The sequence below is a fragment of the Propithecus coquereli genome, unplaced genomic scaffold, assembly GCF_000956105.1.
Source record: "Propithecus coquereli isolate 6110/MARCELLA unplaced genomic scaffold, Pcoq_1.0 Scaffold173, whole genome shotgun sequence".
In the NCBI taxonomy this organism is placed as follows: Eukaryota; Metazoa; Chordata; class Mammalia; order Primates; family Indriidae; genus Propithecus; species Propithecus coquereli.
In genome coordinates this window covers 958273-1024598 of record NW_012141969.1, presented here as the reverse complement: position 1 = coordinate 1024598, position 66326 = coordinate 958273, and the positions used below count along the sequence as shown (strand labels likewise).

The 66326-nt window shown below is 52.1% G+C and overlaps 1 protein-coding gene across 4 annotated transcripts; it reads right to left on the bottom strand.

The window, feature by feature from the left end:
• Positions 1-5829: 5829 nt before the first annotated feature.
• BCOR (BCL6 corepressor) lies at positions 5830-50847 on the bottom strand. Of its 4 annotated transcripts, XM_012642107.1 has the most exons (15): positions 34368-34413; positions 31009-31134; positions 29601-29679; positions 25795-28638; positions 25075-25128; positions 24414-24600; positions 17767-18033; positions 17020-17364; positions 16118-16443; positions 15516-15770; positions 10525-10691; positions 9470-9615; positions 8566-8643; positions 8197-8353; positions 5835-6996 (listed from the first exon to the last, which is right to left on the bottom strand). In XM_012642107.1, exons 2-15 carry the CDS (start codon positions 31092-31094, stop codon positions 6705-6707), a joined length of 5283 nt encoding a protein of 1760 aa, XP_012497561.1. In that variant the 5' UTR covers positions 31095-31134; positions 34368-34413; the 3' UTR covers positions 5835-6704. The 4 variants fall into 4 exon arrangements, with proteins under 4 accessions (XP_012497560.1, XP_012497561.1, XP_012497558.1 ...); XM_012642106.1 differs by lacking the exon at positions 25075-25128 and having other exon boundaries at positions 5830-6996; positions 17020-17262; XM_012642104.1 differs by lacking the exons at positions 25075-25128; positions 34368-34413 and adding an exon at positions 50797-50847.
• Between the last annotated feature and the right edge of the window lie 15479 nt (positions 50848-66326).

The following is a 66326-nucleotide window of genomic DNA, read 5'->3' as shown; positions in this document are numbered from 1 at the left end:
TGATAATACTTTGGATATATTGAGTTAAACAAAATATACTATGAATTTTAAAATTACATATGTGGCTAACATTTCTATTGGACAGTGCTGCTATAGAGGCTTGATCAGTGTCAGGGTCAATTTTTTGTCAAGCCTACTTCATAGGAGATGGAGAGTTTATCCATCAGGAGGCTCATAATGCCTCAATGCTTCTTTCATTTGGGTCAACAGTCGTGGCTGACCATTGCCTAGATCCTCCATTTCATTAGGATTTGTAAAATGGTATCATTCTATCATTTCTTCTTCATATATTTGGCTGCAATACTTTTTGTTGTTCGTGTTGAGATAGAGTTTTGCTGTTGCCCAGTAGAGTGCCGTGGCGTCAGCTTAGTTCACAGTAACCTCAAACTCCTGGGCTCAAATGATCCTCCTGCCTCAGCCTCCCAAGTAGCTGGGATTACAGGCATGCGCCACTACGCCTGGCTAAATCTTTATATTTTTAGTTGCCCGGCCAAATTTCTTTCTATTTTTAGTAGAGACGGGGGTGGGGGTGTCTCGCTCTTGCTCAGGCAGGTCTTGAACTCCTGAGCTCAAGCGATCCTCCTGCCTCTGCCTCCCAGAGTGCTAGGATTACAGGCGTGAGCCACCACACCCAGCCTTGGCTGCAATATTTTTATAAAGAGAAACGTTTCCCGTCATATAGGAAAGGTGGGAAAAAGTGCTTGATTCTTTCCCTCCATTTGCCAAGTTTCGAATGATGAGGTTTCCCCCTGCACCCTCCAAAAGGGCTAAATGAGTTTCTTATTTTGCATATCATTATGACCTCATGGGTTTAAACATATTTAATGTTTATATTCAGTGCAGTTATCCCCATTAATGCACAAAGTGTCCCTTATTGATCCAGTGGGGCCTTCTCCAGGTTGGCTGCTGCATTTTTTTGACACAATCCCACTGGTTTATTGTGTATATCTATACCCCTCCCCTCAATTCTCCCCTGCCCCAAACTGGAATCAACTATTGCTCAAAGGAACCTCAGTTGCTTTTAGTGAGAAAAGGTATTTAGAAACCACAGACTGGGAGCTAGTGGTGCTCATTTTTATCAGTCATTGTTTCTAGGTCTTTTCAGTGGACAGAGCTAGGGAACAAATCTTTCTAAGATATAATACATCATCAGGAGTTCATAGTGATACTTCTAATTCAAGTTCAGGGCTACAAAATTTTTATTTAACCTCACCAATTCTATATGTTCATCTTTCTCCCATGTTAAAATTTTTTTTTTTTTTTTTTGGAGGCAGAGTCTCACTCTCTTCCCTGGGCTAGAGTGCCGTGGCGTCAGCCTAGCTCACAGCAACCTCAAACTCCTGGACTCAAGCGATCCTCTTGCCTCAGCCTCCCAAGTAGCTGGGACTACAGGCATGCGCCACCATGCCCGGCTAATTTTTTCTATTTTTAGTTGTATGGCCAATTTCTTTCTATTTTTAGTAGAGACGGGGGTCTCACTCTTGCTCAGGCTCAAGCAATCCTCCCTCCTCGGCCTCCCAGAATGCTAGTATTACAGGCGTGAGCCACCGTGCCCAGCCAACAATACGAACATTTTTTTATTTCACAACACAAACAGGACTGACTCAGAGTAACAATACCAACATTACCACCAAAGATAGGATTACCGAAAATAACTGTAAAAATGTTTTCACAGTTCTTTCTGTCCTTGGGGTAAATCCGTGATAGAATAAATAATAATTTATGGGGTGGCTCATGCCTATAATCTCAGCACTTTGAGAGAGATTGCTTGAGGCCAGGAGTTCAAGACCAGTCTGGGTAACGTAGAGAGACCCCATCTCTATAAAAAATAAAAAAATTAGGCAGGCATGATGGCGCATGCCTGTAGTTCCAGCTACTCGGGAGGCTTAGGCAGGAGGATTGCTTGAGCCCAGGAGTTCAAGGTTTCAGTGAGCTATGATTGTACCACTGCACTCTAGCCAGGGCAACAACAAAAAAATAATAATAAAGTCACTTGAGACAGTTCCTCTCTGTCTGGTTGTGCTACCAACTGAATACATAAGATTTATTCATTTTGTTTTGCCTTTATTTTTTGAGACAATGTCTCACTCCGTTGCCTGGGCTAGAGTATAATGGTGTCATCATGGCTCACTACAACCTCAAATTCCTGGGCTCAAGCGATCCTTCTGCCTCAGCCTCCTCCTAAGCAGCTGGGACTACAGGTGTATGCCCCCACGCCCAGCTAACTTTTTAAATTTTCTCCAGAGAAAGGGTCTCACTATGTTGGCCAGGCTGGTCTCAAACACCTGGCCTCAAACCATCCTCCTGCCTTGGCCTCTCAAAGTGCTAGGATTACAGGCATGAGCCACCAAGCCTGGTCAGTTTTACTTTTCAATTTATAGGTATTGCTTTTTGGTTTGTAATTTTGTAAACTGTAAAGTCAAATCTCTGCTCTGGGAACATTCAGAGAAACTAAGCTTTCATCCCTTTCCCTTGTAACTTGTTCCCTCTATCCCCAAAGGTAACCATTTTTTGAACTAGCTTTTATTTCATTTTTAAAATAAAGCAGATACGTGTATATGCTTTAACTCAAACTGTTTTTTTTTCAGTTAATGATAATACTCTGGAGATCACGTTAAAGCAATTTAGAAGTATTCCTCAATTCTTTTTACAGTTGCATAGTATTCCACCGTATGGAAATACCATTGTTAATTCAACTAGTGCCCAACTGATGGAGATTTGGGTGTTATCAGTTTTTTGCTATTACAACCATTAGGTCAATTTTGACAAAACAGGAAAAGGCTGAGAGGGTAAGTAATCTGCCCAAGTTCACAGATGGGAATGCATATTAAGATTAGACTTGCCTAGAGTAGTTGGAAAACCCAAAAGAACAATGTCTTCAACATAATAGTTTATTTTTCTCAAACATAAATGCAGGCAGGACAGGGCTGATATGGTAGCTTGGTTCTACTAGGTCCTCAGCGACCCAGGCTCCCTCAAACTTGTTGTTCTGCAGTGTTTGACCTCCATACTTCATGGTCCTAGGTGGCTGCTCTAGCTGGAGCTGTCACAGCCACATTCTAGCCAGGAAGAGGGAGGACAGGGCAAAGAAGGGCATGCCCTTGACCCTCAGGGACACCTTCAGGAGTGGAATGAACCAGTTCAGCTCTCTCCCCATGAACTCCTTTGCACCCATGTTGAACCCCCGATGAATTCTTCTATACCGATGGTGAATTCCTTTACACCCAAAGTGAGGGCCTCTTTGCAGATCTGCTCTATGAGTGCCTATTCTACAATCTTGCTCAGTTCTTCTGAACCCATCATGAGTTTCTCATCCAGGCCTATGGTCTCCTCTACACGCATGGTGAGCTCCCTTACCCCCAGGGTGAGCCGTCTACCCCCAGCAGATCTCCCTTACACCTGTGATAACATCTTCACCTGTGGAGAGCTCTTCAACACCCAGGGTCATCTCACTTATACCACGATAGCTCCACATCTGTGGAGAGCTCTTTTCCACTCATGCTGAGTTCCCCTGAACACACAGCTCCCCTGTGCTCTGGCGGTGAGCACCTCTCCCCCTCAGTGTGACCTGGTCCGTATCATGATCCTCTCTACTTGTATGGTGAGCTCCCCTATACCCGTGGGGAGTTCGTAGGCAGGGTGGTGAGTTCTTCTGCACCCAAACCTTTCTCAGCCATGGTGGTCTCATCTATACCTCCATATGCCCCCGGCTAGTTCTTCTATATCCATGTTTTCAATCACTCTAATGGGTCTTGCAGTAAATCTTCTTTCGAACTGTCTACCAGCTCCTCAACTGCATGAACCACAACCTTAAATGTCTCCTAAACCAAGCTCATTACCTCTCCCACACCCCGCTAAATCTGTGGCTCTCTTGTTTTCTTAGCTTAATTAACAGAATGACCTTCATGCAAGATAGAAACCTCAGTTGGTCTCGGGCCCTCCCTTTGTCTGCAGCACAAATACAAAGAGCCGAATGCCCTTGAGTTTTTATTTTTTTTAAATTTGGGTTTTGGGGGTTTTTATTTAAGAAAAAAAAAGGGGGTTTTTTTAACTTTTTTTTTTTTTTTTTTTTTTTTTGAGACAGAGTCTCACTCTTTTTGCCCAGGCTAGAGTGCCGTGGCGTCAGCCTAGCTCACAGCAACCTCAAACTCCTGGGCTCAAGCGATCCTCCTGCCTCAGCCTCCCAAGTAGCTGGGACTACAGGCATGCGCCACCGTGCCCGGCTAATTTTTTCTATATATATTTTTAGTTGTCCGATTAATTTCTTTCTATTTTTAGTAGAGACGGGGGTCTCGCTCTTGCTCAGGCTGGTCTCGAACTCCTGAACTCAGAACGATCCGCCCGCCTCGGCCTCCCAGAGTGCTAGGATTACAGGCGTGAGCTACCGCACCCGGTTTGCAGGTCTGCTTTTCTGGTCTTGCTATCTGCTTTTTTCATTTTACCACTCCCACCTGCTGTTTAAGGTGACTTCCTAAAAAACAAAAATTCATTAAACTATTAACAGTGGTTACCTTTGGAGTAGGGGAGGGGGTGTTGGCATGGGATGATGGGAACCTTCTCTATTTCTGACATGCTTGGGTTGTTTCTTTCCTTTCTTTCTTTCTACAATGAAAGTTTTTTCTTATAATAAAAAATTAATACATTAAAAAAAAACTTGTCAGCTGCCTTTGGTCTTCAGGATACATTCCAAAATACATTTGGTACCCAGTCTTCCTCAACAAAGGGCTCTCAGGCTTCACGCTTCTCACACGGAGCTGTCTGACCAGGCTGAATTTCCTCATTGCCAACCATGCCTTGTTTTTCCTGTTAGGCCACAGTGTTTGCTGGCCCCTTCCTCATCTGCCTTCCCTCTCTGTCTGCATACTCAAATATGGCATCCCCATGGCCTCTTCCCTCTGTCTTGGCACTCCCAGTGTTCAACGCAGGATTGGGAAGCACTCAGGGCATTCATTCTGAGCACAAATGGATTTGACACAATGACTCACAAGGTCTCTGGAGGGGCTGGAAGAATGGGACAACTCTGGAGCCATGGGATTCAAGAACAATCTGCTGAGGTTGTCATTCAAGGAGTAGAAAGCTGCCAGGGCCACAACCACTACTGCATCTCATCACCCACAAAGCTGAAGACCAGATACTGGAATGTTGACCAGATACTGGAATGTCACTCTAACTGGCTAGCATGTCTCCCCAAACTTTTTTATCAGCAGCCACTGTAGTAGGAAGGTGCCTCTACCTCCTGCTGACTTCCAAAACAAATATGCACACAGAAAGCTAGCTGCAAGGGAGTCAAGTAGTTTTTAGCTTTCTACCATCTGTAGTGAAGGACAGGCATAAAAGGATGCAAGATGAAAATCAAGTGCCAACTGACAGTGCCCAATGCAGGTACTGCTGGAAATAGTTAAGAGCAGTGGAGAGGTCGAAGCTACAGGCCCCACCTATCAGGCAAAGCAAGCTTAGACTTGATCCTAAAGGTAACCAGAAAAATAGGAGGTGTGGAGAAGTGACACAACATACTCCTAAAGATAAAGCGTTGATCATTCTGTAGGACTGTAGTAGGTCAATGCTAAGGGCAATGCAAAAGCCTGCCAGGGCATCAAAGGAGACAGGCAAGAAGATATGACACAGGAAAATATATGTCCAAGAATTGGGCTTTCAGAATAGGACTCCAAATCATATTGAGTATAATTCCTCCAAAATCCTCCAGTCTGGTTTGGTTTACAGAGACTATAATTTGCTCTGAAGTCATCTATAGGGAATAGATTATCAACACCACTTGAAAAGAATCAGTGACAACAATAATGCTTTAGGAATACATAGGATGCAAGGTACTTCACTTTTCTCCTTTCCTCAACAGGTTTATTGCCTTTTAAGAAAATTTTTGTAAAATATAAATACAAAGGCAGAGAATTTACTTACAAAGTTAAAACACAGATTTCAAACATAAACACACAATTCAGAAAATTTTAGTTTTATGTACATTTCCAAGCAACCTCAACATATTATGTTAGTTTTCAATATTTTACAGGGTACAGAAAAAAATAGCTCAAAGTCTTCTTTAAATAAGAGCATAAAATGTTTAAACATATAAACAATCCGGTTTGATGCGTGAAAACTAATTTCACAGCTTTTAAATTAGGATATAAAAGTTTCATACAATTAGTTGTTGTGTGTGGATATGGTTTGAATTTATATTACACACTACTGGATTACATCCAATAGCATTTACCTGGCCCGAGCAGGTACTCTGTAAACAAAACATAAAGTTACAACATCACCAAGTGCCTTCACCAAATTCTCACTCCCCCAAACCAACCACATGGTTCTGGCCACACTTTACACAGTTAATGGCCTCTGTCATCAGAGCTTTGTATGAAATTAAGTCAAAGTGTAGAGCTCCTTTTCCTCATTTTTTTCTCCTTAAAAAAGAAAAGAAATAAATGTTCCAAGTAAAAACAAACATATCCCAAAGCATGTGTGCATCGAAATGTAAAGAAACATTATAACAACTTCATAAAAACTGACTTAAAAGTTTAAAAAGAAAAAAACATGTTTCTAAGTCCTTCTGACTGGAGTAATTTCTCTTATATAAAGAAGAGATATTTTCATATGTAATAGTGTCCTTTCTTTACAGAAATAGTCGTATTATGACACATATGCACAAGGATTAACACTATAACACACTGTACACGGCGGGTCTGGCGTGCTCACCAGTAGTCGTCCGAGACTGCGTCGTTGGGGTGGAGCCACTCTACAGAGGAGCCCAGCAGAGTCTGAAGCTCACTCGTGAATTCCACCAGATCTAACAGCTCCTTGCTTTCAGGGTTGAAGGCTTCCAGGTCTTTGGAGCAAGAGAACAAAAGACTTGCTGAAACCTGCCGATAAAACTCCGCCTCTGCAATGGTGACAATTTCCACATTTGGAAAATTGCAGCGGAATATACGGGAGGACATTTTTAATTTCTTAAGCACATCTGAAAGTAGTAGCCAGTTTCGTGGCCTAAAATATAGAAAGGAAAATGGTTTGAGTTTCTAGCAAAATGAGAAGTGCTCCCATCGACTACCACATCCTGACTAGACCAGTCCCTAGGTCAGGTAACAAGGGCCAATTACTTTCGCTTTGTCCCTCCTTCCCTATTTCTCACCATACACACCTACTCTCTGACCACCCTTTCCTTCTAAGGTGAGGGAGAGTATCTACCTCTAGCTGTAGAAACTCTGGACTCATCTGGCTTTATTAAGAGAACATCCAGGGAGGACCATCTGAATGAGCCTCACTGCTTCCCTTGCTGATGGTAAAGTCCTGCTCATTCTGCTCTGGCCACAACTTGGGTTGCACCTCTCCAAGTGCCCTGCTACAGTCACTGGGGCAAACAAGTCTGTATCTCAACCTCTCGGATCTCTCCCCTCTTCAGACACTAACAGAGCATTATAAACACAGAAGGCTGTCTCTCCTTTCCTTTCAGGCATCTCCACCCCCATCCCTCCATTCTTTCAGGAGTAACAACTGTGAAAGAAGGCAGGTTTTATATACCTTGCATATGCCCTACTACACTTTATGATTTCCACTACTGTTTGTAATGGCATACATGTTTATAGCTTCAGAGCTTGAGGAGCACGTTACTCATTCAGCACCTTTGTTAACACATGGCAGAGTGCAGTCTCTTGACAAGTACACCCAAAGTGACTGGTCACTGGGGTACAGTAGCCTGACCATATGGGCAAGACTTGATCTAAGCAAATCTGATGACACACCAAGATCCCAAGTGTCATGTGTAATGACTGTCCTAATCTTAAATGAGAAGGAGATATATCAGTATAGTCTAGTACACCTCAAACACCTGGAAGGCCCCTACATTGGCCTGTTGGGGAGACTCCTAGGGAGGACCCCTACCCAAAGTATTTAGGTACTGAAGATGGTGACCTTTCTGTGAAATTCTGGTCACAGACTTCAATTCCCTTTGGGCTCTGGAGAGTGATGTAAGCCTTGGTGTTCTGATGCCCCACCCCTCCACTCTGCTGGGTATAATTAAGCTGATGCATACCCTTTCTGGAAAAGATCTCCTGCATTATGTGAGGCTCGCGGACACTTAAGGAATTCACTCACTCACCCACCCTCATCTACTTAAGGGGGATCTCTAACTCGTGCCACTCCAAGAGCAGCTCAGCTAGTTTCTGACCACATGGTAGCCATGCTCACCCCTGAGCGACAGATACTTGGATGTTGTAGCACGGTAAAAGGGGGCTTTCTGAAAATTCAAATTCAAACACATCACTATAGGAATCGTCATCATCATCCTGGTCTTCCGGTCCTGGGGGGTTTGCTAAAACATCAAAGCCACTTTCATCATCGGGTTCTAATGGAGGGCAAATAAGAGAAAAAGGGATCGGTAAGCTATAGAAAGATTTCAGCTGCTGTCAAGAAAAAGGGGGACTCTAAATATCAAGATTCTTCCCAACTGAGTGCTGCTTCCAGAGTCCACCACCTGCCTCCCCTCACCCACACCAGAGAGAAATGTACTCAAATCTATTCATTTCCCACTGAGCTAAAGAGAACAACACTGCTCACCACACACAGAGCTGCCATAGAACTCCCAAGAGCCACCGGAGTCATCATCACTGCGACCTTGTAGGTCATTTAAATAATCTGGAGAAAGGAAAAAAAAAAGATAAAACCTACTGGTGAGAACAAAATGATGGCAGAGTTAGGGGGCATTTTTCCTATAAAATTCATGACAGGCTGGCATGTCACTTCCCATCTTCTCCTTTCTGCACATCATCAATACAATTCGCCAAAACCCTGTTCTCTGCCTTACCTAACTGACTGAAACCTACATACCTGCTCACTTGCCTTCCTGAAAGACAGAATACCCTCTCACCAAAATGAAAGCTAGACTGGCAAGCTAAGAAGGCAAGTCTTCATACGCAAAAATAAAGTAGCATTGTGCTTACGTATCTCTTTCCCAGTAAGTGCAACTTAAAGTAAACGAGGATGGGTCACGAGTGAGTTAGTGGCATTCTTTGGCAGTGTCTGATAAGGAGTATAACTGCAGGTACCTGACCCTCAGGAAAACCTTGTGCTTCTGCTTTAGGGATCTTGTAATGCCTGGGGCTTAAATGATGGGTTATCCGATGATGGAATACCACAGACCTACCCAAATAGTTTCATGTATGGGAGGTCTGACTCATTTCACCCAGACTTGAGATGTAAACCTATGAGACATACTTAAGTTAAAAATGCATTTGTAGAAAATGCAAATAACTTTAGTAAATCTTTTAAAACATTAGGGTGAATAAATGACTTAGCTTCACTAGCATAAAGTTACACCACACAAAAGGCCAAAGACCCGGCTACTCTCCTTCAAAGCTTCAAAATTCCAGCCTTTTTGATTTCTGCCTAGTCCAATCCAAATCGAAAGCACCTAGTTACCATCTAATTTTTGAATAAGACCATTTTTTGAACTTTATCGTACCTGTTAAAAACTTTTCCATAAGTTCACTGTGGGTCATCTTCATGATGGTTCTACCTGAGTACGTAGCCAAAGTGGGGTCAGCACCATAGGAAAGGAGCAAGCGGACAATTTCCAAGTGATCGTTCTCAACAGCATCATGCAGTGGCCTAGGGAGAGACGCGCAGTGGGGTTAAGCTCACGCACACGATGCTTGCTTTCCGAGTCGTCTCCTGTAATGCCAACAGGCCAATCTGGGTACATGTGTACCTCGTGTACTGAGCCTCTTAGGTGCAATATTTCATCCAGGAGGTATGCACTATCACCACCACCACACAGATAGGGAAACTTAGATATAGTGACTAGCTCAAGGTCAAACGACAACTTATTGTGCTACTTTGATACCTAACCCTTTAAAGCTGAGGGAACAGCAGTGAGAATAAAGAGGGTCCAATGGGGTGTGTTCTCAGGAGGGCACAGAGGCCCCCCACCTGTGTCCACAGGGGGCAGGGAATGCTATTTAGAAAGTGTGAAAGACCAAATACATTTCTGTTTGGCTAGTTTTATCACTGTCAGGAAAACCCCGTACCCTGCCTCCTGGCAGCATCCCACTCACACAACCAGGAAGATGCTCGGGCTGCCTCAGACCTGGGTCTCTGACCAATAAACCAGGGTCAAGGACAGGGTGAGGGCCATGGCTGGGGATGTGGGTGGTGACAGCAGGTCTTCTGCCTGTACTCCTGGGATTTTCAACTCACATATATTTTAAACATAGTGATTTCACAGATGGTGATTAAGAGTCCAGGATCTTAATTATTCATTATAATTATTCCCACTTACTCAAGCAAGCAGATATTTTCAGAGGCTTTGGTCCATAGGAGCATTACAGGACTGGCCAAGATTGGGAGCTTTATATCTACATTTGCCAGAAAGGTCTGCTGGATTCAATTATAGAGGACTCAGCCACCAATGTGCTTACATGTCACTCTCGGTCTTTCCTCCTGGGGTTTCCCACATACCCTGAGAACCACTGCCGGTGCCCCAGCAGGGCCAGGCTGAGAGCAAGACACACCACTGACCTGGTTCCATCCTGGGCACTGCAGTTGACATCAGCGCCATATTCAAGGAGGTGTCGCACGATGTTGAGCCATCCTCTAGCACAAGCTTCATGTAGGGCACAGTAACCTGCGTTGTCTCGATGGTTCACGTCACAAATCTTGTTCTCCAGGCAGTACAAGACCACTTCCTGCGGGGAGGGGGAGGAATGCCATCAGATCACTGCATAATGACCTTATAAGGGGGAGCTCTCTCTAGTTCTCAAAGACATACGTTCCTAGGCCTAAGAACCCCGCTCAGGCAGGCTGTGGATATCTTGATGAGGGGCAAATGCATTTACAAAGGGCTTGATGACAGAGACAGTGTCCCTTAAGGTTCTTGTTGCTCCAGCTGTCTGGCTCTAGGTGAGTTATGCTTTAACTTCTCCAAAGCCTCCATCTCCTCTGCTGGGGGAGAATAACAGCACCTACATAGGCTGTTGAGAAGATGCAATTAGAGACTCACAAAAGCCCTTAGCCCAGTGCCTTGCATCATGAGCACAGAGGGATCCAACTGCTAGTATTTCAAACGATGCATTAATAAGTACGAAGAGCATTCTACTCAATCGGTCCATTCAATAGGTAATAGTGGATGACAACACAAGTTTAGATAAAAGCAAGAACAACCGATGCATAACAAGAAATTAAATGAGCTGGAGAACATTTCTCAACTTAAGTGAGGGAAGGATGTCCAGTTTAGGCTGGTCCTCACGCCCTTTGTGAAGACCAGGGGTCAGAGCTGGGGTGGCCATGCTTCTGTTGTAGAAGTAGAGCTCAAGAGAAAGCTCTTTCAATGTACCATGTATATCATCAAGAAATCACATAAATATTTCAAATAACCCCACCCTCGTTTTGCTTCACTCTCCACCCCACTTGGGGCTGAATCAATATAATATTTTCATATTTACTTAAGTTAATGACAGGAATCTGATACACCACATACTACAACCTACACATTTCCAGAACGAAGTAAGATAAGCCTACCCTTCCCCCTTTGCAGAACGTGTTTTGTGTCAACAGTTTGCATGAGAATCAGTGTTATTTATCTTACTTCTTTGGCGTGTTAAAATATTGCTATGAACCACTCCCAGTAAGTAGAGCAGTAATTTATTCAATGTTTTATTACCTTGATTAAGAAAGTTTTCAAACACATAGAACTGTATCTGCCACCAGAAAACAGGTTACCCTGTTTTCCTATAAGCCGTGCCCAGCAAAGGGCTGTCAGGGTCTAAGAACTGGAGGGAGGCAGAGCGTGTGGGTGGCCCAGCACATGGGCCACTTAGTAAGGGGGAGCTGGACGGGTCACATTGGGCCTCCCTTCCTGACAACTCTTAAATAACTCATCTATTAAACCTGAAATAAACAGCATTGTAGCCACCCATAAACGTGAGGTGAGTTCTGAAAAACCTTTTATGCCCTTTATAGGACACCTCAGTCAAAGGTGATCACTCAATTGGGTGCTAACTAGAATGTTCCATATGTTCCCCCTGCAAATCTAAGGGTACACACGGGTAAACCTGGCCATCCGTGCCCTGTTGCTTCAGGTCATTGCAGTAGCTCCCTTCCAAAATAAGGGGAGGAAGAGAGAAGGCATGCCCACAGAGCGTTTCTTCCTTCAGGTCCTAACCTGCCAGAAAGCCCACAATCCTCAGAGCTCCCAGGCCACCTGCCCTAAGCACTGGTATCCAGGATACCGCATGAAGCTGCTGCTCTTTTTGCAGGCCCTCACTAGCCAGACTCGAGTGGATGGCTGTAAGCTAATGAGTTGTGTGCCCCAGCCAGGGAGAGGCCCCATCACGTGACTCTGGGATCAGCTCTAAGCACCACCGACTGCTGTGCACAGATCAATTTACCCGGATCCCGGCGGCCTGCCTGGTGTCCTATCAACCCAGGGTTTGTTTGCTCTGACAATTACGGCCTTCACCTGGAAACCTTCGTAGCTAGTAGGGCTGATTTGAGGGAACCTAGAAATGAAAGATGTCGAAGCTGAAGGGTAAGTCAACTCTCTTTGCCTCAAGGACGGCAGGCAAGGCAGTAGTGATCTGACAAGCAGATCAGGCTTTCTGCCATGGCTACCATGGTACTTCTCACTTCGCCAAATGTGTAGGTCTTATGTTATCCCACAGTGACCTATGAGATATTAGGAAAAGAAAGTAGTACCATTCTTATTCAACACTTGGGGAAGTTGATGCCCAGAGAGGTTAAATCCCAAGCTCAATGAACATGAAGTACGAGGCCTATAACTCAGGTCTTTTGGTACCTGGTCTGCTGGGAAGATTCCAAAGAGCCAATGAAGGGCCCAGGCTAAGGAGCTGCAGTCCAGCCGTGACCAGCATCCCTCGGGTCCTGTCTGTTGGGATAAAGCAGGCTAATGACACTCTCCTAGCGAGGAGGGTGATGGCCTCTTAAGTGGGTGGCAACTGCTGTCACCAACAGAGAGAAGAGGCCAGAAAAGTCTGTCTACCCAATACATTTCTTGGTTTATTTTCTATGCTAGAAATGGGAGTGTTTGAAGGGCAGCCCGCCTATTCCCAAACAAAATCAAACTGTTTTTGTTGGACAATTCTCTGTTAAGCGGCTATAAGCTGAATGCCATTAACTGCAAAATGTAACCATAAAGGCCATAAACCCGACATTGTTAATTAATTAAATGCCTCATTAACTTTTTTAAAAACATGATTTATTCAATTCATAGAAAATTTAACCATCACCACTAAACGTGCAAGCATGTGGTTCCACACTGGCATTTGAACCTAAGAAACAGAAGCCTCTTTACCGAGAGGGAAAGGTTTGCATGTATCTAAGCCTTTCATTTCAGGTGGTCTAATATAGATCTTAAGAGAGAGCGTGTTTCTAAACCTCAAGAACCAGATTACCACAAAACAAAGCTCAGACAGCCTTTTTCATTGCATATGTTATCTTTAGCTAAGCAGAAAACAACAATGGTAAAGACTAACTTCAGGAAAACCCTCCCAAAATTGTGCATTCAAACTGCATTTTACCTGGGTTAAGCAAATTATCCGTCCACTTTAAAAGGTTTAAACCGCCATATCTTAATGGCCTACCAACATTTTAAATTTTCTTAAAGAAATCCCAGAAAGTTGGATTCAAAGTTGAAAGCTTTCATCTAGTAATTAAAACATTCAGCATCAAAACTGATGGCCTATGAAATTTACATCATTTGAAGGGGAGAAAAAGTTGTTCTTACAAAAACATTCCCAAGGCTTCTTGGAGGACCTGCAAGAGTCTCCAAGAATCTCCTGAAGTTTCTGGTCCCAAAGGGGTGAGACTGGTGGAAGTATGCCAAAATGAAAGACCAGGCCAGGAACCTTGCCCTCTACAGCCAGCGGAGCACGCTGCCCTCCTGCCTCTGTCATCTCTGGCATTTGTTGGAAGCACAAGTCTATTTTCTCATCCGTGATCAGGAATGAGTAGCCCTGCTTGGCATGCTGCATCTATCCTGTCCTGCTAGGTGCTGCTGCTCTCAGTTTGTGGGAAACCAACTGGCTGCTCCTTGGATTTAATCCGCAAGTAACTGAGCTAATTATCAAATCCTTCCAGAGAGTTCTCCCCGCCATAAACCAGAGACGTCAAAAAGAGATATGTTGGTACGAAAAAACAAAAACAATGACACATACAACCTAAAATGCCCCGCTAGTGCTACAAAGGACCATCCCACAGGTGTGAGCAAACTTCCAAGTTCCTTTCCACAGTCATGCCTCAGGGGTGGGGTCTGGGTCAATGAGAGACCAAAGCTGGGTGGTCCCACCAGGAAGGGCTCAAGGCTTAAAGGACAGCAGCAGGGTCAAATTGTGCGAGCCAGGGTTCTGGCCAAATCCTGGGAGCTCACAGCCGAGCGAGAGCCAGCATGGATCCTGCCACCTCGGTGCTCCACCACGCCTCCACGCTCAGCTTGCCCAGCCACATTTTATTTTCACCATTCAACTCCCAGAGGGCTGATGCCAGCATAAAAAAATGCCTTTGCCCTGTGGGCTATTACATCACAATTTCAACTGACAACAGTGTGGTGGGGGAGATGCACAGGGGCAGAGGGAGAAATCTATCTCAAGGAGGTTTGGAGCTATATAAAAAGGGCAATTGCAACGTGAGCCAATCCTGGAGAGAAGGGGGTTCGGGGGGTTGGGGGGATAACTGGGCTTTGGAGCCAGGCTGCTGGATTGTTATCTTTCCAAGTCATTGAACCCCCCTGGGACTCAGTTTCCTCATCTGAAAGCAGGAATAATACCAGTTACTACCACACAAAGACAATGAAAGGGTAAAATGAGTTACTCCAGATCATGAGCTTAGAATGAGTACACGGCAGAGTGCTCAGCCAATAAACTGTCACTGTCATTCACCATGCTGGGAGGGGGAACCAGCAAGGGGGCAGCCAGCAAGTTTGGGGAAAAGCCTGAGTCTGTGTCCCTCCTCCGACCTTCAGCCTCAGGGCCACCCTGCCCTTTATCGGAAAGAGACCACTCAGGTCTGCCCCACCCCCCACCTCAGTGCACACCTGCACCCGCCCCGCACAGGGCCACCCCTCCACCCGCAACAGAACCGGCAACGTCAGATAGAGCTCATAACTTCTCTCCCCCTTGCTAATCAGAATCCAAAAGGGTTCATTAAAATTCCCCCAGTCGCCAAGCCCTGGGTTATATCAGATTTTATATCAGACATAAGTGAACGAGACTGGAGGATGCCGAAGCAGCCTACCTGCCTGAACACGAAGTGAACATCAGAGAGGCCTTTCTTTTCACACCACGATTGAACAAGCCACCAAAGAGACAGCAGCGAAGAGTGTGGCTAACACAAACACCCTGCTGGAACACCGGCCCAGCCCCCTGATGTGGAGGGGGCTGGGCCCTGCTCTCCAAGTCCCTCCCCTAACCCCCCCACTTTGTGCCTCGCCCCCCAACCTGGCATAGCCACAGGGACACTCACATGGACACTCCAGGAGCACCCACAGGGACACTCACCTCATAGCCAAGCCTGGCTGCCCGCTGCAGGAGGGTCTCGCCAGCGTTTTTATTGACAATAAGTCTCCGTGCTTCCGGCGGCATCGGGCGAGACTGGGTGGTCTCTTGAGGGGAACTTGAGCGTGGCAGCTGCGTGGACTGGGAAGCTGGTAGCAGTTGTTGCAAGCGGTCGAAGGGCTTTGGCTCCTGCTTGGCTGGTGACAGATCATAGTCCGAACTGGGCTCAGGCCGCTTTCTGAATCTCCGGACAGTCACCTATCACAAAACCAGGTAGTGCGCATAGTTCAGGCTGTGTCTTTCCAATACCACTGCTTCCCCTCCTCCCTGCGTGACCAGCCTGCATGCAGGAAGGCACTTTTCCCCTTGTCTTTCTTTGTGGGGCTGGGGGAAGGGCTGTCAAGGAGAGTTGGGGAAAGAGGTTTCATTCTTACTAGTTTGAAACTTTGCTGCCACCCAGAAGACATGCCCTTCTAGCACAGGGGGGTGATATGTGGTGTGGCGGAAGAGTCCAAAAAAAGGAAAGCTTTGTCCCCAAGAAGCAGAGAAGTGGGGAGGGGGCATGTGCTTGCACAGGCCTGCGGGGAGCAGGGGTCAGGAGGTACCTTGCCGTCAGCATTTTCCACGTAGTAGTCCCCCGTCAGTGACAGCCCCCGCCTGGGCTCCTGAGGTATCAAATGCTTGGTTTTGCACAGTCTCTTCCCGGATGGCTTCTCGCTGTTGTCGGTGTATTTCTGTGGCAGGGAGGCCGCCTGGCAATCCTCTTCTTCATCTGTGCACAGCACATCTGTCTTCTGGCTTTCTTTAATTTTTTGCTGTTTGGCAGGCGGCCTCGAGGCTGGTGTGCAGCTTGGCTGAGTTTGCTTTTTGCCGCCTGCATTGGTGGATGAAAGACTCTTCATGGGCGGAGAGCCGGAGAACACAGGCAAGCCTAAATACGGAGGGGGTGGCGGGCGGGCAAGAGGGAGGGGGAGAAGAAGCAGGCGTTACACAGTTGTAGCCGGTGCAGAAAGAAAAGCCCATTGTTAACACTGATCACTGGAGCGGCTTCAGTTTTTAAAGATATACCAATTATGTTTTCAAAGCATTAATATTTTAATTATCCCACATTCAAATGGCAAATAGGTTAACCCACAAATCGCCAAGTGGCAAGTTTCTTCAAAAGGCCCAGACAAGAGGACAGAAGCCTGCTCTTCCTGCTCTCCCACCCCCACCCACTGGGCCTCAGCATAAGGGCCTTCCCAAGGATGGCCAGCCTGGGTGCTCAAGACTCAGTGATTGGAGATAGCCCAAGGCTCGAATGAGGGTGCTGGCAGGGGCCCAGGGCCACCCAGGCTTTCCTTCCTGCTCAGCCGCAGGCAAGGACATCATGAGAGAACCCCCTGCCTGCCACATCCTAGTCAGAGGCAGCGTGGCCTAAGGTCCCCTCAAAGGCCCTTTCCTACAGCGAGTAGATGACCCACCCTCCAGGAGGGGGGCAGGCAGTCAAGGGGTGGCCTCCATGTACCTTGTTCATTATCACTGGATTTGAGCGACTCTTCTGACCAGCTTCTGTTGCCTTTGGCCTCTGCCCTTTTCCTGCCAGGTTTCTCTTCGGTGATGTTATTCCCCTGGGTAGTAACCTCAGGCTGAACCGCCTGGGTCACTTCCTTTCTGCTTTGCCGGCCAGGTTTGCTCTCTGCTGCCGACACCTGCTGCTCCCACCGTTCTCTAAGGTGCAGCAAGTGGCGTTGTTTTTTAGGATGGAGCCCTGTTAATTCAATGCACACCTTCAGGTTGGTCAGCTCACTATAATGTGGGTCTTCTAAGTGGTTAGAGGAATTGTTTGTCATTTCCCTCTCAGGCCAGTCATCTAATGGAGAAATAACTACAAATTAATCAAAAAGCCCCCTGGGGGGAACAAACTGTCTTACGCATCACTAATGGGGTGGGGTGAGGGGGAGGGATACGGTCACTGTCTCTGCTTGAGCACGTCTTGGGAGGGGGCCTATTTGTCTTTGGCCATCCCTGGGCTTGAGCGCCTGCATCTGGCTTTGTGGGGAGGGGAGGTGTGAGCGCCTTCCCCAGGGCTCCAGGGTGGGGATCTCATGGAGGCGGTGTGGGAATGGAAACGCCCCACTGCTGCGCCCCACAGCTTCCCCTCACCGACTCTGTCTACGGGGCAGCGCGCCGCACATCCACACCTCCTGTCCATCCACCGAGGCCACATGCACAAGCCCCCCGCGAGCAGGCAGCTGAAGCCAACCGAGCTCACCTTTGGAGACTCGTCTTCGCTTGGCTTTCAGCAGAGGGTCCTCTGGCTGCTCCTCCGCAGTGGTCTCAGTGTGGCTGCTGTCACCTGAGACTTTGCGTTTCCTTTCCAGCCGGAGGGTGGGGCTGTGTGGCATGTCCGCAGCCACCTGGTCTGTGGGTGGCTCGCTCACAGCCTGCCTCTCCACAAAGTACTTCTCCACTGGAAGATCTTTGTCCTCTGGGGCTTCAAAGGGATCATGGTGTTTGTTTCCGGCACTATAGTCATCGCCTAGGAGGAAGGGAGACAAGAATACTTAAGTGAGGGTCCAAAGGCCACCACGAGAAGGCAGGATTCAGGGAGCAGGTGGGACCACCATGCCCAAGGTAATCTGCTATTGATAGACCCTTCTTTGGAGACTGGGGTCCTCACACATTGTTAGCACAAAACCCTCAAACTAGAACTTTCCAAAATAAGGGCACACTGAAGACAACGGGCAAGTAAAGCAAAAAGTAAAGCATAGACCATACTCGTAACTTTCTCCTACCTTTTTACAGTTAGGGGTATGAGGGAACCAAGAAAGGAAATGAGGTATCAACATTATCCTTTTTTAAAGCACTGTAGTCCTCTCTTTCAGCAGCAAGATCCAACCAAGGCTGGGCTGACCTAAATTTGCTGAGGTCATTATTTTGAAATAAACGGAAGAGACCAAACATCCCCAAAAATCTCATCTACAGAAGGGATAACACCAATATTCACCTAGGCCAACAGGAGACATGATGAAGAAAGAGGGACGGGAGACAGAACTCTCAAAAGCAAGCCTAGATCCTTGACGGGAAGAAGTGACTATCTCTCCTGGAGGGCCTCTGGGCCTACACTCCAGGCCACGTCTACTGCCTGCAAGATGGGCAGAGGGAAGCAGGGAATCCAGGCAGACCCAGGGTGCTGGGAAGAGAGGCCTGGTATGGCCAAAGGCAAGGTTTCCAAAGTTCAGAGTCAACTTCAAAGAACTCAATCTGATGGCTGCACACATGTGGAGGGAAAACCTTATCACTTAAATCAAAGGTCTGCTTCCATTTCCTGTCCAAGATAGGGGGAACCCCACGGGGACACTGGTCACCTCGGCTGGCATTCTTCCTCTTCACGCCTGCCTTCACATGCAAGCATCTACAGACAAGACGCCATCCCCTTCATTGGCAGGTGTCTTTTCTACACCAGGCCCACGCTTGCAAAACTGCTCATTCCAGCACCCCAGGCTCAGCCTAGCATCACGGTGGGGCTTTTCCTTGAATCATCTCAGCCCAACATCACTTCCTACTTTTGCTCTAATCCCATGAAATAGCTCATTTACTGCTTTGCTGGTCACAACTTCTCTAATACACAATAAAATATACACAGTAACTACTAAATGACCACTGTAAGGTTAAGGTGTTTGCCCTTGGCCCACTAAAATGACCCTGCACATCATCAGGGGTATGAGTCCAGGATCTTGGTAACACTGAGCTGAGTGGCACAAGTCAGCTTCTAGATGAAGTGGTATACATCTCATGTGACCCCAGCCCTCCTCTCCCCAGCCCACTTCAAATGTCACTCCCACTCATGACCAGCCCCACTCATACCCTCATCAGCTTCTCTTGGTGGCATTCCCAGTGGTTAGTGGCAGTCAGCTGTGGGGGTGAGCTTCACTCTGGCTTTGGCGAGCCTGCGCTTTCAATGGTGGAAGGACCTATTCACCCCCTCTTCAAGGATGCCCCAAGGAGGGACAGACAGGCTGCATCTATTCTCACAAAGGAATGGCAGAGTCTCCCCAGCCATTCCTCCCTGTCCTCACTCACCATATGGACTGGAATGGCTGGGTCTTGGCACCCAAGCCCCTTCCAGGGAATACCACCCCAGGTCTCTGTAGGTACACCTGGCACTGAGTGGACACCCAAAAGCACGGCCAGGGTGAGTCTTCTGTTGCAGCAGCAGCAGGAGAAAACACACAGGCTGCCAAAACCTCCGGTCTATGCTAGACCATGCCAACAATATGGCCACCACACTTGGCTTGGCCTGGAGATGCTAAGAGGGCGGGCTGCAGGTTGTCACTTGAGCTGCTCTGTGACCCTCTTAACCGCTCTGGCAGTAACAGCGCCACTTTACAGCTTGGCCCCCCTCAGTTGTAAAGTGGGAATATTACTACAAGCTGCCTCCCGGGGTGGGCTTCATAAACACAGGCTTAGCACGGCAAAGGGAAAGGCTGGAGAAATTACTTACAAAAGGATGCTAAGGCCCCTAGACCAGCTTGAATTTTAGCCCCGATATTTATGAAATTTTAAGATGTGAACTTCCCTAGGTATACCATTTGATTCCCTGGTCCAGTCACCCCTCCCCCTTCCCAAAAACCCTGTGGGAGAGGGGGATCCAGTGTAAAAACGTAAAAATGGTTTAAGAAGCACTGTGTGTAATCTTAAAAGTGTACTTTTAAACTTTTAAAGTGTACTCCCTCTTCCCTTTAGGTATAGTAGGTGCTTTGAAAGTAGAGGTTGACTGGGTGATGTCACAATGCCTTCCTGGGTCACAACCAGGCAACAGCTTAGCCAGCGTGGGGCCCCACCCATAATGAACTGCCTTGCCACCTTTCTCACATCAGATGGGCCCCCCCATCCCCAGATTAAGCATCTCTCAACCCGTGTTTCAGATTCAACTTCCACATTTTACACTTGAACTCCCAGTCTCATAGCCACCTGTATTTGTAACAGTCTCAACCCTGTCTAAGGCATCTTTCTCAAGGAGAAGGTTTTCCACTGAAGTGCTCACCCTTACTGTAAACTTCCTAACAGTGAAATCAGTTTACATCTCACCCACCCAACCTTTTGCCCAAACTGCTGGCATCTTTTCTCCACAGAAAACCTCCTGGAAGACGTGATCATTTATTTTGCCGGCTGGTTTCAGCGGGCAGTGACTGACCTCAACTCCCTGTTCCTTGTTGAACAAGAGCACCCCTACGAGACACTGTGGGGGGGGCTCACCATCTGTCTCCCCTGGGGCTTCCCACAGGGGAAAAGCTGCCCAGCTGAGGGGGGACCTTCCCTTCACACACCACACCTCCTGCTCCCCCATTCCCAGGGAGGCTGGCGGGGGAGAACAAGGAGTGTATGGCACACAAGCTTGCTCTCTGCCATTACCCATTCAACCAGCGCTGACACTCCTGTGCCTGAGAGGCTGTGGCTCACCTTATGGATAGCCCCCATCCACTGAATAGTCCTGAACTAGTATCAGGAACTCTCCATTGCTACGTTCAGGCTCGGCGAAGTCACAGCTGCCCACACGTGGTGTAGCCGATTTCTTCTCCACACTCAAGAGCATCTTTTCCCAAACTAGGCCCATCCTCCTTCCTCCAACCCCAGAGCTTCTCAAGGCAAAGATTACAATTCCCCTCACTGAAGGTCCCCCAAACCTCATGCTAGGTTGACCTTCTGTGGCCAGTAACAATCCCAAAGAACACCCACCTTGACCGCCCAAGAAACATATAGCCGACAGCTATGGAGGAGAGGCTCCATGCCACCTTCCTGTATACTGTGACTTGGACCTCCTTGACTGGGGCTATTCTAACTGCTACCGACAAAAGTTACCCTTGAGGGTGAAGGAGATGGGTGGATAGACAGAGATAGGTAAGGGTGCTAACCATTAGGCTCCACCATTGCTGTTACTTTCGGCCCTTCTAAAATGGGGAAGCCATGTACCCTTGGTCACGCGATCTAGGCAGATGTGAACGTGGCTGAGTTGTTTGAGGTTTAACACTTGCTCCCTGCAGCAGGGTCATATGACACAAAACACATACATCCCATAATTTATCATGGTTGTGTCATAGCAGCACCTCATAGAAGCATCACCATAGCAACATTTACAAGTCACCATGGCAACAAAGCAACTTCACCACTGTGGCCGCCATGCCCAGTGAGCTCTAGACAAGATAGGAGAGGACTGTAACTTTTGAGGGTGGCCCATGACGCCCATTCCCTCTGTAGGTAACTGCATCGCCTCCAGCAAAGGCATCAGTAGCTATCTCTCTGCTCCAAACTCAAAGTCGTTTACAAAAGTGGCTGGCAAGGGAGACAGAGACCCATGTTCAAGAAGAAAGGGTTAATATGTACATCCAATACCTATCAACAAAAATCAATCAATCAATCAATCAATCAATAAAAGTAATGCCTCCTTGATCTATCCTGTCTTCAAAATACCACTGATGGTTTCTATTAATAAACTTTCGAGTTTGAGGAGCCTCCCAATTCATCTGCTCAACTTCTCAAGTGAAAATTTAACTCAGCCACCCATACTATCATAAAGAGTGAATGAAAATCTTGACCATGGTCAAGATTAATTCAAGTTAATTCATTTTTCTTAAATGAACCCCTCTCAATGAGACACACACACACTTGGGGGGGCTGAGGCTATGCAAGAGGCACCTGCCATCTCAGAAGTTATTGGCGCTGCAGGAGCGGAGGGCTGCCTCAGAAGGGGGAAGGCTTCCAGGAGGTGTCCTCTACCCTCTTTGTGACCCCTGCCTGCCCCAAATCCCCACCCTAGCTCCCATATGCTCACAGCTTGGCTCCTGGCCACAGTGACACCCATGCAGAGCAGGGCCTAAGCCCACATGACAGACTGATGGCCAAGAGGGCCCAGTTAATTTGCAGCTGAATGGATTTAGCACCTGCTGTCCCCTGGACGAGATGGCAGGGGGGCAGTAGCAAGGACAAGTATTCCTCTGGGCTATTCCTCTTCATCAACCAGAAACCATTGGTGACCCATCTCTTTCTTTGCCCCAGTCTTTAAAAATGAGCCCTCACCTTCCCCAACCCTTCTTCTGTTCTCTCTGCCGTGACTCATCACACATAAGCATGTGGCTTGCTGGGCCCCGTCCTGGGTGCTCCAGGAACAGAGCCTGTTAGTCTGAAGCTTGGAGGGGCTTAGGGGAGGGGGAAGGGAGGCCTTTCTGAATCATCTGGGGCTCAGGGCCTGCTCTCATCCTGTCTCTAGGTTCAGCAGGAAAGACGGGGAAGGACATGAACTTGTCTGGGAAGCAGGAAGGGATGAGGCTACTTAGACATGAAGTGGAGGGCAGTAGCCATTCTGGGTCTGTCCATGTTACTCAAAAACCAGAGCAAAGACAAGACGACTTGAAGTTGGCTAAGCTCCTGTTCCTTCCTCCAGCCCTGCTCACCATCCACTCAGAACAAAGAGGGACTCTCATATGCAGCAACTCCCCTCTTCTAGAAGCACTTTCCCCTCAACTCACCCTTGCCTGCTTCTCCTAGGTACCTCTGAGAAACCTTCCCAAGAGCTAGTGTTACGAGGCAACTCAGAAGGGAGGAGTGGGGGCTCCATGACTGTAGCAATCAGTGTGACTGCAGCAATCAGTGAGGAAGAAGGCTTTCTTTCTTGCTTTATCCAAAAATGACAGGGACCCTCCATTGCCCCCATAGCCACCCTCTGAGATAGAGTAAGGAAGCTTCAGGTACATCAAGAATACCACCATTTACTAGCAATGGAAACTATCTTGTTTACCACTAACTTACAATAAGCCAGTCCTGGTTTAACTTACCCAGGAGCCTGGCTGGTGGCCTTAGTCTGACCCCCAAGGATGAGCTGAGAGTAGTGGTAGGGCAATGTGCTCTGGTCAGCAAGAAGCACACTTTTCCTGGCCACAAATTCTCCCCCAAACTCCATCAGGCGCCAATGAACTGTATCAGGAACACCAAACCTACGACAGCCAATGGCACAGAGCTCTCAAATGCACCCAATATCTCTAAGTGTCCTGTCTTAGAAGGATTTGCACCTACTCTTTCCTCTGGTTCGCTCAGACACCTTTGCTGATGAGGTTTCTGAGGTCCAGAGCAGGCCTCAAGCATGTACATTTAAGAAATGAAGAGAAACATCTTTTCTACTTGCTGCCATCACATCTTATCCCCAGGGAAGTCTCATGGGCAAATCCAAAAGTCAACCCCAGTGGGGGGCCAGCTGTTGGGACTGAAGAGTGTCCTGAGAAAGGCACTAGCTTTCTCTCCACCGTTCCCCTCTAAAACATAAGCCACCATCTGTCTGGTGGGAAGAGCCCCCCTCACGTATGCCAAGCTTTCTTGGATTCTGTTGCCAAGTCCCAACAATGGCAAACAAACCAGACACAGCAAACGATTATGCTCATCTATATGGTGCCTTCACCATCTTTCCTCCCACTTCAAAAGAACCTGTGCCTCCGGAAGGAGAATAAGTACTCTCCATTCCATTTCAGACTGTCACTCTGGGGATGGGGAGGAAATGTCTACAAAGTATCATCCCACTGCTACAAAACAGAACCCAACCCTACCACACAACTTCCCTACTGCCATTCCTCTGCTACACTATATTGGACTGTTACTAGCTATGGGACCAATGTTTCTTTGGAAAAGAAGGTGTGTCCCAGGAAATTATCTTTCACAGATGGCTCATTCCTGGCTGCCACGATGTTCAAAAGGACGATCAATCCTTCACTCCATGGATGGCGAAAGCAGCCCATTTCTCCGAGAAGACATCAACTGGACCTCAGGCCATCCTAAATGAATGGCTTTCTCTCACGTCCCTGGGCTCTGGGAGCAGGACTGCCCCATTCTCACCAACACGGTACCATTGGCAAGCCACTCGGGTTTACTTACATCTCTCACTTTCGTTCTGGTCAGCAATGGCCTCCTCCAGGGCGACTGACTTTGGCTTTTTGTCCTGATTTCCTTTCAACCTTTCCCAGTCGGTTGGACTGAATTTGCACACCTCGGAGTCTTTGGTTGTTGGGTGGCCACCTTCTCTTTCTTTCATCTCCAACTCTGAGAAGCGCATCATTGCACGCTAGAAAGAGAACGGAGATGGAAAAAAAACAACACCTTACCATAAAAGCTACTTCGTCTGCCTTACCTTAAAGGAAAGTATTTTCAAAGAAAAGTTTGCCCAAAACCAACCACAATTTATGAGATGCAACTCAGATATTTTAAAGTTTAACAGATTAAATTTAAGAGTATCTATATGTAAGTAGTCACACATTCTTTATTCATAAAAGTCATATGTATAAGATATATATGCGGTGTGTATGTATATCCATACATACACTATTGCATAGAGACAGACATTCTCTTTTGAAGGTAAATAAAACAAAACAAAAACACAACGCAAAGGAAACAAAACAAAAACACAACAGAAAAGAAACAAAATGCACAATGAATAAAGACGACCATGGCCCACAAACTTCCCTTTGTATATTTGGAAATGAAATTTAACTCAAAAGGTTTATGTAAGATTCTAGTAATAAAAATTTGAAGAACTGACCTCACAGTAAGCAGCGGGTAGACATAAAATACTGTCCTCTTGTAATCCTTCCATCTATGTAATTAAAATGGGCACTCAATGGATCATTTAGATAACTTCATCCATTTTTATAAGCATAAACCAATTTTTTTCTTAACATTGCAAAACAATTTGGCTTTATTCATCTTTTAATTAAAAGTAAAATATCTTAAGGAAATTCCTATACAACATCTATCATAATTCACTAGCAAGTTATATACATACTCTATCCCTTTAAGCAAGCTTTTTTCTCTTTTTTTTGGTTTGGTTTTTTTTTTTTTTTTTTTGGTGAAAAAAATTGTATGAAACCCACAGACATGCGGCTGCTACACATCTCCACCAAGTATCAAGTAAGGCATTCTAAGCAGCACTTTTAGGTATATTTATCTTACAGGCAGAGAAATCAAAGCATTTGATAGGCAAACGTCATGCAGTCTTTAGACATCCTTCATAATAATTAAAACTCCTGTTACCACCATTCAAGTGGAGTTCTCTTATAATCTATAGAATAACTTAAAGTATCCAGACACACCTAAGTGCTACCACTTATGTTCCCTTACTGGACACATTGCATACATTCAAATTACCATAAACTTCATTAACCAAATCTGCCTGGTACTCTACCATATTCCCCCAATCCTCTTTACACATTAAAAAACTGACAACCAGTGAAAGTTACTGAAATTCAGGTCACGGGCTCACCTGCAATGCCCGCTGCTCCCGGCTGAGCTGACTGGAATCTGCATACAGTTCAGTAGTGACACACTTGAATCGGTCACCCACGTAACCTGCCGAGTTTGCGATTCTCTTTGCCAGCTTAGATGGCTTCGGTTTCAGAACTTTGCCATCATTTGATTCCGCCTCATCGGCTCCATCTTTGGTATAGGTGGGGGTGACATCCACGCTTGGTGGGGTACCACCCACGCAAAATGGTTTGGGATCCTCTTGGGTTTTACCAAAAGTTACAGTAGGGCCATCGCTCCCCAGAGTTGGCTCCAGGAATGGAGTTGAGACTGGCATCCCTATGTTCTCTTTGTTGGTACCTGCCGGAACATTGTCTTTGTTTAAGCTGAAGACTGACTGGCCTGGAGCCTGTTTGAAAGTATAAGCTTCGTGGAAGTCACTGATGCGCCCCAACTCCTCTCTCAGGGTGATGAAATCACGGTGTTGCTGTAGGGCCGGGTCAGCTGGGGGCTTGGCGGGCTCAGCACTCTGGCTAACACTCTCCGCTACGAAGCCAGGTTTGGACACGTTTGCCTCAGTTTTAGCATCTGGTTCTTCTCGGAGAAGGTCTACATAGACAAGCTTGTCGCTTTTGACAACAGTCTTCCCTTGATTCCAGCTGGGGTTTGGCTTTAGGTTCTTGTCGGTGGGGACTTCTGGATGTAACTTGGTGCTGCCAGCTTCCAAGATCTCAGAAAACCGATTCCGGAGGGTTGGATCCTCATAGCGGGCTCTCTCATGGGACCGGGACCTCCTCTCTGGTTTTTCCTCTTTAGCGATCTCTATGGGCGTGTGTGGTATTAACATGGGATGTACCATGCCCAAGCCCAGGGCATCTTGGTAGGTCACAAACTCTGGCCGGCCGGTGGGCAGCCCATAGGGCAGTCCAGGCTTTGGGGCAAGGTGCCCAGGAAAGAGACTGCCGTTGGGTAACAAAACTGGGTGAGGATAGACAGGTCCTTTGCCATGTAAGGAGAGGGGACTTATAGCAATGCCCTCAGGCGCTGGGTAAGGGAGGTAACTCCTGGGGTAGGGAATTGGTGGGGACCTGAATGCCTCATTTGGAGACAGAAATATTGAGCTTGGTGGGAGGCCATTCTCGTTTGCTTTGAAAGTCGGTTCTGGGTTGCTGGCTTTGGTGCCCTTGCTGCTGGTGCTGCTGCTGTGCTTGGCAGGCGTGGTTGGGGGCTGGCCCACGTGCTGAATGACGGATGGGGTCGTGTCCACGGAGCTCCTGCTGGTCTTGGTGCCATCTGCATTGGCATTCGGGGCTGGCGACGCAGAGGCTGGGCGGCCTGCGCTTGACACTGACCCTGAAACATTAGTGATCACAGCATCCGTGCCACCCATTCGGGGACATGATGAACTCCGCTGCTGTGGGATTGCCCAGTCCAGAGTTTTGTTTTTCAGCGACATGCTTTTGCCATTGTTCTCTTCGTTAGGACTTGGCCCAGGCACCACCCAGGATGAGGGAGCAGTGCTAATGATTTCAGATCTATAGATAGCACAGCCATTTCCTGGAGGAGATAATGTTTCCTTCGGAATCTCACTTCCGGAGAGCACTAAGCCGCTTCCAGCCCTGCTGTGAACCAGGACTGTGGGAGCCATCTTTTTCATGTGATCAGCTTTGGAAGCATCTACATCCACCACTTTAGAAGATAAGTCCAGTGGTTTATCTGTGACGTCTTTGGTAATGGTCTGCTTCTCCAACAGAGGAGGTGAGCCGCCATCTTTCCTGTCTTGAACAGCTGTCTTCCGGGCGTGCCCGGGCACTGGCTGGGCACTTTCGCCCCCTTCCGGAGCCTTGGGATACTTGCCGTTGGAGAGCCTGGCCGTGGGGAACTCGCTGCCGACTGTCACGTATGGCTTCGACAAGGTGACTGAAGGAGAAGTGGAGATCCTGGCATAGTGCTTGTGGAACTCAGAGTAGGTATCTGCAGCAGGCTGCGTGGGAAGGTGGACCCGGGGTGAGGGCCGAGGTGAGGGAGGCAACAGGAGAGCTGTGTCCCCTGGCAGGCCACTAGTGACCGCCTTAGCAGAGGGCACCCTGGGCTGTTTACTGTTCTGGATGTGGGGATAGGCGTGGGAATCAACAGGGTTCCCAGGACTGACACCCATCTTCCACGGGAGGCTTTTGTCTGCGCAGTGGACAAGAGGTGGGATGGCTGGGGAGGCGGAAGGCGTTGAGAGCCTCATGGGTGATGCCAAGGATGACGGGATGTGGGGACTGACGTAGTGAGGTGGCGGCAGGTAGAGAAAGCGCTCCCCGTTGGTGCAGACTGGAGAATACAGCGGCTGGGCCAAGCTGTAGGACTGCTGAGGTAGCAAGGCCTTGTACATGTTCAGTGAATACTTATTTGGCGAGTCGAGGAAAGGGTAGATGGCTGGCGTGGCACCCTCCATGTAAGGATTGACCCAGGGCAGCCGCAGGTAACTAGCACCATTGATGTTGAGAGGGCTCTGTTTGTCACTGGAAGGCCTGTCCAAGCCCAGTGTTTCTGCTGTGGCTACAGCACTTTTTTGTATTCCAGGCGGTGTTTTGTATATAGCACTGAAGCCATTTGGGGGTTTTCCAGAGACAGCAGAAGCCTCCACTGTCTCGGGTGTATTCGGTTTGAACTGCATCTCTGGATTTCTCTCTGAAGAAAACCCAAGGCCGCCTAGAGTGCTTGTGGCAGCCTCCCGACCTTTCTCTGAGCCCAGTCCACACAAGCTAGAATAGACGATGTTTCCGGGGACCCGGAGCCCTTCCCGGATCAGGCTGGTGCGGTCCATGCTCAGTGCTGCCAGGCCATCAATCCGATGGGCAGTATTTGCGTCCACCTTTGCAGAAGAACAACAAGGGTGTTACTTGGGACACTCCTTCAAAGCAGCAGCACCCAACCCGAAGAGACACCACAAACTAGTTCACATGACATCAGCCTTAACGTTCGAGCAGAAAGGGTTAAAGACAGAATTCCTTCTGTTTGTTGCCCCTCCCCACTGATCCAAATCCCTTTGCTTGCCTGCCTTCTCACCTCTGTTCACCTAGTAACCTGGAAGCATGGAAAACACTGATCCCTTTAGACTGGAGGCCCATATATTAATTCAGTCACCTTATAACTCTGGAAATTTTATCTTCTCAGCAAAACTTGTTTGCTGCAACTGAGGAGACACCAAATCCAAAACTCTTAGTACCACTTTCATGGGGTACAGAACTCACATGAGCCCTCCCCAGGCCTGTTAGGGGTTCAGGGGAAGGGTGTTCACTTTGTTTTTCCTGGGTGTAGGTAGGTATTATCTAACAGAACAAGACACAATCTTCAGTGGGACATCAGGAACAGAGGACTTGAGCTGCCTCATTTCTAAATCAATAAAGAGGCCATGGGTGAAACTGTGGTTGCATCTTTTGACTTCCTCTCCCCGGTGTCTGAAGAGAGAGTCTTGTGTTTCATATTTTACTGGAAAAGTAAACCCTAAGAGGCTACTTGGTAGCTGGAAATTTATCCAGCTGGGAGCCTTGATGTGGTACGTAGCTTATGGAAGAAAACGCTGCACGTCACCTACCAGTCACTAGGAGATGGGGACATATGCAGCAAGCACATCAGAACGAGTGCGCCGTCAAGAAGGCAAGACAGGAAGAGCTTGGGTAGGGGGCCTTGCCCTATAGCACAGGCTTCCTCCTTCCTCTGCCCTGATCTGAACCCCCCATTCCTCCCCCGCCCTTTCATGGTATGCAAATTAATGATTGATTACATATCACTGATATTCAGATATCATATCAACAGAAACCATTAATCTCTTACCACGTTGTGGTTCAAGGGATTCTCTTCCCTTAGTTCCAGTCTGGCTTTTGAAGTGTCACCATCATTTACAGGAATTTTCCTATTAAAAGGACATACCAACTTCATGAAAGCATCCCTCACTGAATCCATCTTTCATATATCTCCCAGAACAAACCAGTTTCTACTAACCCAATTTTTTAAATTGTCCTTAACCCCCTCCACAATGGCCCATATTGAAAGTTGCCCCCCAAATGGTGATTCAACTTGACCAGAAAAAAACAAAGGAAAGGCAGGGCCTTTCATGTGTGGTGACATGAATCACAAGTATGTCCCCAAGGTGGGTAAGCCAGAAATTAAGCACAACCACTTCTCCCCATGAGATCTTTTTCTCTAGAGAGGCTAGGTAGGCAGATCCGAGCTCAGCTTTCCCAGCCAACCCTTATAAACTCTACTGGAGGGTATACATGAAGTAGTCACATGGCCAAGGGGGACTGGAAGGCTGGAGTCTACAAGCTGGTCGCCTCATCAACCACTTCCGTATTACCCATGAGGGCAGGCTTTCAAAACTTTTCCCAAAACAAAGTTAGACACCATGGCCTATGAAACTGGTTTCCATGGTGACAAGGAAGCCATATTTGACTGCTTTTATCAAAATGACAGGGGGATACACACTAGTTTCATACAAACGTCAGCTGTTCCAGGCTGAAGAGGAAGCTGCACATCTGTGCCAGGCTGCTGCGGCTGCCCTGGGACTTGTTATCAGAGAGCATCGATAAAGAAAGTGCTTGGTGCCAACTTCCAAATCCCCAGGATAAAATTGCTGACAAGCAGCAAAGGAAAAGTTTCATCGTTACCCTGAAGAGCAGCTTCAATCATCTACTGCTTAGCTGCCGCTACCCCACACTCTAAAATTACTGACCAGGGAACACAACATAGCTGTTGGGCAACTAAAATCAGGGGCCAATGGCCTCACTGAACAGGCAGCAGAGGACAATGAGAAATCCTGGGCTTAAATGAAGGAAAGGGTGGCTCTCTCCCCATTTATTACTGAGCAAACTATTTGTTTTAAAAGCACATGGAATGCCGCTCCACCTGGGCCCACGCTCCTGACATTTAGAGTTAAAGCAGCATATAGACTGGGATTAATTCTCCTTCATAAATATGAAATAATAAATTAAAGACGAAAGTGCACTGAAAGGCCGCTTTAGGGGCTAATCTTTTAAAGGGCGGCAATGCTTCGCTGAGCCGGGTTGCCTGTTAAAACTGTAAATCAAGGGCTGCCGCCTAGGCGGGAACTTTCTCCCCCACCCTCTTTGGGCCACTGTGGCTGTGAGAAGGTGAGGGGGGCTTTGGTGTGGGCTCTACTCAGGAGCTCGGGGGAAGAGGCCAGCTCTCTCGCCTCAAGCCTGGCTCAGGTGGCCACATTCACCTGTCTTCGCTTGCCCCACACATGCGGACCCTCTCGCTGTTCATCCAGCTGTGAACGTTCCCATACAGGGGGGTTGCTGAGAGCATGTCGTCTTCTGGGATGGCAGCTTTGCTTCAAGCGTCTAGTCTGTTGAAAAGAAAAAAAAAACCCCACGAGGTTGAGTAAAAGAAGGCCAAGCAGGGAGCTCCAGAAGGCCTCTTTCTAGGCAATTTGTACAGGAGGCAGACTCGAGAAGGCAGGCTGTGCTTGATGTCTACAGATATCCAGGAGCTGAGGGCACATTGGACCCGAATGTACAACATGTAGAGCAGAGGGGGGTGCAGTTTCCCCAGTAGGAGGCACTGGGGGTGGGGAAAAGTTCAAAGTGAAACAGGCAGCCCTATCCAAGGCACAGCACACATCCAAGGTGTACCACTGTGCGTGCCTGCCTGCCCCCTTTCCCAGCCTTCGAAAGTGTATGGTGGTCAGGAAAAAACGAATCACTCCTGACACTTGCTAAAGAAGGCAGGGAAGACTTTATTCAAGGGGAGACTACGGCAATAGGTCCAGGGGTGCTGAATCACTGGGAAGCACAAACTGCTCCTTCTTGGGACAAAAGGGTGCAAGGATGGTGGAAGACACAAGAGTGAGGTGTGGCAGCAGGTCTAGGGCTCAAACTAGGGCTGAATTTCCAAGGCTGTCATGTGTACAACTTAGAGATTGAAGGCGAAAAAGAGTTGGTGGGCTGGTGAGCCGCCCCACCCGAGCCCTAGATTAGATTAAGCACCTAACCCGGGTGGTTTTGCCTGGGTGGTTTTGCCTGGGAGCTGCAGAGGGAGGCGGCTGAGTAATTCAATGACGCCTGCTCGCTGGGGACAAGAAATCATTAGCGAGTGCAGAAGTCTTAGCAGCCCAGGCTGATGGGCTCCAAGCCGCTGGCACACACGGGGAGCGGGCAAAAGCCACCCATTTTCCACCTCCTGGGAGGGGGAGGCTGCCGAGGCAGAGGAGCCCAGACCACCTCCCACCCTCCCTTACCTCCTCTGCCCACCGCCCCCACCCACATCACATTCTAGTTTGCTGCATGAGTGAAGGGTCAGGACAAGCTGCATTTTATTAACAGGATTATCACGGCGCGTGATTTATCCTCGTGCAGGATTTTAATTGCTCTTTGGAGGTTGAGCCGTTTCTTTTGACTGCGCTTCAGCCCGTATCCTGCTGTTAAATGCTGGGTTAATAAGTAGGGGAGCCTTTAATGCCTGGGACCGATGGCCCTAGGCAATTCCCTGCTCACAAACACATCTCAGCCCCCCTGTCCAGGACCGGCCACGGCATTTTTCCACGGGACCCAAAACTGGGTGTGAAATAATTGGTGTGCAGATCATCAGGGGAACTTTTCTTTCTCCTCCCTCACACACCCACCCACACAGTTTCCGCAAGCCCAAATGTTCCCTAAGTCGACACATTTCCTTTGTTAGCAGGAAAAAAATATGCAAATGCTTGCTTTTACACTTTAGCACACGGAGCAGACTGCCAGGTCGGTTGGGCTGGAGGCACCAGGTCCAGCGACTCTTCTGCAGAAGTGACTGAGGGTGGGGGTGGGGGAGCACCTGGGAGGACTGAATCCAAAAGCCAGGCTCTCCCTGCCCATTTCTTTGTCCTAACTAGGTCTTTTGTCCACCAGCATCCCCCATCGGCCCCCATCCATAGAACAACGTCTGTTAATCAAAATCCACACGCACCGACACACCACGCATAGTTAGAGCTCAACAATGAAGCTGGAAGAGAAGGAAAGCGCCTGAGAAAGAGGCAGAAATCTGCAGAGATGCATCAGGCATGGTGGGCTTCTGAAAAGCTATTTCCCTAGGAAGAGTCTTTCTTCAGACAGCCCGGGTGTTTCCAATGGGCTAACCATGGCACCCCAAAAAGACTGACTCGGGTGTTGGGGAAGGTTCTTTGGAGCCCATGGGCTTTTCTTCCATCCTCCAAATTTATAAATTAAGCGGGGAAGGCCACCACTAGTGCTGGGCAGACCACAAAGCACATTCAAGGCAGTGTCCCCTCCCCAGTCCTTGCCACCCCTTCTAACAAAAGGAAGACATTCTGGGTAGCCTGATAGAAAACACATTCCTTGGTGCCGGTATGTCATCGGGCTTCATCCCCTCACTGTTCACACCACGATAAAATGAGGAAATTACATCAGGAGTAAAAGGATCACTCAATCAAACCCCCAAGAAAAGGATGAGGGAAGAAGCATGTGCCTAAGGAACCTTAATCTTCTCGTGTCCCCATTCTTATTAATAAAAATTGTCTCCCCTTGTTTCAAACAAGCTGCCCCCTACAATACCTCCTTTTAAGAGTCACCTTGTAAAAAGGGCCTGGACTTAGCAGAAAGGTGACTGTAGCTTAGAGGCACCTGGGACCACTGGGTGCGTTCAAAGCTTCTCCCCTTCACCAGGGCTCGTCCTTCGGGGCTTTCAATATTAATGCTGCACAGATAAATGACACCAGCCATCAGAGTGAAGTGCTCTCACATGCACAGGGTCAGATGGAGGGTGGAGGCCAGGAGTGCGTTTCAGTGTTATTTGTGTGTATATTGGGGGGCGGGGTTGGGGCTAAACATAAAAAAGCAAAAGAGGGGTACACATTGTTGGATCCTGCTTTGGACTACACACACACACACACACTTCTTATAATCTTTAGCTGCCCCATGAACTTCTTGTGAACTGTTTAAAAGTGGAGGTCTGTTGAACAAACAGCGGCGCCACTGCCAGCCATAATTTCATTGCAACAAGCTAAAGACTTTTAACTCTTCAGGTTCCTGGCCAAAGATGGAGCGGAGTGGAAGGGGCCAATGAGCAATGGCCCCGCCTGGCAAGAGGCCCTTCTCCTGGGTGACAAGCAAGAGCAGCCCAAGCCCCCAGCTGAAACATCCTCAGCAAAGGCCATACTGCTTACATCAAGCCATTAGTGAAGAACAGGGATTACCATTACCCACACCCCCACCCTGGTTTCTCTGGGATCTACAACGAAGGGGACTTTGGGGTAAGAAACAAAGAGACTGAGAGGCAGAGCTATAGCGACACTCATCCCACCCCACTTCTAGAAGCTGCTGTTGAAATAGCTGGGATCTTTTTCTACCTCTAAGGCAAAGTGCTTCGAAACTGACTTTGCTGACCCTTGGCAGCAGGACATGGTGGAGAGGGCAAGATCATCTGATTTCAATGACAAACACCACCTCAAGGCGCTTTGCAGCTATATATGAGGCTCGTTTGCTCTTATTTTTCAGCACACCCCCCCTTCTTCCACATGCAGGCTATGCCTCTAGAAGTGCCAAGATGTGTGAAGTCACTCATGAAAAGCACTTTACAAGCACCAACCTGTTTCCAGCGTGAGCTGCTAAGCTGCACCTTGGCTCTGGGTTTTAACCCTTTTTTCTAGTAGTGGAGAGAAGTAGGCAAGGATGTGGGATAGGGATGAAGAGGAAAGATGGCTGACAAGAGGTCAGACGGGGAGGGTGTGTGGTTTCTAAAGGGCAGACTGGGAACTGGAGTGGCTGCCTGCTAAACACCCAGTTTTGAGGAGAGAGACCTGGCGTGGTCTCCAGCTCTTAGTGTGGTAATAATTGAAATAGAGCTTGGGTCACCCTCAATAGACTCTGAGCAGTCATTTGCTCCAGACCCAAGGGTTATGATTAGAGTACCTGGGCTTGGTCTGGGCACTGGGAAGAAAGGCCTGATTGACAGAAGGGGTTCAAGGGACCAGGGTTAGGAGCTATCACTCCAACCTTGGCATCCCTGAGTAGGGGCACAGCTGCCCTCTGTGAAAAGACGTCAGGGGGCACTAAGGGCCCCAAGCACCCACTGCCACCATTTCCCTAATTCTGACTACAAGGACACCACTGTGGACTGAGGGAAAGGAAAGAACACTTATTTTTTCTCTAAAGGCGATTTACTCTTGCAGACAACAAATAGCAGGTTGAAAGGAAGGAACAGCAGCCACAAGAGAGGCTGGAGGTGCGTGAAGGGAGGGGAGAGAGCACCAGGCCACTTTAGACTGCCACTGCTCTTGAAGTGGCAATCGGTTCAAGTCTGCACATTACACTTGTCAAGTGGTAGCCACGATATGGAAAGCATAGCCACCAAACCAACTCATGCCTCCCTGCTCTCCTCACAGACATTGATGGTGGCTCATCTTAGGATGTTTTCTAAGTTCCTCTAGGTTTGCTGGGGGGGGTGGTTTCCCTCTCACTAGGCTCCCCTTGGCCCGCCAGGCAGTTATCCAGCTAGTGGCCAGGAAGACCGGACAGGTTTGCAAGGACTTCCGGCTCACATGACCAGACAGGCATCAGGGATTCTAGCTAGTGTGCTGGGGTCCTCTTCAGGTAAAGCGTCTTGCTATTGCATGGCTGGTTCCCTACAGAGAACATGCAGGAAGAACATGGTCACCACAGCCTCCCAGGTCACACCCTCAATCCACACCATGTCTCTGGGCAGGTGGCTGAACCTCTCCAACCTTGGTCCCCTCTGTAAATATTTGGCACTCTTTTCTAGAGGATTAAGCTGCACTGTGGACTTGAGTTTTGCCTGGCAATAGCTGGTGCTGGCCACACTTAACCCCATTAAATAGCATCTGACTCTACTAAACATACAAGCCCCAGAAGGCTACATAGTTCCTTAGAAGTAGCACCACCCCACGGTGGGGAGGAGGCTGAGGTAGGGGCACAGAAGGGGCCAAGCCAGGAAGGGGTGACCTTCAGCAGAGCTGTGCAGATTTCACAGAAGCCCAAAGCAAACCACACCAGCCAGCCCTTCCCGGGGCTGCTCCAAACACAGATTGAGTCACAGCAGCGCTGTGTTCCTAGTGTCAAGGAAGGGAGGGGTGAAGAAGTTCCTATTTTAGGATGGGGGGGCTGTGTGGGGGTAGGAGATGAGAAGGAAAAGCTCTTCCAGATGTGCAGTGTGTGTATGTGGGAGGGTCCTCCTGGGCTGCTTTTGGGGTGTTATGTAGCTGGGGAGTAGGAGACTCCAAGGCTGCCCCCCAGGTCCTGAGCCAGCAGGGCTGCAGGTTTCCAGGAGTGTGGTGCAGGGAGGTCACTGGCCTGGTCCCAACAAGTCCCTACCTACCCCCCTACCACTCCCCCCACCCTTCCCCCTCGCCCCCCCCCACCGCCGTTGCTGGAAGAGGGGGGTTGGGGTTGCTGGAAGGGGGGGGGGAGCGATCCAGCAGGCCCAGGTGCTGTCTCTGGGCACACTCCAAGCCACAGCCATCTCCTCTAGGGACGTCCCCACCCACGCCCCCAAGTTTTGTATTAGTAACGAGAGGGGGGAAGGGAGACGGGAAACTCGCCCAGCCCCGGCCTTTTAGCACCCAGAACCTTTCCTGCCTGCTCCTGGGGCATCTGGGTCAGAGCCCAGAGCCACCCAGCCCTGGGAATGAACTTGGCCCTCAGTGGCTGCACCGCTCTGTGGGGAAGAAAGGGGCTGAGGAGCCTGAGCCCCAGAGTGCGAGCCGACGCAACAAAGGGATTTTCTCTCCCACCACACACACCCGTGCTGCTCCCGGCTCGCCCGCCCCTGCTCCCCTGCTCGCGCTCCTCCCGAGGTCCCAGCGCCCAGCGCCCCGCTGCGCCTCAGAACACACCCACACCCTCCTCACGGCCGCCTTCCAGGAACTCCAGCAGTGTCCCCGGAGGCGGCCTGCCTCCCCAGTCCCCGACCCTAGTTAACCCCTCAGACTCTGGGGCCTAGCGCGTTCCTCTGTGGTCCCCCTTCCAGAGCCCTAGCCACAACTTCTGTCCCCGCCACCGAATCTCTGACAAAAAGAAACTTTGGGTGGGTGCAGGGAGAACCAGGGAGAACCTGAAACTTCCAGGCAAATGCGGCCAAGCTCACCCGGGCAATGGGCACCTCAGACCCTTCCTCACGGGGAGTGGGCGCCTCGGACCCTTCCTCACGGGGAGTGGGCGCCTCGGACCCTTCTCACGGGGAGTGGGCGCCTCGGACCCTTCCTCACGGGGAGTGGGCGCCTCGGACCCTTCCTCACGGGGAATGGGCCCCTCGGACCCTTCCTCACGGGGAATGGGCGCCTCGGACCCTTCCTCACGGGGAGTGGGCGCCTCGGACCCTTCTCACGGGGAATGAACCCCTCGGACCCTTCCTCACGGGGAGTGGGCACCTCGGACCCTTCTCACGGGGAATGAACCCCTCGGACCCTTCCTCACGGGGAATGGGCCCCTCGGACCCTTCCTCACGGGGAATGGGCGCCTCGGACCCTTCTCACGGGGAGTGGGCGCCTCGGACCCTTCCTCGCGGGGAATCGGCCCCTCGGACCCTTCCTCACGGGGAGTGGGCGCCTCGGACCCTTCTCACGGGGAATGAACCCCTCGGACCCTTCCTCACGGGGAGTGGGCGCCTCGGACCCTTCCTCACGGGGAGTGGGCGCCTCGGACCCTTCCTCACGGGGAGTGGGCGCCTCGGACCCTTCTCACGGGGAATGAACCCCTCGGACCCTTCTCACGGGGAATCGGCCCCTCAGACCCTTCCTCACGAGGAATCGGCGCCTCGGACCCTTCCTCACGGGGAATGGACCCCTCGGACCCTTCTCACGGGGAATCGGCCCCTCAGACTCTTCCTCACGGGGAATGGGCGCCTCGGACCCTTCCTCACAAGGAATCGGCACTTCAGACCCTTCCTCACGTAGTTCTGGGCTCCATTCCGACCACACTAGAGTGCTGCTCCTCTGGACGCCCGGGAAAGAAGTGAGGCGAAGGCAGCAGACTGTGAAGGGGGCGTGGCCGGCCGGCCCCGGGGGGTTCTGGGTGGGGTGGGGGTGGGGCATCTATCCGACCTGCCAGTCACTGCTCAAAGTGACTCCTCTACCCGGTTGCCACCACGCACCCCTCTCCTCCAGACAGAGCCACAGCCCCCCGGGTCAGGAGCCCCCGCCTCTCCCAGCTCACAGACCAATGGACACTTCACATTGTCCCTGGACGGCCAGTCCAGGCCACCGGGTAGCTTTTTGTTCCTTTCACTTTCCTCCAGAGTTGTGCTACACCAGGAGTCAGGAACCGCGTATGTATTCAAGATTGGGTGAATTTGGAAACAGGTGTCCCTCCACGGGAGGCCACCCAGCACCAGAAACCTAAATAGAAAGCCAGGAATACCCCCTCACTCTTCCCCTCCCTCCCCCCCCAAAAAACCCACATGCCTCCTTCGGTTTAGTCCCCACAGACTTGGGAGTCTACACAACCTGGGGGCAAATCCAGAATAAATGTTCCACACCATCTGAAGGCCGTGTCAACGCATTTTTGTTTCCACCAGGGCTTTGCAGGAATTAAACACATTTAATGCCGCCTCGCCCCCCCCACACACACACACAAAGGAACAAGTATACCGTGAGGCTAATAACAGCTATCATTACTCTATGTAGGAAGCACAAAGGAACTTTTAACACTTAAAAGATGGGTAAAATGCGGAGGTCCTGCGAGTTCCTTGCTGATTGTGCAGAGCCTGGGAGTCCCAGGAAGGATAGGAAGGAAGGTAAGAGGAAGAGAGGGGCACCCACTTTTCTTTACAAGGAACAATAGGAATCCCATGTCTGCTACTCAGCCTTGGAACTCAGAGCACCCAAAACAAAGCCATGGAACAACTGCAGTATAGACGGGGGCCCATGAATTTTTGTAGCTGTTCAGAGCTTAATTACTCCTCCTTGATCCGTGGGACTAGACACGACACCGCCAAGGTTAAAATGCCCCGAACAGCGCCGAGCAGATGTGAGCGAGCTGGCAGACGCGCAAATGAGGCCTGCCTCGGAGCACGATAACAAGTGACTAATACATTGCATATCGTTGAAAGAAAATTATTTTTCTCTAATTTGCATTTGCTTAGGGGAAAAAAAAAAAAAGCCAACCCGAGTCCCTCCTCACAAGCACAAGTCTAATCCTGGAAATACAGCCCGGCTGCTTTAAGAGAGCTGGAAGGAGGGAAAGACTGCCAGTGTTTTGGCGTTACAGGCTTGTTTATCTTTCCGCCTTTCCTCCAAGGCGCAACTCGTTTTGCAAGCAACATTCCTACAGAAAATGGCACACGTCATAAAAAGAGACCAATTTATAGAACTGGCACTGGAGTTCATGTATCACTCCAGAAGCATCTTCCAGCTCCCCATAGGGAACCCAACTAGATGTAGAAGTCCACGTTAAAACTTAGAGGGTAGACCTGGGGGGTGGGGGGGACAATGAACTAAATTTGCAGATGTCCTGTAGGCTGTACACTCAGGGGCCGAAGTCACATAGAAGGGCAGGATATAGATTTAAGTCAGCTGTAAATGATTCTCCAAAACCCAAGGGCAGCTGGGGCTAGGGTTTGGAAGGTCTCAACCTTGGGGTTCCTGGGGGAGATGGGTGAATTTTTACCCCTTGCTTGCCCCAGGCCAGCCCAGAGGCAGGCCCACGTTCTTGGCCATCCCAAATCTGCCGGCTGGCCGTACACCTTCAGGACTGGCAGAGTGGGTGATTGCTGCCACCAACTGCTCTCCCTCCCACCCTGGCGCCTCTCTGCAGAGCCTGGCGGGGTACCAGGAACTCAGAAAAGGCCTGTGGCTGTGGGCATCCAGTTGATGAAGTCAGAGTGGGTGGTGCTGTGGGCAGACCTCAGGACTGCACCTTTGCATTCTCCAGCTGAAGGCAAATGCTCTCCTGAAAACGAGAAGGCTTAAGAGGGAAGAGATATGGACAATCAAAAGCCAATCACCCCTTCCTCTGAAACACACCCCCGCTTCGGGTCCTGAACCTACACACTTGCATTTCTAATCTGGAAACAGTGCCGAGCACACAGAACACAGCACCAGCCTGTTTCTAACTTGTCTGACTTAACAGGGCCATTTCAGAGGGGAACAACGGCCTTCAGAGCCTCTGCAACTTCCAGAAAGCCTTCAGATAATAACACATTCTTTCCAGCAAGCTTACTTAGGGTTGAGAGTTATTTTCCCAAATCTTAAAAACTCTGTCATGAGCAGCTGAGGACCCAGGTCCACGATTCCTGGCTAAACCCCTCCAGATGGTGACACTCATGTCCCCGTGAGCCTTCCCCCACCACCTTTGCCTAACCACAAGTTCCCTAAACCACAACATATATAATACAAACCATCCTGCACCCCACCCCAATCCTGGCAAGTCATACAGATGTGGCTTGGGGATGGGGGGCAGGGTGCTGTAGAGCTTTCTCTCATCTGAGGACACGCTTGCTGGCCAGAAAGCGGCCGCCACCTCTGCAGCTTCTCCGCGGGCATGCATAGTGCGCGCTTTGTGTAAGTGCTGAGGAGGCGCAGCGCTGCTCGCGCGCCAACAGCTGTCACATTATTTGCACTCGCTGTAAACAGCCTTCACATTCCCCCCTTACCACATAGTTAAAGCCAGACTAACAATCCACAGTTAGAGATCAAACCAACAACAGCAGCATTGTGTCTGCCTTCGCTGCCTTCGCACCAAGCCCAGCAGCTGGCAGGTTTCTCCGGAACAAGGGACCCCCTCTCCCCCCAGCCCTCCGGGCTCCAGCCAAGGCTAGCCAAGGAAGCATGCGTTTATCAGTGCTGTTTGTTAAAGCAAAAGAGCACCGCCATTTCGCAGAGATTTCTGTGTGGTTCATCAGCCCTCACCCAGAGTTTGCTCCTTCTGGTAGCTTGGGGAAACATCATGGGAATAAAGGTTGTTGAGACTCCCAGGGTTGGTTTCTATGCTCAGTAAAGTAGGGGCTGGCCTGCCTGCAGCTCTCCATGCCATGTTACAGAGGCCAGGCAGGTCTGCGCTTTCTCCAGCCCTGCAGCCCGCAGCGGAATGTCTCTTGTCTTTCAGAAATTGCCCAACTCACTGAATACTTACTGGTCGCCCCAGTGATCAAAATGTCTCCTTTATGATTTTTGGTTAAGTTGAACATTTCCATAATCGTCATTATTAGCGCAAATTACACGCCTAATCGGTCCTTAAATAGATTTTAATTAAATAAGCATACAAGGCTCATTTTATGACTTAAGAAAGGCATTACTTTTCGTTATAAACTTTCCACCAGGATATAGAATAACGATAGCAGACAAATACTTATTCTTTGAAAATCAGCAATAACCAATGGGCAGAGTATCATGAAACAGACCATGTTTTACCTTCTGGAATCAAAGCTGGGACCAGACATATCACAGCTGCACAACTTTCCTCCTGGGATGGGAGAGGGGGTTTCTTCCTCCAAAGCACTACTTCTGTCTTCTCTTCGGCCAGTAGAAATAAACCCCAAATGCTACTTTTCCTTACCCATCTGATTGAGATTTCTCCAGCTAGTCTCTTCTAGAGACCACTCCTTCCCCACCCCCATCCGTTTTCCACCCCTTAGTCTGCTCAGAGTCATGGTGCAAAGCAGGCAGGCTGTGCTTGTTAAATGCTGTGTAAAATGCTGTTAATAAAATAATAAATACAAAGGATGGAGGCTGCTGGTTCCATGGGTGTTTTGACTGGAAATGCCTTGGCACTTGTCATGTGTTTATGGGAGGGCAGACAACTCTAGGATTTACATAGTTTGGACATTTCTGTACTTCATTTATTCTTTCCTAAATGACGTAGACCTCAAGCTATTTCAAGTTTGCATTTGTACAGAACTGTTAAATGCCTAGGAGTTTCTCCAATTAAACTAAGTTTTAAATCAGACCAAAAGCTGGAACATACACCGACTGGCTCAACTCCACCCTCAGCCTTGGTTGCTGGAGAAAACAAACAGACCCTCGAAAACAATCCTCAGTCCTCGAGCTCCCCACCTTCACCCCAGCTCCAAGAGCCCCTAGGGCAAAAGTTAAGGCGTCTCCAGATTCCAGGCCAGGCCCAGGCCGCACAGTGTGGCAATCAACGCAGTTAGGCGCATCCTGTCCATGTACTACCTCTAAAATACTGCGTTAAAGTCTGGGGGGGCACTGCTGGTCCGGTAAAACCCACTGTTCACAAAACAATGTCAGCAAAGGCTGTAAGGCATTCTTTAGAGAGGGACCAGGGATTCGTGCCTACTGAAGCTCTTTCAGCACAAAGGCTTTTAGGGGAAGAAGGGAAAAAGAGAGAGGAGGAGGGGAGAGAGGAGGAGAGAAAGGCAGGGAGGGCTCCTGTTTCAGAGCAGGCATCCCCTGAGAGTCAAGAACCAAGTGTAGCTTCAATCAAACGCTGACTTCCCCTCTGGGAGTCGAGTAGGAAACCTGATCACAGTAGCTTACTACCGGCCTGGATCCATACAGGTCTGGTTTTCTTCTCATGCTAGTAATTTTTTTAAATACATATCGATATAAAAGAAGCAATCCCTGGCAGACTTTATTGAAAACCACACTGAGCCCTCACAACATCCGGACTTAATCCCTATCAAACAAACCACAGCACCTCTGGCCTCTGCAGCAGGCTACCCCCTCTCACCTCTTCCAACCAGGTCTCTCCCCTCTAGCCGCTGCTGTTTCCTCCCCCAAAATAATGCTGGGAAGACTTGCCAAAGAGCACCGACACCGGTTCTGAGATCAATTCCTCACCATATAATGATCCTACTTAGAGAAAAAAAAAAAATCCAGGTCCTTTCATATGGAATCCTTTAAAAGGCAGAATGCAAAGAATTGTTAACAAAGGGAAAGAGGAACCCATGGAGGCAGACCTGGAGAAATACCCTTGGAGGGGAGCTTTAACCTGCATCCTTGGGTCCCAGGACACTGGCCTAGCAGGTCTCAGAGGATATGAGGGGCAGCAGGGAATGAAGGATCAACCTATAGGAACATTACCAGTCATTCAAAGCAATTATTAATCCTTGGGGCCTACTATGTGCCAAGTATTCTACTTAGAACCTAAAGGTGGATAATTATTCCCAGTCTTACAAATGAAGAAACTTACTGAGGCTCAGAGGCCATAAATAACTTGCCCCCAAGGTCACACAGCTAGTAAAAACGGGCCACGGTCAAACTCAGTCCTGGAGTTGCGGAGAGGAGCCAATTATTGGTCTAATTGTGCCATTTGAAAACTCCATTTTCACATGTTGTCTCCTTGAAGAAGTTTGAAACGCTTCCTTAGGCCCTGTGTACCCAAGTGCAGTGTAAAAAGAGTGTTTTAATACCTATGTTTCACCATCTACACAATGAGCCTTGAACCCAGTTTCTCCTACATCTAGTAATCTCTTAGTCCACTGAAAGTCTTCACAATTTCCCCCTACATCCTACAAATCTCCCTATGCTGAAATGCCCGGGAGTAAGATCAATGCACAAAGCTCCACTTTCCTTTCCTCCAGTATCCCAGAATAGTCAGGGGTAGGTGGGTCGCTATTCTCAGGCCTTTAGGAAAAGTGCTGACTGCTGGTACTAGGAACTAGGCTTGTCACCCGTTTTGCCACATAAAGCAATAAATCAAATTATCTAGATGGAGCAAAAGTCCTTTGGAAGGAGCTCCTACACCAACCTTTCCTAGGGTTTAAAGGAAGAACTCCAGGGACCAAAGTAGGGTGGGACAGGGAATTAAGATGGAAGAAGAGGCATTCAAGATGCCCAGCTCTACTGGATCAACCAGTGTTTCCACAAAAAGCCAAGTGAGGAGGTGAGGTATATCTTTCCCCAATCTTTCATCCCAGAAGCGCTGGGCCCAACATCCCCAATCCAGAAGTCTGCTCCGGGAACTACCTACACCCGACGCCGCAGGCGCCACTGGCAAGGGCCACCTCTGGCTCAGCTTGGTGGGGACCGGCTCCGGCACCGAACACTCGGCCGCCCCTTCGTGCTTCCAGATCCTGGACCGCGTTGCTCCTCCCGACGCCGAAGCTCCAGATGTACGAAATGGATCCACAGCGCGACCAGGCGAGCAAGGGCCTAGGCGGCAGGAGTGACGGAGAGGGGACAGCAGCGCCAGGGCGCTCACCCCACTTGCCAGCCGAGCACGCCCCCGCGGCCTAGCCGCCCCTGGCTGGGGGCCAGCCCTCTGCAAGTGGCTTTCTTTCTCTTTTTAAAACTTTCCAGTTTGGGCGATCGGGCAGGGTTTCCAGCCCTGCCCCCCACCGAACTTGGGGCTGGCCTCCCAACCACTCGGGGAGGGGACCCCCAACCCGGGCCCGGGACACCACTAGACGGCGCCCCGGGCAGATGCCTTTCCCCCACCCACCCCTGCCTACTTGGGCCACCTGGAGCGGGCGGCTTCCCAAAGCAATCGCCGTCCAGCCGAGCTTGGGACCGCAGCGTCCGGAGAAGAATTCCCCACAGCCCCAACGGTCTCCCGCCTGCCCGCAGCACAGGGCGTGCAATGCACCCTACACATTTACTCTCACTCGGAAAGGTCTAAAGCTTCGGGAGGGGGAAGAGGAGAAAGCAAGGCGGGAAGGGGGAAGGGCTTTTTTTTTTTTTTTAACTCTTCAGATGCAAGAGTTTTTGGTGTCCCTGGCACGATTGCAAGCGCCCGGGCAGAACAATAGAAATGGGGGTTGCCGGAAATGGTGCACGAAGACCCCTTATAACCCTATAAACCTCCCCTCCCCCTCGCCGTTACTATTACCATTGAAAGACGACCAGTGCCAGCAATGCAATAGTGCCTTTTTATAACTTTTTTTCCTAAACACGCCCCCCTCCCTACATTATAAAATCACGAGGGCAAAGACTGCTCCCAAAGTTGTGACCTACCGAAGCTCTAGGGCCTCTCACCTGCTCTGCCCCAGACACCTTGACCAAACTCACCCCCTCCCCCAACAGTTCCCCCGGTTTGCACCTAGACAATAAATTTAGTTTAATTTAGCTTCCGGTCTTTAATTTTAGCAGGTCTCCTTTTTGCATGCAAATCAATATGGCAATTACCATCTAAAAGCTCGCCCAGCCCCGGGTCAATGTAAATTGATCATTGTCCGCCTTCCACAAAATAACACCGGGAGTCTGTGGTGCATAATGAGATTATACTGGAAACTGTCTTTTAGATCACAAATTATATTTTATGCTGTCAGAATCTTCTCCGAGTGGACTTCCCCGCTTCTCTAATCGCGGAGAGCCGAGCCCGTGGGTGCTAGCTGGGGAGACTCGGCTTAAAAAAAAAAAACAAAACCAAGTGAGGACCCCCGTATCAGAAACCCTCGATTGAGAACACACGGAGGTGAGCTTGCGCCCTGAAAGGAGGCCTTTCCACAGAAATAGCACAGAAAAACATCGTTAATGAACTACCACTACCACTCAACAAAAAGTCAGACATCCCTTCTTGAGGAACACGTTGAGGGCAGCAGAGAAAGCCGTCGAGCAGGGCTGGAGATCAGTGGATGTCCCCGGCCAAGCACTCCCGACGAACGTGGCTTGGCCATCATAGGAGTGGACGGAGGAGGCCATTCACTCCAGCCCCGGCGGCTTTTCCTCCTGGCTCCACCACCTAGGCCTCTGCTGCGCGGCCGGATTTGCAAACAGACGGAATCCCGTCGGCCATAAACACAGGAGAAGAAGCCTGGCGGCCGGGGCCTCCCCGCTGTGCTCTGGGAGGGGCCCCCACCAGGTCTGATCCATAAGACAGGACGGGGTTCCGATGCAAGGAGAAAGTCCAGTCTTCACCGACAGCCCAGCTCTCTCACCCCCTGGAGGCCCCCAGGGCACGGGTGTGACCCCGGGACCTAACAAAGGGCCTTCAGAGCTCTTTTCGGCCCCGGGCCGGCGGGGGAGGGGTGGGGCGCGGCAGCGGAGATGGACCCACGCGGTTTCCCGCCCCGCCGCGCCTAGCTGGGTCGGCCGGGCCTGGCGCCCTCGAGGAAACCACCAGGGTGGCATTGTCAGGGCTGCCGGGGGCTCCTGAGGACCGTCCCACGGCCCGCGAGCCTCCCGCCCAGCCCGTGGCCCAGCCCTGCCCCGCCCGGCCTGGCGCGGGCTCCACCCAAGTGCGGTCTTCCCAATAAAAGCTGGAATTCCCGGCTGGGCTTAGACAAAGAGGGACCGCAGCAAATCGACGCCGCGGGCAAACCGAACCCAAGCCGGAGTTTACGTGAGCGTCTGGGTCACCGAGGCGCCTGCTAATCCACCCTACACAGGCCGTCCGTCCCCAGCATGGACTCCTCCAGGGAAAAAAAAAAAAAGCATACCAAAATGAAAGCATACCTCCCCTTTATTCCTCCCAGAGGCCACACTTTTTCCGGTTGTGTCTTTCCCAGTCCACTAGGCCCCGCTCAACCTCAGGAACCAGGACCCCAGCAGTGCAACATCCACTCCTCCTAACCACAAAGTGGAAAGCTACTCCTTTTCCCTCCACTATCCAGCCACGCAAGGTTAAGAACCCAAAATCTCTTCAGAGATCCTCCCACCTGCACAACGCATACCCTCTGCCCACTCCACCTCACCCCATGAGGGAAAAACTATACCAGAAGTAATCCTAGTTAACTGAGGGCTATCCACCCCTTAGGCTGCTTGCTTGGCCCTCAGTTTCCTTCTGGCCAAAGACGTTAGTTCCTCGTGAATAAGTGTGTGAATTTGGTTGCGTGGCCCACACTTCCATACCCACGACAGTCCCACTCTGCAGGAAAGTCTTCCTTAGGCATTCAGGAGTTTTTGTCATTCAGCCTGTGTATCTAAGCATGGATGTATGCATATGAATGCTTTTTGTGTTTCCAAGTGACCCTCTTCACACCTTTAAATAGGCTATTGTCTCTGGAACGCTCTTACAGAAAATTCTGCCCCAGTTGCCAGCTCAACAAAGTCTGGGATTTTTCTCTCAGAATATCGCCATACATCTCTGTATTTGCATACCCATGTTTACATTCCCCTTGGCCAGTTCTTTATCTCTTATGTATCTCTTGTTCCATTTGGGCTTCTGAGCCCAAGTGTCTTGATTTGTCTCAGCACATGTCATTCAGGCGCACATCTTAATCTGAGCATTCCTACGACTTACATTCTTTTTGCTTTGCCTATAATGTGGCTCATTCCCAGGCCAGACCAGTATGGGTTTGCAGTTGAAATGTAAATAGAGATCCCTTAGACCACAAACCCTTCAAAGAAAGTGAGAGGAGGGAGAAGGGGACAGTGGAATGTTAGTATTGAGTTATTTATGTATAGGGTAACCCATTCACCAACTTCGAGCTCTGGAAAGAACTACACAAATGTCTGTAGAGTTGTATTAAATTTTTAGGCCAATTCAATATTAGCCCCATATATGTGTATACAAATGATGGATCTTCGTAACACATCAGTGGCCAACTCCTGTTTGGAGGCTGTCTCCCTGCACATATCTAACTCTCCACAAGTTCATGGTTAAAAGTGTGTCTATTTATATAGACAACTCAAGGACCACTTTTGCTCCCTTCAATGCATACCTGTACACACTGGCCTGGCATCTCAGGCTCAGGTCCTTGGTCTGCAGCAGTCTCAGAGGCCCCACCCGACTACAGCTGTGTACAGACCTTCCCATCTTTGAATGCAGGCATGAATTCTCTTTCCTTATATTAAGGTCTACACCTGCATCTTCCAAACTTAATTTCTAAAGTGAGGGTGCCCACTGTGTGTGTTCACAGCTCTCTCATTGAGAAGTACCTGGTCAAACTAGATCATCTAGCAGCTGCGTTTGGTTTGTCTAAGAATCCAGCCCGATGCATCAGGATGTGACCATGCACACACAGAAGAGAAAGGAAAACCCTAGGCCTAGACTCCCGCCCCCTCCACCCTGCGGGCTACACCGCTTCCAGGAATTTCTACCAGGTTCTTTGCCCCACTTCCCCATTACGCTATCCCTACAGCCTTTAAAGGGTTAAGAGAAACCCCCGCAGCCTTCCCTCCACCCCGCTCACCCGGCCCGTGAGCCCGCAGGCTAGCTTGCTCACCAGAGTCTGCATCCCAGACTCCCGTCTCCGCGCCGCCCCCCACCCCGTCCTTCAGCCGGGAGGGAGCCTGCATGCCTGTCTAGACCGATCTATCACCGGCACACCAACAACACCCGCGAGAGCGCAGAGACCCTGCCCAGGTCCCCCGGCCCGCACGGTTCACAGCGGACAGAACCCGGGGAGCGTGACGGCGCCTGCGGGGTGGGGTGGGGGTGAGGGTGGGGGGCCTTACAGGCGCTGGCCACCCTGAGCGCACCACAGGTCCTCCTCCCCAACCCGGCCCCCGGCGCTCCCACCAACCCGGCTGCCGGGGCACAGTCACAGCTCTGCGCGCTGGGCAGTCCTATTTTTATCTTGTCTAATCCCAAACTGGGCGGGGAGCACAGGCGTCGTGCTTAGAGAACAAGAGATAGGCGAAGGAGGCGGGGAGGAGCAGCCAGGCAGCGACGCGAGCGGGAGCGAGTTAAAGACACAGTGGAGGCGACCGCGAGCAGGAAGAAAGAGCGGGCTGCGCGGGCCTCGAGACGCCGCACGCAACGCGCCGCCCCGCAAAGTTACACTCGCCTCCACGCCGTCCCTCGCTGCCCGCCCCTCCCCACTTCCCAGGGGCGCTCTCCGCAGCCCAGACCGCGGGGCCCCGGCCTGTGTGGGAGGCGGAGGCCAGGACGGCCCTGCAAAGGGCTGGAGAGAATCGCTAATGAGCTGTGCGGCCCATTGATCCGGAGAACACTTCCTAATTAACTCTCAGTCACCTACTGGTGACAGCGCCTCAAAGGACAGCGCTGGGGCCGGCTAAGCTCCAGCCCTGACCTGCCGGCCGAGCGCCTGGCGCCCGAAACCCGCGCGCTCCCCTACCACCCCAGACAATTCGCGTGCGTGGCGGTGTATACCCGCACACTGAAGACTAGCCACGGATTAAACCTGGACGGCATATTAATCATCGCCTCCCCCCACCTTCCTCTACGCGGTGAAATCGTGCCCAAAATAAACACGGGAACCAACACTGCAAAGCCCAGACCAGATAACAGGTCGTAGGTGGAGAGGAAAGGGTCGAGAAGCGAGCGTATTCCCCAAGTGTCCACGTACAGAAGTCCCCGAGGCCGACAAATAAAATGCCTTCCACACAAGCAATTCTGTTGGCAAAACCGAACCCAACACCTCGTCAAGATTGATTTCGGCCCGCGGTGTCCGTTTCCAGTGCCACAGGAAGTGTCAGATGGCTAGAAATACCCGTCTGTCTGCACTCACCACCCACCACCTTCTGGGGTGGGCCATTTCCTCCTCGTTTTTACTCTCAGGCCATTTTAAGGATTTTTCTCCGAGATGCTACTCCTAGAACCAAATATCACTACCCCTCCCCTAGCCTCAAGGAAAAGGGAAAAGGAAAAAAATACAGCTAAAACCCTGAGCTGTCTAGTCTAGAAACAGCGAAGCTGTGCGAATACCTATCTGAAGCGCGCTGGTTTCTTTTTAAGGTTTGTTTTTAAATACACATAACCCTTCCTTCTTTGCTCTTCCATTCCCCCAACCCCCACCTTCCAGACGCCGGCGGCGCGCGCCCTCGCGCGCGGGCACACACAGCCTCTAGCTGGAGATCGCGGACTTTCTGGAAAAGATTCATTAACAGCAAATTAAGCCTCGCCAGGCCTCGGCCTACATGCGGCCAGACTTGTCCGTCTCCCGGACCCGGGGACGTGCCCACTCGAGCGTGCGAGCGGCGGGAAGGCAGCCGGGACCACGCGTGCCTCGAGCTGCCCTACTCCGCACACGGCGCCCCAAGGCTCGCTTGGTAAACAGCAGGCTCTCGTCGCCGCCGCCCGGAGCCCCCGAGTTGGCTGAGGCTCTGCAGCGCAGCCGCCCGCCTGCTCTGAGCGCGGGCCCCGCGGCGCGTCGGCGCCTCGCCCTCCCCGCCTCGGCCGAGGATCGCGCCGGGGTGCGCAAGTTCCCCTTCGCCCTGATCCTCCGCGCCGCACGCCCTCCAAGTGGGCCAACTTCCTCCGGCCGCAGACTTTCACACGCCCATCCGGGCTCCCCATCAGACTCCCCATTGCCCAGTGGAGGGCCCAGGTCTCGTCCTCCCCCGCCCTCCTTCCCGCCCCCGCCCCCCCCGCATAAGCACATTCTACACCCACCCCCGGGGGCTCTTAACTTAAAACCTGCCCCGAAACCTCTGGGGGAGGGGGAAGGGGGAGGGGGGTCGCAGATTATAATCGTAAAAGAACGTTTACAAAACAAAGCCTCTGACCTGGCGGGCAGGCGGACCAACCAAATCGGAACCCCCAGCTCTGCTCAATTTCCTAGTAGTTTTTTTTTTTTTAAATCCACGTGATTCGCGCTTTGGGGCAAGCCAAGAAAAAACCCGGGACTCCCCTCCCGAGTTGCGCGGCAGCGGCAGGTCGAGCTCGGCTCGGCCCGAGGCGCCCGCCACACACCCTCGCGCACGCACACGCCGTCGTTCCACTTGGAGGAACGATCGGCCCCCGGAGAGGCGAGACGAGGCGGCAGCAGCGGCGGCGGCTGGGGGTTTTTACAGTGCTTTCCCGAGTCGAAAAAGAAAGCAGACGGGAACCCGCCGCCCTCCCCTTCCTGCTCGCGAGCTAAAGCCGAGCCGAGCTTCCCAGCTTCCAGCCCACCTCCCCCCCTCCGCCCGACTCGCGGCGCTCAGCGGCGACCGCGCTCCCGCGCAGACACAGGCTGCAAACTTCCACTCCGCGAACTCCCAGCTCTCCTCCCAGTACCCCCGGAGGCGGCAGCCCCCACTGCCGCGCCCCCTCTCTCCCTGTTGCCCACGCGGGGCCGCTTAGATTGGTTGTATTCTTGATAACTTATAGCTATAGAATAAAAACGAAAGCGAGCAAGGCAGCCAAAGGGAAGCGCGAGGCAAAGAGCTTCGCGGGGTACACGGCGGGCGGGAACCCCGGGGGAAGGGGCTGATTGCTGCCCGCGGCGCGCCCGGCCTCCCGCAGCCTCCCTGGGGAAAGGTGTTTCGGGCACTGACCTGAAATCCCCGGTCGGGGAGTAGGCAGGGAGCCTGCGATCCGGCGCTTTGAAGTTTTCCCCCCAGCAGACTCGAGGCGGCGAGGTGGAGCAGGGGGCGGTTGGGTGGGTGGGGAGAGGTGTGCGGGGCTAAGGGGGATGGCGACGTCAACGAGTGGAGAAGGAGCCCGGCCGGAGAAGCGCGGCGAGCAGCAAAGTTTGCGGTCCCCAGCTGCCCGCAACCCGCTCGCGACGCCGCGATCGCACGCCTCCCTCGCCGTCTGCTGCCAGCCGGCTGCCCTCGGGGTCGGCCCAGCCGAGGGGTGGGCTCTGGGCCGGGTGGGGGCGGGGCGGGCTCGGAGCCTCCGGGCAGGTGGCGACAGCCCTGCGCGATCCTCCGGGTTCTTGCAGCTGGACTCGGCTCGGCCGGGCTCAGTAGCTCCCGCGCCACCGCTGCCGCCCGCGCTCGGGCAGGAGCCCCAGCGCCATGTTGACGGTTCGCCGCGAGCGCCCGCTCGGGCTGGGTGTGTGTGAGTGTGTGTGTGAGTGTTGGCCAAGTCGTCCCTGCGCGGCGACAGCGCGGCTTGGGCTCTCCGCCCGGCGGCTCGCGGGCTCCCCCTCCGCCGCCGCCGCCCGCCTCGCTCCCGCTTTCGGTCGCGGTCTGGGCTCCGGCGCGTCTCCCCCGCAGCCGCTGAGCTCGGCCCGCGTTCAGCGAGGAGCGCAGCTCTGCCTCACCTTGCCGCTGGGAGCCCGGGCTCCGTCTGCCGCCGCACGCCGCGATCCCAACGCGTCCCCCCTCCCTGGTTCCCTCCTCTTCCTCCTCCCCCTCCCTCCGCCCGCCCTCCCTCCCTCCCTCCCTCCCAACAGCCGCCTCCCCTCCCCCCGCAGGCGCAGCGCTCGGGCGACAGCCGCCCGCCCGCCGCCGCCTCCAGCTCTCGCAAGTTTGAGCTCCCCCATTCTCCGCTCACCCTCCGCTGCGGCGCCTCCGCTGTGGGGTTTCGGGAGGGGTGATTCCCCAGGAAAGGTTTGCCCGAGTTTCCCCGGTCGTCTTCGATTCCCGGCCTGGTGTATTTTGGCCTCTCTAGGTCCGAACCTCGGACCACTTGGGTGGCGCCCCCCTATCCCCCTGCCCTCCCCTCCTCAGCTCCGGCCGAGTTGGCTGCGCACGCCTGGCCCGGGCGCACGTCCTGGGCGAGCCGGAGACTGACTTGGGCGGCGGCGGCAGCGAGGGCGGCCGCAGAGCCCGAGCCGAGGGGATGGGGGCGGCGGGGGCGGCTCTCCCAGCCGCGCGTCGAGACTCCCCTCGCTACCCAGAAGGCCAGTGGAGGACCGCAATTACCATAAAGCACCTCGCACTCCGCTCAGCCAAAGCTGTCAAACCCCAGCGGCAGGCGCCGCTGCCGCCTCTTGCCACCAGCGCAGCGCTCTTCCGGCCTCGTCCCCTCTGAGACCCAGCAGAGCCTAGCCAGTGCGTGTCCGCGCTCACCCTCACCCCAGATCGCTCCCTCCTCCCGGAGGAACTCTTTCCCATTTCGGCGTCGAGAACCACCTGAAAACACCACCCGGGGCAACAGTGGCCGTTCCGCCCGAACTACGCGCCCGAGTTCCCCGGACGTTTCAATTGTGTGGGAATTGTCTGGAGGCGGGGGGTGGGTGGGGGGAGCCCGTGGAGGCACAAGGAGACGGGTGAGGGGTGCGGTCCGGGAGAGAAGATCTGTCTGAATTTCTCCAGGTTCTCCAGCATTTCCACTGTCTGTGCCTCAGATGGTTGGAGGGCCCACCCTGGCCCCTCACCCCGGCCTCGGGAGATTATCTCCCGCGTTTTATTTTCCTTGGCAGGGAGCAACTTTTGGCTTACGCCGTTCGCCCCATAAATTTCCACTCGGTAACGTCGTGCTGATCGGTGCTCGGCGGCAGCGTACAGCCTGCGCCCGCAGCAGTTCAATTCAATTGACACGTATTGAGCTTCTCCAGCGCACCCGGCGCTGCGCTGGGCGCAGGGAGGGGGGACGGGGAGGGCGGGGGCAGGCAGGAGGGGGAAGCGGAGAAGCGAGGTTCCGGCCTCCCCACAGCACAGAGCCTCAAGGGCGAGCCAAGAAGCCCTAGTTCGTGAAGCTAGCGGGAAGGGGTAGGAGGGGGGAGGGGGTGTTCCGGCCTAACCGCACCCAGACTGCAGAGCCCGGACATCTCGACCAAAGGTGACCCCATTCCGCTGCTCGCTAGGGTCTTTTTATGCTTGGAAAGAGGTGGGGTGTCTCTTTCTGCCTAACGACAAGATGGTGCAGGCTCGATGAGAACATAAATCCGAAGTGGCTTGTAATTCCACACGGAAAGTTTTTTTAAATGTCCTGGAGTGTCCCATGCCAAAAATAATCAAAAGCATCTCAAGTTGATTACTAAGTCAAGGTCAAGGCCAAAATCAGCTCTAGCTAGCAGATATTTTCCCTTTTAAAAATTAGACTCACTACTGACTGTGGGACTGGTATTAGGTGCGATTTTATTCATTCTGTTTTAGTTCTCAGCACATAGTTATAAAAACAGCCCTTCTCAAAGCAGAAGTGAAACATCTCTACCGTTTGAAACCCGAAACTTTGGCAGAATTAAATCTTCATGCTCCAGAGCTGCTTATAACAACTGATGCAAAAGACAGGAGGGCAAGTGCCCTCAAGAGCAGTGCCCGGCCCGGTTGGGCCTGAGAAAGCTTCCAGGACCGGTGCCTGCAGAATGGAATGCACGATTTTTTCTTCCTGGTCTTTCTGGGGGTGGATGTCTCTGAAAGCTAACCCACACATTTTTTTAATCTCCGGTAACAAGCAGAAAGACACCTGGACTATTATGCTGTAAAACTATTTTTTATAAAGACATTTTAGGGCCAGACATTAAAAGTTATTAGACTGAACGCATGCGAGTTACAGACACAGCTGGAGAAAAGGCCTCTGGTTGTGTGTTGTAGCAACATTTCTTTTTGAAGCGAGTCCTTTTATTCAAAACAAGTCTAAAATAACCGGGAATGCTGAAGTTGAGTATTTGTGGGGAAACTCTCTGAACGTGGTTCCAGGCGAGGAGGCCACTGTGCCGATGCAGGCTGGGCGGGAGAGCTGGCCTGGGCCAGTGCGGAGCTGTGCCAGGCTCTTCCGGCTCGGTTAGGCCGCACGGCAGAGGCCCTGGCAGGGTGCCCGGCCACCTTCTCTCCCCTCCTCTCATCTCCCCAAATTCTACCCCCAGGCACAGGCTTTTCCTGGAGATTGGAGTCGCATGTAACCGTCCAGAACTTTAGGAAAATCCAGGAACCAAGCTCAGAGCTCAGGGCCTGCTGACTCTTGGAGTCCTGTGGCCTCCCAGGGGCTGCTGACAAAGAGGCCTATTTGTCTAACTTTAAAAGTCCTAGAGTTAAAATGAATGGAGGGGGGTGCTATAAATGCCAAGGGGTGGCAAGGAGGGCTGACTGCTGGAGAAATTTGATGCTGGAGACAAACAGGCCAGTAAATTCGCCTTTGACGTAATTGCAGCATTCACCCCCTCCCTTTTTTTAGGGAGTCTTGCCTCCACGTATCTTCGTGCAGGCTGGTAGGATTAAAGGGTTTCTCCTCCATGTCCTAAGGATATATTTTCCAACTCCGTGGGATTTTAAAAATATCTTATTAAGTGAGTCCTAAGAGGCAGGAGTGGGGGGGATTCGTGACTCACTGGGAATTAAAATGTGGGATTTTCCCAAGGTACGCTAAGGGGGGGAGGGGGAGGGGGGGAGAGATTACACCTATTGGTGGCCTGGTTAGTTGGAACTGTTCCGTGGAAGAGAAGCATAAAGCTGTCAAAGGGCAGTCCCATCTCGTGTCGCCACTCAGGATGGGGCTCCTGGAGCTAGGGATGCCGCAGGCCCTGCAGCCAGTGCAGGTGACGGGCCCTTCCCCTGCTCCCTCCTCCCCTGCCCTCCCACGAGCCCCTCGGGAGCTGACCCGGGGGTCAGGCTGCTATACCCAGCACTCAGCAAGGGGAGGATTTCAATGAAAGCAGAGGAGGAGAAAGAGTGCATGGGAGGGGAGGCCGCGCAACTGCAACTGCAGAGAAATAAAGAAATAGGTGCTGAAATCAGAGGTGCTAGGGAATGGAACAGTGGGGGGCTGCCCCTCCTCCACCCACCCCCATCCCTATGGAAGGGTCCCATAGTTCTAACTTATGGCTCCACCTCAGGCTCTCTCAGACTGTTGCTCTCCTTGCTGCAGATTCTAACCAGGCTCTGCAACTGGGCAAGCAAGTTGGTGCTTCTAGGGCCAGGCCTAGAGCCTCGCTGCTCTTTTCAGGGAAGACTGACTGTGCAAGACCTTCCAGGGCCTCTTCCACACCTCTAGCCGCACCCAAACCTAGGGGGAAAGGTCGTGTATCCCGTGGTGAGGTCCTTACCCCATATTTAGGGGAACTCTGGCTCCCAACCTTGCGTGTGAGGTTCATTTGTAACATAGGTGTACGATCCAAATCATAGAGCAGTGTAGGTCTCTGATGGTCCTCCTCGGAGGCTGTTCTTGGGACTATGACACACCTTATTGGAACAGGTGGGACTTGGGTGATTACAGGTAAGGTATTTTTACTTTACATAATGTGAGGTAGTCTGTTAATGTTAACTCTTTAAAAGCACACTCTTACTGACAGTCTTCTGGTCACTTTATACAGAAACTCTGGGCTTACCCAATGGCACTTAAAAAAAGATCCACTGGTCCATCCTCCAAGAACAAGCCATGTATCTGGCTTCCGCTCTGAAGCTCAAATGAGGCAACAACTGAAGGCCCATCTTTGTCCCAAGGATTTCACTAATCAGGAAACATCTAAAGGTAGCTGCCTTCCAGGGTGGAAGACTGATGGACTTAGGGTCCCAGGTTGAAGATGGCTGCTGGCTCTTCTGGCTGGGATTTGGAGAGTTATTGGGTGTTTGAAGGAAGAAGCCTCAAAGGGCAGGCCCTACGTGGTTCTTAGCTACTGCCTCTGTAATTTCTGGTCTGGGCTCGATTTGTGTCAAGCCCTGAGCTGTCCGAATCCAGGCACGGGTGAGTGAACTGCGGTCTACACTGAAGGGCCTGCTAGATGGTTGGGTGTTGACCAAATGGGCATAAATATAGGAGGCTTCTGAGAAGCCGCATCTCGCGCTCCTTCTGGCCCCAGTTTTAGAGCCCTCGAAGCCGCCGCGCTAGGCCGGATGCTGCTGCAGATAAACCCGGACGCCACGTCCCGCCCGGCTGCCACGTCCCACCCAGCTGCTTGTTTAGCAAGGCGCCTCCTGGGCATATTTTACTCGGCTGGGGGTTGTGAGTGGGAACCGCAGCGAGAGGGGCGGGGAACCACCAGTACTTGCCTTCAGACTCAGCGTGCCGGTCTCTCGCCCCAGCCTTTTTGTGTCCAGCTTCCCTCCTCCGCTCCCACGGGGCCCCTGCGGAGAGTAACCTCTTCGCGGGTACCATCCCAGGACTGGAGGGGTTGAGAAGGCTCCACCAGCCCTTCGCCCGCGGCAGGAAGGGGGGTACGGACCAGTAGATGGAAACGCGGTGCTGATTTGTCTTTAAATACCTCTGAGGGCCCCACTACAAAGTCGGTCACAGAGGTGAGTGGCGCAGGGTGGTTGCCTTGGGAAGGTCGCAGCCAGGAGCAAAGCCTGGGGCTTGCGATTCCAAACGGCTTAATCTTCCGCACATTTTACCCGCTCCCAGTCCACCTCCGGGCCCACTCTGCTCTGCCTCCGCCCCCGGTGCTCACCCGCTACCATCCTTGCGTCTCCAGCGCGTTAGCAGCCTCGCAGTCTCCGGCCGCGAGTGGGGGGGCGTGGGGGGGGAGTGTGGTTTGTGTTTCGAGGCCTGACAGAACCTTCTGTGTGCGGCGGAGGGAGGAGGCTAATGCATAATGCACAGCGCCTGGAAGCCCGGCCATTAGCGGCCTGTCGGTGACACAGACAAACGACTGAGAGGGAGGAGATCCAGCTCGCTCTGGAGTTTAAATATACCAGCGTGGAGGGGAAACGCCATGATTTAAAAGTGTGTGTTTGCAGACACTCGCATATATTTTAATGATTTCCAACAGGCTATGCGTCCCCAGCCTTGCATCCCGCCTCCCCAAAAGGAGGATGTGTATAGAGGAGGGAGGATGAAGGCAGAGAGGCCTCACCCCTAGAGCGACGGGCAGCTTTCGAGAAATGAAAAGGGGGAGAGGTTGGTAAACACAGTGCCGAGAAAGCGAGGCCTGGGGAAGCCACACGACCTAAGGCTATCCCCAGATTTTTTTTTTTTTGAAAAATCTGGCCGTCGGGCCTTGCACCCCAGACTGCATCCTCTGTGCTGTACTAGAAAGGCCTGGGGGTGGGGGGAAGAATAAATTCTGCCACCTTGCTTTTCCCTGGAGCCCACATTTTTGAATCTTCCCTTTCCACTGACAATCCAGAGACCTCCTTCCTCCCCGTTTAACAGACCAGTGTTTTTTAGCAATTAAGGCGAGAAGGGGGTGGGGATAAAGATAAGCCAATTTTTTTTCCGCCATGCAAGTGTGAAAGATAAGATAACGCTAAGCTGGGGCAAAGCGGCTGCTTACAACCTCCCCTTAGCGATTTTGATCGGTCACTTCTTATCTCGCAAAAATGCTCCTTTAGAGAAAACTGCATCAAAAAAAGAAAAAGGCTGAAGGAAAGCATTTCATTTAGAAATGGCATTTAAAGCCCACCTCCCCTACATTGGCAACCCCCTCCCCATTGGCGGGGCTCCCCAGGAAAAGTCGCACCTCGACTGCAGGGTTTCAGGCTTTCTCATGGGGGGCAGGATTACTAGTGTAATTAGTCTGAATAAAACCAGGGATGCGTGATGAGGATTTATCCTGCATCCAACCCAAGCTCGTGGCCGGGTTTTCCTCCTCTTAGTTACTGGTTGATGTTTGTGTTTCGCCATCGCACTCGTGTGTTGAAACTAAACAGGTAGTTATATTTGGGAGGGTCATATAACTATGTCAACATGAGGTGATTGTTAATGAGAAATAATAAGAAACTCTGCAGATTTTTACAGGACCCTGTAAAGGGAGCAAAAGGCATCACACTCCCCAGAACCCGAGAACTCCCAGCCGAACTGGACTCTAGGGGAGTTTCATAAATCCTTTTTTCCGTACAGGAATCTCACAAAGGGATTTTCGGAAGACTTTGTGTTTGTTGTAGAAGGTTTCAGTATCGAACTCCAGGCCCGCAGGATGGCCCGCGAATTTCCCCCAGCCCAGCGGCGGGCCCCAGATCTTAAACATCAAGGCGGGCGCCCCAGGCCGAGCTGACCTAGCAGCCTCTGCCCACCTCCAGCTCAGAGGCCCGAGAAGGCTCCCACCCTCTAATTCCCCATCCCTGGTTGGCACCTCGGCGCTCGGCGCACGCCAAGTCTGCCCCCTCCGGGCCAGGCTGCAAGACCCAAAGCCCAGGGCCAGCCGCGGCCGGATTGTCCCCGAGGAGGCGAAACCGCCGAGCGGGGAAACCCCTCCTCTAGCCCTTCCCCGAAAAGCTTGGCCGCGGCGTAAGCGCAGAGCAAGCGGGCATCCGCTGACAGCCGGGCCTCACGTAAGGCCCACACGCGTCCCATTAGTCAGCCCGAGTTCCCCTCGGGCGAGCCGTCTGGCGCGGCCCCAAGGCCGGGCTCAGGCGGGGAGGGGGTGCGGGGCCGCGGCGAGCTGGGGGCGGAGGCGGGGGCTTCTCGGGGCCCGACTGGGCTCGGTTCCGCGTTCCTGGGCCCGCGGGTAAGCTGAGCCGGCGGGGCAGGCCGCTCCCTGGCTGGCGCCGGGGCGCCGAGCGGCGCTTCACGTGCCCGCCATATCAGCGGCGGCGGCGGCGGCGAGGGGGGCTGGGAGGCGAGCGGCCGCTCCCGCGGGGTCTCCCGCACCGGCCTCCCCCTCCCCCTCTCCGCTGGGGGCTGGGACCACCCCGCAGCCCCGATCCCGGCGCAAGACGTGAGAGGCGTAGCTCGGCGCCGCTCCTAGAGCTGCGCCGCGGCTGCAGCCAAGGGAGGGTGCTCCTCGCGGCCGCCCCGGGAACTTCCCGGCCGCCCCGCCGCCGCCGCCGCCGCCGCAGTCACGGGGACCGGAAGCCCTCGCGCCGCCCTGAGCGGCCTCCGCTGGCCCCCAGGGCTGTTCCAGACGAGGGCTAGTCGCGCGTCACCCCTGATCCCTCCTGGCCCCAAGCGACCGCCCGCGCCCTGTGGTATCCCCGTGTAAGCCGGGAGGACCCTTCTTCGCGGTCCGGTGAGACGTCCCTCTGCTACCGCCATCAGCACGCCCCCTCCCCCCTCCCAGCCCCGCAGCTGGGACGGGAGGGGCGCAGAGCCGCCACTCCGGCCGGGCAGGAACACCTGCTCCTGGGCCCTGCAGCTGGGCGCGTGGTGCTGGGAGAGGCTGTTGTGTGCAGAGATCGCGGAGGAGAAAATGGGGCTCCGAAGCTCAGGACCAGGAGCAGCCGAGCCTCGGCCACCCCCGTCTCCCACCTACTCTGGGCGATCAAGCCCGAGGCCAGAGGGCCTGCTCAGGGTCCAGGTCTCCTTCCGAGGGTCGAAGGGCCGCCACCCCTGGGATCAGGCTTCTGGCTTTAAGAGGTCGTTCGCAAGACAGATGGGGCAAAACCTGTTTTGGGAGCCTTCCCGGTGTCCGCCCCCGCTCTCCAAACCAGACACACTCATCTCCCCCTCGGCCCCACTCTAGCCTCCGGCGGGGGACAGGAGTAGGTCATGGCGGCACCAGCACCTCCTTCCCCTAACCCAGGTAGGGACGTAGGGTCTGGTCCGGGGCTCGACTTTGCCACTCCGCGTCGGAGAGAGCCGATGGACCCTCCCCATCTCTTGCATGCCCCGAGGAGATCGGGTGGCCGAGCTGACCTGCGAGGCTCGCCCTGCTTCACCCTCCACCCCACCCCTCCCTGACTCTCCTGGCCCAGGGCCCGGCCAGGGAAGGCGTTGTTTTGCCAGCGGGAGCCGAGCGAGTGCACAGAGAAAAGCCTCCCTGCTCTAATGAGAGTGCACACAGCGCTGCAGCGAGGAGGATGATTACCCGGCGGGCGGGGGGGCGCGGGCCCGGGCCGCGGGCGGCGTGTGCGGCGGCCCCGCGGGCCCGGAGTCCCCGCCTGTCTGGCTGCTAATCGCACGCTTTCTGCTGTTACGGAGGCAGGCGGGAGCCGGCGGCCGAGCCCAGCGCCGGCGACTCGGCGGGTGACACGGAAACATGGCGCAGCGCCCCTCCCCCGCCCGCCCTCTCCGCGCTCCCGCCTCCCGCCTCCCGCCTCGCACTTCCTCCCGCCCGCGCGGCTTTTGCAGTTCTAATGCTCTGCTTTCGGCCTGGCACCATTACGCTAGCAGCCGCTTCTCGGCGGCCCCGCGCGTCTCTTTCCCCTTTGTTTTCGGGGTCTATAGAAAACGTTTGCTTTTGTCCCAAGCTCTCGTTAAACCAAACTTGTGGTGGCAACGGAAGGCGGTGCGGGCGGGGAGGAGCCCGGGGATTTTGGCAGCAGCAGACTAGAGCGTGGTGGAAACTTCTCTCGTTGGGTTCCCCGACACCCCGCCTTCCTACCCCCCCTCCCCTAGATCAGCCGGCCTGCCGACGCTTCTCCTCCCCGAGGGGCCCCAGCACTCCAGGAAGGAGGGAGGTCTGGGCCACAGAGACTGTGACCAGGGGTGAAGAGCCCAGGGTACGTGTCTGTGATCCCCGAGTTTTTGGCACTTGATGACCTTGCTGCTTGCAGCCCTGACTCGCCTCTCCTCTTTGGTCATTCGTGGCTTTGTATCAGTCGGTGGAGAAGGAAGGGGAGGGAAAAGAAAGTGTTTCGTGCGTGTGGTTTTTATTTTAAGGGTTTGTTGGAATCTCTCACCCCCAACTACACAGCTTCCTCCTTTATAGGATTTAGGGCGAGAATGGGGAAACGTAGGCTCTATCGGGAAAGGGTCGGAAACCTAGCCCTGGAGGCTCGATCGTACTCTACTGGCCAGCTCAGCCACACTTGGTCGGCACGTGGGGTGGGGCGACACTGCAGAGTGAGGGACGCAGGGGCCAGGTCCCACCATCCAGGAGATGACAAACCTCCCACCTTCAGGGCGAGAGAGCAGGACACACACACACACACACACACACACCCGCGCGCTCCCCAGCCCGACACGCATGCCGTGGCTCTCCTCACCGGAGCTGCTCAGGCGGCAATTTTTTAAGCCTGCAATTAAGCGAGGCGTCGCCGTGTCCTCTGCTAGTGTCGATCCTGTCAGTCGCACATGGCCTTGGTGCTCCGGTCCGAGGCCCCACGATTAGTCACAGGCTCGCTTCGCTCCTTCCCTAATCCGCCTCTGCAGGCAGCCTGGGGACGCGGCCGACTTGGCGGCGCTGGCAGGGAGCCACCGTGCGCGGGGCGGGCCGCCTGGCCAGTGCCAGCCCCGCTGCGCCTGAGCCGGCCCGGGCCCTGGGGTGCAGGCTTGGCACCCCCTCCCCTCTCACCGCACTCTGGCTAGGGCGGCGGCGCCCCTCCTCCTCCCGCCCCTCTCCCCGGCCTGCGAGATCTATTTGTGTGGTGTCATTTGCATAAAAATAGGACAAGTGTTTCAGTGCGTTCGTACGCGGGAGGCGAAATCCTTATTGATGTGTCTGTGTGGAGCCTTCGGTTGTCGGAGCGGTTTGATTTAGGGTGTTTGTGTTGCCTTCTACGAGAAATGAGAGGAAATCCTGCTCAAGGCCTTCGGCGGCCTGCGCCCCGGAGCATCCCCCTCTGCGCGGCCGGGAACGGTCCACCGCTTGGGCTCTGGCGCGCCAGGTCCACAGCGAGCAGGTTGAGGGCCAGGCGGGCGGCCCATTATGACTCATAAAACCTGGCGGCCTAATCACCAGCTGCCAACCCATTTACATGTGGCCTTCCCAATGCTGCCTTCGTCCGGGCCGGGCCTCCCGCGGGTTCACCCCGGACACCGCTAGAGCTGCCAAGTGGGAGCTAATCAAGTGACCGCTCCTTCCCGTGGGCAGTGTGGCTTCCCTTCCCGGGAGACCCTAGCTCTCTCGGCCTCTGCGCTGCTCACCAGCAACTCCTCAGTTTGGACAAATAGCTAGGAGGGCGCCGGCCGCGCGGAGCCAGTAAATCAATCATTAACTCCCAGGCGAGGCCTGGCCAAGGGAGGGAGCGGCAGCCCGAGACGAGTCCGCCCTGCGAGCACAAGGCCCCCACCTGGGTTGGGAGCCATCCACGCGCCAGCGAACAGGGTGCGTGAAGGCGGGTCCGGCCGGGGCTTCCCGGTCCCCTCGAGAAGCCTCCACCCGCCGGGCCTTTCAAGCCCTCACCTCGCCTGGCCCGGCAGGTCGGGTTACTGCGCGGTCCCTGGGCGGGCTTGAACATTAACCAGCCGCCTCGGGCCTCGCGGCCTGCTCTCTCCAGGAGAGCGTGCCGCGCTTCGGCAAGCTCCTCGGATCGGGCCGGGCTCCTCCTGGCTCAGGCTTCCTAAACCAAACTGATGGCACCCCGTATCGACCAGTGTCCCTCCGGCACCATCCCCCTAGAGCCCACGGTGGGGCCGGCACGCAGAGGGTTAAAAAGCCCTGGTTAGCCCTGGCTCTTCGGCGGCACAGAGGAAACGCTGATCAAAGTGCTTACGGGGAAGGTAACACATGCACATTCGGGCCCTGGTCTAAGGAGACCTACTGGAGCCGGTTCCCGAGCCGCCCGCCTCGACCTGCTTCCCACACTCCCGGGAACGCAGCAGCGACGGCGCTGGCCCGCGCGATTCGCTCCGCGGAGCTCTGCGCGGCGGGGCCGGGAGGGCGGCGGGGAGGAGGAGAGACGAGGGGGCGGGAAGCGAGCCCGGGCTGCGCGCCAAGAGGCCCGGAGCCGCAGATTAGTCACCTCTCGGCTCTGCGCTCACGGGTGCGCCGGGGAACCGGGAGGGCAGGCGTCGGCCCCGCTCAGCCGGGCTCTTGGGGCCTCGGCGCCGCGGCGCGGGTGCCCCCGCCCCCACCCTGCGAGCGCCTGGCGCGGCTGGATTGACTCTCAGGGACTCGCGCAGCCGAGATCCACTTGTCAGTTCAAGGGCAGGACAGAAACTCTGCAAGCGGAGTCTTGTGAACAGGAAATTTCTCATCGACAAGGTGCTGCCCCTCCCCCACACCAGGCTTAAAACAAAACCCCAGCGCGAGCGGCCAATGCACCCAGCTTCTGCCCGCCACGGCCTGCGCCCCTCCGCCACATCGGCGACCCTCGCTTCTCGGCCCCGGCCCCGGAGAGTGGAGAGCTCGCCGAGCCCCGGGCCCCGGGCGCAGGCGGCGGCGGCGGCAAACAGACCCAGCGGACGGGCTCGGCTCGGATCCCGCGGAGGGCGCCAGGCTGCCACCCTCCAGGGCCAGGGGGTTCGGAGCCCCCGCGCCCTCTGGGGTTATGCACCCTGCCGAGCGGTTTTGCGAAGCTGCTGAAGGCCGCCTAGTCAGCGGCTCCCTGGAGGGGCTGGGGTATGGGGAGGCCGCGCAGCGCTGCCGACGCGGCGAATCCCGCTGCGGGAACCCGGGAGGGCAGCGAGCTCGGCCTGGCAAAGTTCCTGTGGAAACTCCATGTTTTGAAACTCCGGCGGCGTTGCGGAAGGAGGGGGAGAGGGGAGCGTGCGTAGCGCGCGGGGGCGGCCTGCACACGCTGCTCACTCCCAGGGAGTGGGTTCGCGCCCCACCCTGTCTCCCCCCTGCCTCCCGCCTCATGGGAAGTCTGGAGGGTGGGGATGGACAGGTCAGTCCCGGGGCCCGTTCTATTGTGTGTCCGCCTGTCTTTCCTCTACGCTCTAAGGGAAATTTATAAACCCGTTTTATTTATTCAGCCAGGAGAGGAAGGCTGCCTTTTTAGGGACCCTGATGTTCAGGGTAATTTCGTATTTGACACATGTAAATACTTAGTACTCTCAGGTAAGGTCAAATTATTTATCATCTTAATTTATATTTCAATAGGCCTACAATTTAGAGGCAAGAAATGCCTCCTTATGAATCATTATGGTCTATTAGGGGAAGTAATGTATAAACAGCACTATTTGGGAGGGAATCACTTATGTTGACATTTAAATGGCTCTTCAATAGTTAAAAAAAAGACATTCGAGTGCCTTTGATTAAATATACAATTTACAAGACCATCAGCAAAGCCATCAGGAATATAAATTCTTCTTGGGGTTTTTATTTATTTATTTCTAATTCTTTAAGCCTTCCAGGGCAGGCATGTCATTTAATCCCTATGGGAAAAATCTACAAATTTCAGGCAAAATATCATTCTCCTCTCCCCCAGCTAATGTCTTATCAGTAAGTAACCCAGGGAACCTCTGGAACTGTGAGCAAACTCCACCAGCAGGGACCCCAGTGGGAAGTTTGTAGCTCGCTCTACCTCCACAGAATCAAGCACTTTCTAACAATACTGCAGCTAACTTGTGAAGCAGCACAGCTTCCCTGCTGGAGTCGAACCTTCCTGAAGGAAGTCAATCTATCCATCCTAGTGTTCCCACAGCACTCAGCACAGGACCTCACACTGTTTTAAGTCATTCTTCACCTGCTAAAATATCACCTCAGAGGTCTTTCCTGGCTGCCTCCACCCCCACCTCAATGTCCTCTTTTTTGAATGACCCTGTTGTATTCATTCGCTTGAAGCTTCTCCCATCTTTAGAATGTTCTTTGTTAGCCCCTCATCTTCTCCTATTCCCCATTTATGTTTCCCTGCACAGCTGTACTTCTTGAAAGAGGTGTCTACATCTATGTGGCATTTTTGCTTGCTTACCTCACGTCCACTCTAAAAATCAGCTAGGGTTTTTTATTGTTGTTGTTTTCTAAGAGACAGGGTCTCACTCTACCACCTAGGCTGGAGTGCAGTGGCATGATCATAGCTCACTGTAACCTCGAACTCCTGGGCTCAAGCGATCCTCCTCACCTGACTCAGCCTCCCAAAGTGCTGGGATTACAGGCGTGAGCCACTCACTCTGGCCCCTAGTTTTGTAGTTATTGGAAGATATTGAGATAAGAGCAACTTTGTTTACAACAGCATAGGTTTAGAAACAATCTAACACCCACCTGGCCCCTAGTTTTGCACTTATTCCAAGATATTGAGATAAGAGCAACTTTGTTTACAACAGCATAGGTTTAGAAACAATCTAAATGTCCAGCAGTGACACTGATGGCACATGCATGCAATGGAATACTCTGTAGCTGTTAAAATAATAAAGAAGATTTTGCCGTGTATTGATATGGAAAGACCCCCAAGGTCTACTGTTAAGGGAAAAACATTAAGGTACAGAACGGTGTGTATAGTATGTTGTAGTTTGTGTAAAAACTAAGTAGGGGGGAATATAGACACATATTTGTGTGTGCATTAAAGATCTCCAACACTGCTGGGGAGCACCCTCCTCCCTAGTTTCTTTGTACATATGTATGTCCTCTGGTCTATTTTCAGAAATGGGAACACACTTCACAAGCTGGTCTTTACCTCACCTATGAAACTTATTGCTACAGCTTACAGATCATTTTCTATCAGCACATGGAGAGGGCCTTGGTTGTGCCAAAGCTCATGGAATTTCACTGTATAGATATATCATTTATCACACTCTTCAACCCATCCTCCATCTTCCCTGGGCATTCTGCAGAAAGTGCTCAAGATCACCAGTCACTTCCTTGTTGCCAGGAGTGGCTCTTTTCTGTGCTCGACCAGTCACCTTGGGCCTGGATCCTGCCCTCCCTCTCAGTCTCATCCAGGTTTATGCCTTTAAATACCACTTACTTGTTGATGATTCTTAAATTTGTTTTTTTCTATTTCCAGACCCCCATAACAAAATGCAGACTTTAAACCTCAACTTGGCATCTGTATCCAGCTTAATAACAATAGCTAACATTTACATAGTGCTTGTTAGGTACAGCTCTCTTCTAAGCGCTTTATGTAAATTAACTATGAATCCTTACAATTACCCTATAAGGTAGGTAGAGTTATTATCTACATTTTACAGATGAGGAAACTGAGTCAAACAGGTTACAGAACATTCCCAGAAAGTGGTGGTGCTAGGATTCAAATCCAGGCCATCCTAGCTCCAGAGTCCACGTTCTTAATCACTTTGCCACATTGCCTCATAGCATGCCTAAACTGAGTTCTTAAAAAAGGAATTAATCTACACATATTTGGGGGTATTTACTAAATGCCAGGCCCTGCTGCAAGTGCCAGGGAAACAGCAGTGAGAAAGACAAACTGTCTCTGAAAGGGGAAGAAGAGTGGGCTGCAGTGGTGCGTGCCGTGCCCGTAGTCCCAGCTACCCAGGAGGCTGAGGTGGGAGGATTGCTTGAGGTAAGGAGATTGTGGCTGCAGTGCACTACGACTGTGCCTGTGAATAGCCACTGGACTCCAGCCTGGGCAACATATTGAGATCCCATCTCAAAAAATAAAAATTTAAACATATTTTTTTTTTTTTGAGACAGAGTCTTACTTTGTTGCCCGGGCTAGAGTGAGTCGTCAGCCTAGCTCACAGCAACCTCACACTCCTGGGCTCAAGCAATCCTTCTGCCTCAGCCTCCCAAGTAGCTGGGACTACAGGCATGCGC

Excerpts from the sequence above, each read along its gene's own strand:
- BCOR (XM_012642107.1), bottom strand. The coding sequence starts at position 31,094 with ATGCTCTCAGCAACCCCCCTGTATGGGAACGTTCACAGCTGGATGAAC. Across the intron at positions 8,354-8,565 it reads CTATGGCAGCTCTGTGTGTG|AACCCGATGATGAAAGTGGC; the intron begins GTGAGCAGTGTT and ends GCCCTCCATTAG. Across the intron at positions 6,997-8,196 it reads CAAGTATCTGTCGCTCAGGG|GCCACGAAACTGGCTACTAC; the intron begins GTGAGCATGGCT and ends TCTATATTTTAG.